This window comes from Ammospiza caudacuta, chromosome 4 (genome assembly GCF_027887145.1).
Source record: "Ammospiza caudacuta isolate bAmmCau1 chromosome 4, bAmmCau1.pri, whole genome shotgun sequence".
NCBI lineage: Eukaryota > Metazoa > Chordata > Aves > Passeriformes > Passerellidae > Ammospiza > Ammospiza caudacuta.
This window is the reverse complement of record NC_080596.1, coordinates 45,729,368-45,790,315: the sequence shown is the minus strand read 5'-3', so window position 1 is coordinate 45,790,315 and position 60,948 is coordinate 45,729,368. Positions and strand designations below refer to the sequence as shown.

Below are 60,948 nucleotides of genomic sequence, written 5' to 3'. Positions count from 1 at the left end.
AGGACCCCCTTTTTGACCCCCCTATGCCTCCTTCACCATTGAGAGGTGAGTGAGGTGACATCCCAGCACCTCTTGCCTCTCCTTCTGAGATGGGCAATGTCCCTGACAGCCCCCAGCACCCAGCAAAGGGGTGCACTGGCACGGACCATGGCAAGTGGGGATGGGGCTGGGATGCTGGCTGTCCATCCGTCAGGGCATGCCCAGCACAGTCTGGGGTAAGTCCAGTGCTTGGGTTGGCTCCCTCTGTCCTCCTGTCCTCCAGTTTTGGACGGGAGGAAAACACCCCTGTCACGGGGTGGAACTTTTCTCCCCACAAAGCCATGGGACCACAGCAGGATTTAAGGAAGAATATCATCTGTTTGGGAGAGTGATTGATGGGGCAATGTGCCTGGTGAACATTTCTGCAATGCATATCCTTGCAAAGTCTCCTTTTAATGTGAAAATCCGCTACAAACAGGAAGGAGAAAAGAGAAAAGTGTCTTCCCCCTCTACAAAGAGAATTGAGCTATTTTAAACAGTAAATACATTTTGAATTAATAAATCAAAGGATGTGTTCATACATGTGGAGAAGCAAAGCTCCTAATACCTGATTATTATCCTGAAGAAACATATTCATTCTGCTTTGTCAAGCCAATAGACAACATATCACTTCTCTTTATATTCTACCTCAGCTTCACTGGGAAAATTGCCATAAAACTTCCACTACAGTGAAACACTCTATTGAAGCAGGGCTAAGCAGGACCACTTTCAGGTGTGATCTGCTGAAGCTGTCTGCCTCCCATCCAGGCTTTCTCTGCCAAACTCCACTCCAGCCCTGAAATGTCAAGATGCTGTCATGTGTTTTTAAAGGACTTCTTTCCTCCCTAAATTTTGCTGTGTGGGCCAGGAGATGTGAGTAACCAAAACCATCTCACAATGCTGTTAAGCAAATTCCTGGCTCCCTTTCTTCTCTCCTATTAAATAAAGTGAATTGTGTCCAGCAGCTGAGCTGGCAGAGCCATGGGCTGAAGTAGTGCAGCCAAATAAAAGCAGTGACAAGTAATATGAACAGGCACTACAGTCCTCAATAGTGTTCTGCTATGTCATGTGTTTGCTCTGGGTTCAGGAGACAGGCTCTTCCCAGTTACCTGCCCTCCTGCAGCACCTGGCTGCAGCCAGACCATTGTGATTGGGAATGCATAACAATTTCTTAGTAGAATAATGTCTGTCACAGGTTATTGCTTTATCTCTTGGCTTTTTCTGACCAAATTTGCTAAGGGCTGGATAAAACAATACCTTTGTGAAGACACTTGGCTTTCCTGAAAGCACAAGAGGCTTTGAATTGCAACAGAAAAGTTCTATTTTGCAGTTTAGAGAAGCTACTCTTTAGGAGATCTGGTCTGAGCAAATAGATTTTTCCATCTGGAACATGTAATTATTACCTATAAAAACAAAGCCCCACTCCCACCATCTCACTTCTCAGCAATCAGAAGAACAGCACAGCTGGAATGTGAGAGCTGAGAAGTACTCACTAGTTTAGACACCCTGTTAAGCCTCTCATAGGTGGGTGTCCCTGCTGGCCCAGCCCAACCAAAACCAAAGGAAATATCCCATGGGTGCATTTGCTCCAAAACATAGGCACTCAGGAAGATGTGGGTAATACTATTAAAGTAAGAATTATATAACTCTTGTAATTGATTTATTTTCTTGGTATAATTGATTTATTTTCTTGATACTGTCCTGTAACATAAATTAGCTTTCCCACTTTAATGTATCAGAAAAATAAACAGGTCAGCTGTGAGTAGGTAAGCTTGAGTCCCAGTTCCATGAGAAAATTCACCTTCTCTAATTCTACCTATGAATAGTCCCAATGCCTGTGACAGTGATTTTAAGAACATAACCGATGGTATAGTCAGCTCCATGTAAAGACAGGGTAAAACCCACAAGAAAAGCACCAGAAAGGGAAGATGTAATGTTATTAAACTTTTCAAAAATACTATTAAACTTACAAAACAAAACAATCAAAACAAAAACAAACAAAAACCCACACCAAAATGGCTGGCATATTGTGTATTTATTTGCCTTCTGGAACTTAAGGGATTCCCAGTCTGAAATTTTTTTCTCACAGAAATGAACTCCAGGCCAGAAAAAGAGACTAATTTGTGAAGAAAAAGCAGGATGCTAATGGAAGCAACTAATTCCAGCAGCCAGATCCCTAAAGAAGGTTGTTAAAAGAATAAGTTGCAAACTTTGGCAGTTCTGCAGAAGAAAGGCAGTGGATACGTGATGCTTCTGGGTTAAATTGTCTGATTTTAAGCTGCCATATCTCACTGAAACAGCAAAGTCACAAGAGGTTAAAGTCTCTTTGTGGAGGCAATGAGTCACTGCTGAAAGTTAAGTTTAGAAAACTAAAGCTGCCCATTCTCATTACCTTTCAGCATTAAAAAAAGGAATCACAACAGAAGATTTAACTTCTGGTATAACTTCTGTTTTTGTGGTGCTAGGAGCCGTGTAGGGAAAGGTCTTTGTCAATGCACAAAATGCATCAAGGTCTTGAATGTGCTCCACTGAGATCAGGTGAAGGTGGTAGGAGGAGATGGCAAGAGCGAGCTGCAAATTCTGCCCAATGGCTTGGCTAGTGTCTCTCAGGGAAGCTCACTGTTCCCTTTGACCAAGGCCAACTCATGTAATTCACAGCAATGACACTTAGTGTCCACTGAATGAGACATTAAAGTATTAAAATGATGGTATTGTTTCTACACAATATTTACTGATACATAAACTACAGTATTTTTCACAGCTGGCTCATTCTGCAAACAAATTAAAAGCTCATACTAGAAAAAATAGCGACTACTGAGTACTGCAAAAGCCAGCCCAAGTCACTGTAGTCTTTGCTTGGAGGGAGGTGTTGGACTAGCATTTCTGCCCTGAACCATTTGCAGGCATTTCTATTCAGGCAGGACTTTTTGAAGGGTACCAAAGAGGTTCTAGCCCCTAGAAATTGGTGCCTTTGGGGGCTGTCTGAGGCAGAGTTGGTGTCTTTGCATTTAATAGACCTCGTGGAGTTTTTTTTGTTCTGTGAATGTGTGCAGGTGCTTTTTTGGGATCCCCTGTGAACTACTGGCACCTCAAAGGAGGATGTCCTTTTGTCTAATTACCTACTACATGAAGATCCACCTCCTTCTGTTTGCTTTAAATTGGCCACCTGCTAGTTTCACTTGATGCTCTCTAGTTCTTATATTAGAAAAGAAAGTAAATAATCCACCCCTACTCCTCTCTACTCATTATTCTCTCTGGTCTGACTGTTTTCTGTTATCACCTCTCCATCATGTATAATCTTGGTCACTTAAATCCTTGTATCACTCTAACATCAGGGTGGCTCCATGTTTGTTGCTTTTCTCTGGATCTTTGCTGTTCCTGTTACACATGAGCAATGGAGGCATGTTGCAGCCCTCCCCATTCTGTTCTTTGCATTTCATCCTGCCGTCTTCCACCAGCTTTGGGACAGCTTCTGAGTGCTGAACCAATTCTTCCATGAGTTATTGCAACTGTTAGATCTTATTTCTGAGTGGGAACAAGTTGGTTAGAAATTTCTCATTTTCCATCATTTTACTCCTCTCTAATCCAACCTGGCCATAGTAACCATCTCTAGCCTGGTCAGAGGGCAATAATACCCTACTGTTATCCTAGTTGGACCTTCAGTCTGTGAAAATTTGCCTTTAGTTATTGGAGATTGCTGATTTTGCTGCACATTTCTTTTCCCTGCACATCTATTCAGTCAACATGCCAATCTGAGCCAGGTGTCCCATAACCCTCACTGTCATTCCACTGTGGCTCCATGGAAATCAGTCTCTTCTGGAAGTGTCCAGGAGTATCAGCCATGTGAGTAGGACCTTTCTTGCTTCTCTTGTGCCCCTGCTCTGGGAACCTGTGTCCCTCCACATGAATGTGGATCTCTCCTTACTGCTGGGAATGTTTCTAGAGAAGTTTAGAAGGAGATGCTTGATTTTACTGTTCTACCTGGCATGCTGTCTTACTTCCCAAACCTCCTCCTTGACCTTTCCTACTTCACTGTTGCACATGTGGACCACAGCCACCTTCTAGGCCGCAGTGGTTTTTTGGGAGGTGGTAGATTGCTGACATCCATGGTCTCGCCAACCTAATTTGTTTTGTGATTATGTTCTCAGTGCAAGGAAAGCCTTTTCACAACAGGAGGTCTCGTCACCCACAAGGGTGGACTCCCTATCTCATTGTTAGCTCGGTGTCCTCGGCATGTCCAGGGATGCTGCCACAAAGGATCCTCAGTGCCCACAGCACCGGGAGAACAGCTCCCCCTCCATTTGCTGCACAGCTGGAGAGCACACAGCTCCTTAACCACTCCTCTAATGCCACTCCTCACACAACCCCCGGTGTCCCGGCACTTCTCCCACCCCGTGCATCGTGTGCAGCACACGGAGCTGCACCGCTTGGCTGCCTGAGTGCCTTGGATGTTTGTGCATACAGCACACACATAGATGGATATGTGTGCAAGGGAGATATATACACCTCTCTGTCTCCGTATACAGCTCTTTGGAATTACTACATTTCATATCTCCGCCAGCCTCCAAGTGCTCTTTTCCTTTCTCATTTATGGCTAGGGCTAGGAATGGCACATTGCAACCTCAGTGGATTTTATTTACTGTAGTTTGAATCGGGATTATCAAAACCCTGTAGAAAGCTTTGGTGTCTACATTGACTCCACAACTAACGGCAGTTTGTAAAATCGTTGAAATCCAAGAGCTCTCTCGCAGTAAGCCAGCCGCTTGAGCCTCGCTGGGTTCAAAGAATCTGATCTGTAATTGTCCTCGCTGTGGAACTACGACGTTGTACTTTTCCAAAGGCAATGACAGCTCTCGCATGCGCGCGTATCAGACCGAAACCAAGACTCCCACCTCAGCAGAGGGGCTGGAGACACAAGGAGCGATTCAGTCCGCGCTGGTGGAGCTGAGCGGCAGGGATTCCTCTCTGGTCCCCGGGAAAACCTGCTTTGAGGGCTGGGTTTGTACGTCCCAGAGCAGCGCTCCTCGGGGCTGGCTCCGGCTCTCGGTGCGGCTCTGCGTGTTGCGGGAGGTCGAGGATCAGCGGGAACCGGTGCCGGGCGGGGGTCGGCGGGGGAGTCCCGGGCTGTGCCGTGCCCCGGCGCTGTGCCGCGCCGTGCCCTAGCGCTGAGCCGTGCTGTGCCGTGCCGTGCTGTGCCGTGCCGTGCTGTGCCGTGCCGTGCTGTGCCGTGCCGTGCTGTGCCGTGCTGTACCCGGCGCGGCGGTGACGGGCTCAGCGCTTCCGCGCCCGCCGCCGCAGCCCTGCCCCCGCCGCCTGCGCGGCCGGCCCGGCCCGGCGGAGAGGCGGGGGGATTTCCAAGCGCCGGCGGCCTCGCCGCTTCCTCTCCTTGTTTTGCTTTCGATCTGGCCCTCTCTCCGCCCGGGCGGAGGCACTGAACTTTTAGTTTTGCTCCCGCGATTATTCAGCGCCTGTTTTCATTTCCATTTCGTGTCCCCTGGCAACGGAGGTAACCTTGAGGAATTATATAAGGGCCGCGAAAACGGGCCGGCAAGGTAATTTTGAATTATTTTCTAATTTTTTCCTATTTATTCTTTTCTTCGCGTTTAATTTTCATTTCATTTTTTCCGCATTGCTGCCGTTTCCGTGTGCGGGGCAGCGGGGGCTCCCGGGCAGATGCGCATCGGTTTTAAAAACAAAAGGTCGGGCTGCAGCGACCGGGGCCGAGCCCGATTCCGCCGCTACGTTTGAGAACTGAGGGGGAAGGGAAGAGGCGGCCGCGGCGGAGATGGAGCGGCCGGGGGGTACCGCCGCTTGCCGGGTGGGAACGCAGCCCGGGCGCACGGACAAAGGCGGGGGCGCAGGGTCGGGAGGGCCGCGGGCCGGGCCAGGCCAGGCCGGGGGGCCCCGCACTTGTTGCGGGGCCGGGGCGCGGTGGCTCCGATGAGGGGAGGGCGGCGGCGCGGGCGGAGGGGCCGCGGGCGGGGGTCGGTGTGCGGGGGGGGGGAGCGCTGCCCCCGCGGGCCGGGGGCGGGAAGGGGCGGGGCCCGGCCCGCCTCGCCGAGCGCCCGTTACACAAGCGCGGGGCGGGGCCGGGCCCCGGCCCTCGGCGCCGCCGCCCGCCGGGCCCGGGAGGCAGCGGGGCCCGGGATCCCCGCCTCGTGAGGGCCCGGCCGCGGCAGTGCGAGGGGCAGAGGCGGCGGGGCCCGGGCAGGCGGGTTCCGCGGCAGCGGCGGAAGGAGGAAGTGGCGCTCGGCTCCCGGCGGGAAGGGCCTCCCGTGCGGGCACGGCGGCGCGGCCGCCTCGGCTGGCGCTGTCCTGCCCCACGCCAGCGAGCAGAGCCCAGCGCTGCCGTGTAACGGCAGAGGGAAGTTAGGAACAAGGATTTCCTTTGTGCGCAGTACGCAGGGTCAAATGTCCAGCGTCTTGCCATGGCTGGGGTCGAATTTGCAAGTACCTGAAGGGTTGGATCCCTCGGCCCAGATTCCCAGAGGTACTTAGGTCTTTAACTCTCGTTTTGATAAGTGTGAGCTCCTAAGCAGCAGAGTCTGTGTCTTAACCTTTATTCTTTAGAGACAGAGCTCAGATAAAGGAATTCCGGAGTGCAGAACTTTCCTTCCGGTGAGTGTACGATTGTAATTTATAGCTCACCTTACCGTGATTAGGGCTTGCAGACAGCATTCTCTTGAAGGTATGAGCAGTTGTAAAAGATAACCTCAGTTTCTGGAGATGAAATACAACGTGTTTAAGTTTACAGTTATTTTGTTTAAGTCTTAACAATCTTTGCAGAATGCCCGTGTTAGTACCATAAAAAGGGAGTGAAGCAGCAACATTTAAATTCACCCTAACACAGAGACAGTTACACAAAAGCAGCAGAACTGATCTCTGAGCAGATGGTCTCAGTCTGAATCGCAGTCTTTCTTTGCTGCCAGCCCCTTCAGATGCATCAGTGTCCTTCTTTGGCCCTGTTGGTAACATGCTGCCAGGGAATTACTTCATGTGCCCCTTTCTTTTTGCTGGTAAGCCATGATGAAAGGTGTGAGAGCTCCAACTCCTCAGGCACAGTATCACTTCATGTGCCACACTGCAGCTCTTCAGTGAGGTACAGGCACGGCAAGGTGCCAGCCTGTGAGCCTGTGTTACCTCCCTGAGGCTGGGGGTCCCAGCAGGTTGGCAGAGGCAGGTAGAGCAGCCAGTCACTATCATTGTTTGGCACATGTATTAGCGCTGCTAGCCAGTTACTTGCTGATGACAGAAGTGACAGATTTTAGGGGCTGTCAAGTCAGTCTCTAGAGAAGAGCTGCTCATCACAGGCCATGCCGTGTGGAAATGGGTAGCCAAGAGGTATGAGAAGTAACATGCAGGCTGTTAGGAAGGAGGGATTAAAGGCCCCTTTCTCCATTGAGGAAAGGTCCTAAATGTGTGGGACCAAGTGGAGTTAGGGGCAGTTTTAATACAGAGTTGAGAAAATGATGAAGAAAAAACTGCTAAAATTCAAGAGAAAATAAAAATCTTTATTTGAATAAATAGAATCTACATTAGAAGAATAGGCTTTATGTAAATAAATTTGCAGCCAGGTTATGTATGCCTTCAATGAAAACATGTGCTTATATGTACAGTATATATAATAATATATGTTCAAAAACCAAACAGTGGGAAAAAGCTGATGGATAAGGATTGTAAGGTTTGCCATGATACTCTCTCTTGAAGTGATGCATCACCTTCATGGTGTTAAAACATCTTCATGGTAGAATACTTGGAATGCCAAAACTTTGTGGATGCATGGAGACTGAGTAGGACTGAGTAGCTTGCACTACATAATGTGGGAAACTTTTTGTTAAAGAGGAAATGACTGTTTGGGGAAGTAACACAGGGTCCCATGCCCTGATGTCCTAGGCCTGTGTAGGAAGAGCAGAGAGATTAGGGCTATGTGACTGCCCAAACTAGATGTTGACAATAAATGTCATATATTAAAGGAGTGTAGAGAAGCTCCAAGAGTAGAAAATGTGATTGTCAATGAGGGGTCATAGTTGCCCCTGTGTAGATTATGTCATAGTCCAACATGAAATTTGCCCAGGTGCCAAAACCCCTGCTTTCTGGGTGTAGCTTGTACAGATACACTGGGGGAAACAACTCTGGACAAGATACTGGCCAGCAAGAATTAAATTCAGAATTTTCATTCAAAATCCCAGCAAGTTCTGACATGACCCTGGTCATAATGTCCTTAAAATCAATGTTGTTTCAGGAGCTGCAAAGGCAAGGATTGTTGTGGCAGTGTTTACTCTTCCAAAGTAGTTCTTCATATAGGGAGAAAAGAAGTTAATCAAATGGTGAGAGGCAGCCAAAAGTGTAAAATTGTTGCAAGTGGCATGTAATTCTTCAAAGACAGAGTAAAGGCTCAAAGCAATTGTGTGTCAGCTGTCAAAAATACCAAAAAAGCCAAGCAGGCTGACAAGCAAAGCAGCTCAGTACAAGTAAAAAGACCTCTTTCAAATGTTAAGATTTTGTTTTCAAATCGGAAAGGTGGAAAAGAATATAACAAATGTGCCAAACACAGTTAGATAAGCCAAAGAGTCATGCAGCTAAAGGCATGAGAACAATTAGAATATACTCTTTGCAGCTCATCAAACCCAGGAAGCTTGCTGATAAGTTATCCATGTGTAGAAGGAGTGCCCAAGGAAGATAAAGTCAGTGTAAGAGTGAAACAGATTCTCTGAGCCTTGCTTCACCAAGAAAGAGTTTAAAGAGATTCTTTTGCAAGAGGCTTTTTCTTTTTTTAAAGGAGTGAACATGTCGGGGAGCTCTCCAAAGTCAAGCGTCGGTGAGAGAGGGTATGGGAACAAACCATTGGGAAGGATGAAGCAGAGGGCAGGAGGTGATACTTGTTGCAGAATTTTGAAACAACCGAAATGGAAAGTTGCTGAAATGTTGCCTCTTGTGTGTAACTCCTTGTGTAGGCCTGCTTTGGTGCTCCAGAAATAGAATGTAACAAATGATCTGTCCCTTTTCCAGGGTTTCTCTGGAGACCCAGAAGTCGAGGATGGGCATTTTTGTTTGGTTGGTTGGTTGCCAAGGGTTAGTGAATGGGATTGGTGAACATGGGTATAAATGTGAAACAGTGACAAAGACTAGGCCTGGCTTATGTTGCCAGGGAGGTGAGTGTCATGACTCTTGTGGCATTCTCTGAAGGTGTTACTGAGCTGTTGTCTGGTTGATGCAGGGCCAGTTTCAAGGTGGGATCAGTTTGCTTTGGGCTGTGTAGTCACGGCCAGTTTGCTCATTGAAAAGAGTTTGTACCCCTCACCCCAAGTCTGCCCAGGGCCTGTGCGACTCAAGGGATGCAGGAAGAGACAGGTGGGAATGTGGCAAATTTTCCAGTATTATTAACTCATTTGGAGCATGAAAATCCCAAAGGCTGAACCACAAAGTCTGCAGAAAAATCTTATTTTGAAAGTGTGGGTGTAAGTTTGCAGATGAAGTTCAGTACAGACCAATTTCAATGTAATACATGTGGAATGGATTGCAATCCTAATTTTTCTGTACACAAAAATGAAGCATGAACTGACTTTCTACTCAGGAAAAAAATCATACAGCTTGTAAAATCCAATGAAAATATAAGCTCTGTGCCAAGATGTGGCTAGTAAAGGACAGGACAGGTTAGGAGTTATTAGGAAGGAGTTAAAAAAAGAAATAAAAAGCACCATCGTGCCACTACAAATGCATGTTACTCCCCTCTCCTGATTGAGGAAGTAGTGAAATTTGCTTAGCTACAGAGGAGGATGTCAAAGATGATGAAGGATAGCAATGAGCTTTTGAGAAAGAGCAAGTAGCTTGGAAAAGAAGTGACTGAAGGGACCGTGGGGATATTCTTCAAAATCATTAGTGTCATGAAGAAAGTGAAGAGGCAAGATAAATGAGACCCAAATAAAACAATTGGGAGGCAACTTCAAAAAACCAGATGCTTGTCCTGCAATAGGTAAATTGTGGTGCTCACAACCACTTTGTTTGTCAGGGGTTTACTCGGGTTCACGAGTGATTAGTCAGTCTTTTGGAGAGAAACTTGCTGTGCAACTTAGCAGTCAGGACAGTTCAGTATCAAATTTTGGGCACTGACTGCTGACAGAGAATTGCTGAAAACTGCTAGTAGAAATTTCCACTGAGAAGCGTAAGCTACCATCTGTTTGCAGATAGCAGAGAGAAGCAAGGCCTTTTATTGCACTTTGTTTTGTGAAACTTGTGACATAAGATTTTACCAAACTTCTAGGGAAAAAAAATAGCCTATGCTGATTCTGTTTAAGGTGGGCTTGCTACCCCAGCCCTTGTTAAGCTGACACCAGTTTCAGTCAGGTAAAGTGTATCCTGTGTGCATTCAACACTGCATTGGAGCAGTACCCCTGCAAAATCCCTCTGACATTTGCAGGATTAGAACCTCAGCTTGTATTTTGTGCATCATGTATTAAATTCATGGTCCGTTTCTAGGTAAAGATACAACACTAATCACGTGTTACTCTTGCTTATCTCTGTGTCTCAGTTGTAAAGATTGTTCTTTTGAAACCTGATTCTTCAAAGGCCTGCAATGATTGTGATATTGAGGACATAAACCATGAGACAGTGTTAACAGAAGTTTTATTGTAGCTAGTGCTGTTACTAACTGTGATTAGTGCAAAACATTTTCTGGCTTGTCCTTTGAGATCTCAAGTGCAAAACAAAAGAATGAGTAAGCTTAAAAGATTCTGGATACAGTGAATGAGAGGAACAAATTTGTTAAGGTGCATATTCCTCATGTACGAATAGCATTATGCAAAATATTATTCCGTTTAATTAAATAAATTCCTCTTGGTGTTTTTTGGTTTTGTTTTGGTTTCATTTTTTTCAGAAGTTTTATTGGAATGTATGAAGGTTCTTTTTTTGTATTGAGTATGTGTAAACTCTTGTGTTAAGATTAAAATAGCCACTAAAAAAACTGAAATCAACAATTAACAGTTAGTGGAATGAAATCTATGAGAACAGTTTAGAGTTTAATATCAACCTATGTGTATGTAAATAGATATATATACAGATGTACATATCTATGTATCTAGATATATATCAAATTAAGATAGTTTGTATATAGCATTAATAATACATTGTACAGCACATACTTCTTATTAATAAACTGTGAAAAGGTTTTAAAATTTGCTCTTACAGTTAGTGCTGGATATGTTTGCAATTTCTTGGAAGCTCATGTAAAATTTCTGGTTTTTTGAATGACCCAGAGAAGAAAGGAAGAAGTGGTAAGCAGTACAGTAATGTTTGATTTCTTAATTTGTAATATATTGCAAGCCCAGCTTTCTGTATGCCGGAAATCTTCTGATCCCTTTGTTTGCTTGGGAGCAGATTGCATTAGATCAAGTACAGCAGTCTTTAGGACAAAGCAAACATTTTATCTTGTTGCACCTTGGACACACATCCAGGAGCAAATCTGCCTGCATGTGGCATATTGTTTCACCCCAGGTGCAGAATTTAAATTTTAACTCTTAAGTTATTTTAACATTCAGTTGTTGCTATATAGATTGCTATCTTTCAAGATAAGCTTGGAAGTAATAATTTTCATATTCCTGTCTATTAAAGAGGAGGGCAGATTTGGTGGTTTTTCAGCTAACGTTGACAGGCTTGGTTTGTAGCTCCCAGCATATTTCTGGTGTTAGGAATGGCATTAAGGGTGTGTCAAAACTAGTTAAATTTGTCCTTTGTTCTGAACTGCATGTGACAGTGGATGTTGTCCAACCATTTCCCTTTTGCTGTAAAATTATTTTAAGTACTTTTAAAAGACTTAGATGCTTAAGATTAATGCAGCACAAAAGAAGGAAGGGTTGCTTACGCATTTGGTTTTGAAAAGTGTGACCTGTGGTAAAGTTCTGCTTTCTCATACATATGGAGGGATATATGTGACTTGAAGGGCCTAATAAATTCACAGAAGGCAAAGCCTGGACTGTGATATTTCTGTTGATATTGCATGTTGCTTGACAGCATTCCAGGCAAGCCTCTTACAGCTTTATCTAAGCAAGACACTGCCTTTGTTGGTTAATAAATTAAGGTAGCAATAAATTCAGCTCTTTATGTGCATTTCATACATATATGTATAACACATTTCATGCCTGGTGTGGGCTTTTGTGCATTTGGTGTACTGGCTGTCTTCTAAGGTGTTTTGTTGACTCCTGTATTCAGGACTTTATATGCAACTGAGACATGAATCAAGTGGAAAATAGTGAAGTATTGAATTTAATTGGATGAGGCATATAAATCTGTAAAATCAAAATTAAACAGCTCTGCCACAAAACACTTTCTAAAATTGTGACAGCATCTTAAAAAGTTTATCTAAGGTAAAAATAATTGTGCAATAAGAAAACAGGCAGGATAGGAGAGCAGTGTTTTTAAATTACTGAGAGTTTGTCTGCAGCATTTGAAATCCCAACAGTGTTACATGAAAAAGATGAAAGCAAAACTTGAGGATAAAATTGAAACCAAATATAAACAAAAGTGAAACCGACTCCGTTGGTTTTCATTTCCCAGTTGGCAAAAATGAAATAAGCACAGAGCAAAGAAGCATGAGAGCTTGAAAAATTAATTCAGTTTTACCATTTATTTAATCTGTCATCTAAATTAGACTGCTGCATGGCAGCACTCCCTTAGCAAACTACACAATGGAGGGTAGGGGCTGCACTCCTGGTTTATCCAGGTACCACTTCTCACAGCCAGAGGTCTGGGCAAAGGCCCTGCAATATGGGAAGTGCTGTCTTCTCCAGTAACAGAAGTGCTGTTTTGAAATCTGTGGCAAACACGTACACGGAGTACAGTGGAAGTGATGACGTCCAGGACGATGAAAGGGAGTCAGTAACTCAGCTGGCCAGAGCACTCGAGCTTTAGTCTTGTTGAGGTTTGAGTTGCTAATAAAATTGGGTATAAAATACATGGTTGTCTTTTTTTTTTTTTTTTAATTTCACCTTTGAGGTCATCCACTTAGACCAGGGCCAGATCAACGGTAACCAAAAGATGTAATCCAGTATCAGTTTTGCTTATGGTATGAAATGACTGTGAATGGTTTCACTCAATTTCCACAGATCAGTCAACAGCTAGAATGTACTTTGTGACATTGAGAACTACCTGGTGAATTAGTCAGAAGATGGACAAACGTTGGATGGCTGTGTAATCTCAAATACATTAATTTGAGATTTATTTCTCCTTCTCCTATTTAGATTTGAGATTTCATTTCTCCTTCTCCTATTTAGAGATGCATGCTCCTGGGCTGTATTGAAAAAAGGTTGGATGTTGATGAGAAGCTTGTACAATCTCTGCTAGTGCTGTGCTGGGGTGAAATGAAAAGTTTTATTTCCAGAGGTCCAGTTCTCACACATTTGAACACATTGCATTCAAGCATACAAAACAAATTTTTTTGGATGCCAGAACAATTCTGAGATTTGAGATTGATGAGAGAATATGAAGAAGTCTAACTTTGTTTAGTTTAATAATATTTATGCAGCTTAGATGAGAAATGAAGATGAGTTGAGTTGCCTCACTCTAGCTCAGTAGTATTTTAGGAAACTTCCAAGATAGAAATAGCTGCTGCAGATCACAAAGTCAGGCTAATTGCTGTTGGTCTGCGGTCAACACAAAACTTTTAAATTAAAAGCATTTGTAACCAATGCTATTAACTATTCATATCCTGTGTGTCCTGTGGCACAGGAAAGAGTAGCACTTATAGAAAAAAGAGCATTAGGTCATATCATTTCAACAAGCATAAGTACAAGCATTTAATGCTTAGTACACTTTAAGTGCACTTCTTTCAGCTGTGTGTACAAGAGAAAGATATTTCTTTCTTAAATTCTCCAGTGTCCAGCAGAATCTCTGTAATAACTAATTCAATTTCTTTTTTGTGCTCAACACATCTGTGTCTTTCATGGTGCTATTTTTGTAACTGTAAATAAGTTCATGTGACAGACATGTTTCCAGCTCACAGTGGGTGATTCAGAGGATCTCAACCTCCAAGTATGTGCCTGCCATGATCTGTCTGTAAAGAAAGTGTCTAAGTAATCATAAGAGTATTTTTTACAAATCTGAAATAGTGTATACTTTTCTTGAATATCTTTTCTTAGAAGTATAGGAGAAATTGCTTTGCTGAAAGGGCTGCTTTTGCTTCTCTCAGTGAAGTTAGGCAGAGGTAGTTTATGCCTTTTGCTGCTGGATCTGGGTGCTGTGCTAACAATTACAACTTTGGATAGCAAAGGTGTAGTTGTGGGTTAGCTATTAACTTCAGTGGTAGAAACTGCCCTTGCCCAGACAATAAAATGAATGCTTTAAGCAAATATTAAATCACACTTTAGTGTAGTGTGCAAATAGTTCTTGCTGTGTGTTGCAGAACAGTATGTTATACAAACAAAGGTAGCTGTGGGAAGCAAGCCCAGTCCAAGCAAGGTGGATTATATCAGGTGCAGGTCATGGCCAGTGAATGTGAAAACTCTTCCTTGAACACATTTCTCAGTGTTTGCTGTCAGGAATAATTTTTCTCTGCATCCATGAGTGCCTCCAAAATATCATTGACTTCTTGCAATCCTGTCTGAGCCTCACAAGCCATCAGTGTGGGAACAATGAGATTCAGCACTTTTCTTTTACAATGGCTCTTTTCTAATGTATAGCACCCTATAAGGCACTCACCCTGTACTTAGCACAGGAATGTTAGGGAGGACACTGAGATAAAAACTGTCCCAGCTTTAAAAGGTACTCTCACAGTTTAAGTTCTGATCCTGCAGGTATGTGCATGCACAATTTCCCACTGCTTTCAGAGGAATCCAAGTAGTAAAAGTGCTTGTTAAGAGTTTTAGGGGTGTCTCCTGTAAACTTAGTCATTGAGCTCATGAGAATGCAGGGGTCTAACAGGACCATGCCATCGAGTTGCATCAGTGAAGTGATTGTTTATAATTGTTTGAGCTTTAATAGCCTTCTAGTTTTCACCTTGGTGGAAAATTCTTTATGAATCAGGTGTCAAGTGCTGAGTTTTCCTGGCAGCTTTAAAGAACACACAGAGTTTGTTTTCCATGGATTCCAAATGACAGCTAAGCAGGAGCAGCAATTACCTGTGGGTATTCAGGAGTGGATTCGCATGTGAGTGCTTAATTCCAGACTAAAATTGATTATTTTGAGGATAACTACTCTCCAATGCAAGGAATTAATTACTCCCTGACAACCATGACAACAAATCTCTTCTTGTAAACAAGTCCCTCCCAAACTTGTCTGAGTGAAGTACAGAAAAGTCACCACCTCTCTTTTAGGCAGTGTTTGAGAGAAAAATATTTAGAAATCCCAGATACTGAGGACAAATAATGGTCAATCGTCAGATGTAACGCAAAGCTTAAGAAGAAAACTAATCAGATATTGGACTGATTATAAATAATCGATTTATGACTGCTTTTGAGACTCCTGGAGGAGCTGGCAAGATGTGTTGTCATCCTGATGCCAGCAGATTCTGGCATCTCCTATCTTCACTCCCTGAACACCTGAGGAAAAAAAATGAAAGAAACCTCCAGGAAAAAAAGTATTCTTGTAAAGCTGAAATGAAAGCAATTGTTTTGTATTGTCACCAGACTAGCAGACATTCATGCTTGTGTAGATGAGCATTGTGGCAAGGATACTGTGGAGATGATCTTTAGCACTCTGTTAAAAGCCTGGCCCAAATTCCCAGCTGATGTAGGCTGCTGCAATGCCAGAGAAGTGGATGTGCTCAGCCACAGACATTGTGTTCTTCAAGTGTTGTGATAGGTAGAGCCATCACAAAGGAAATTTCATTGTGGGTATTGAGAGGCTGGAGCCTTGCTTCATCATGGCTTAGTCCAGAAGCAAAAAAAGAGCAATCTTCTGGGTTTATTGTATTAAAATAAGATGGATTTTCTTCGGTGAACTTCTAGTCTGCAAATCCAAGGGCTAACTTTAATGAAGCCTGAGATCACTGCAAAGTAACAACTCATGTCTTTGCTGCTGAGGGAGAATAAGCTGTGCATGGAAACCAAAGGAAAGAGTGTGTTTTGATGTGTAACATTTGAATCACAGCCAGGGCACGTTAACACCCTTTGGGTGGAACAGAAATGCTATAGGGCTGATGAAACACACTCCATATACAGTAGGAGTTCTCACAGAACATTTTCCTGGGCGTGTTTAACGTGCAGTCTGTAATGCTGATTTCAGTACATGTTTAAGTTACTTTTGCCTTTGTTTTCTTTGGTTTTTGTTTTGTTTTCAGGGAAAGACGGGTTGGTTGTTTTTTGCTCTCTGTTGCTTGAGGATAAAAGTGCTTTTCTTCATTCTACTTTATGTATTGTTCTTGGGTACAGCAGCAGGAGAGGAGTCCATGCTGAATGCCTTCCTCCATCTGCCTTGCAATGAGGTGGGCACAACCTGGACACTGCATTGCAGGGCCTTGGAAGCTTGGGTAGCTGTTGCTAGCATGAATCTGTCATGGAGAGCTCGATTTCCCAGGTTTTCACCCCACAAAGCTTTCCCCTTAGCAGCTATAGTCCTGTTGTAGCCCTGTCACGTTTTGTTTGGGAATCTAGGGAAGCAGGTGAAGTATTGCCTGGTGGTTGCCTGTACAGGTTCTTCTTAATGGCCAGGCCATGCCTTACACCATTCTGCCCAGGACCTGTGCTCTCCCATCCTGCCTGCTCTCCAATTCTTGGCTTTCTAGCCTTTCTTGATGAAGTTATGTCCTTCCTGCAGGCACCAGAGTAAATAAGGTACCACCTTTCCTGGTTGCAGTGAACTCTTTCTTGGTGAAGGACAGGAAGGACACAGTCTTTTCTGCTGCCACCAAAACGTCAGGAAAAGCAGGAAAGATATTGCTGTGGCTACAATATGGATCAAGGTGTTACAGCCAACACAGGAACTGGGTCTGTGGAGCAGACTGGCCATGGTGAATACTCTAATGGAGCTCACAGCAAGAGGTGCTTAGTGAGAAACAAATCTGCCAGTGTTGTCTCCCCATCTCTCCCTGTTCATCAGGGCATCACTGACAGAATAATGGTGAAGAAAAAAGAGGCACCATTACATGCAGTTAAAAGACCAGAGAGTGTAGGTTTTGCTTTCTAACTAGCTATGATTCCAGAATGTCTATTACTGGTTTTTATGGGTTTTCTTGCTTCGTTTCTAAGTGAGGATTTCACTTTGAACCTGTAACCCTTGTACCTCTAAGAATGGCAATGCCCACTTTTCCTCATTTACTTCTCTTTAATGAAGTGTTTTGCCATTGGTTCCAAAAACAGATGTAGGATAATTTGGTATTATCAGAAAGAAGGCATGTTCTGCAGCACCTATGGTAAGAGCCTCCTCCACCTCATGGCAGATAGGAAAGGTACCAGGCAGAGGTCTTATCTCCCCACACACTGCAGGCAGGGGGAATTCAGGCGTCCACATCAAAGCAACTGAGTAAAGTGCATTTCTGCTTTATTTTCAGTGTCAGTCTCACATTTCTGAAGTATTTCTGGGCAGATGAGTATAACAGGTTTTTTACCTGAGAGAAGGCTCTATCCCTCTGATGAGTTTGACTTCTAAGCAGGACTTTTCTCAGAGTACAGATGGTGAAATGTTTGAAAGTGGTATTCACAGCAGAATAGCTGAAAAAGGTGGTCATATTGCAAAATCCTATATGAAAGCAGAGTTCAGTCTGTGACCAGAGCAGAATTTTGCTCCAAGTACTGTTCTTTAAAAAAGATCATGTTTCCATATATGCTGGAACAGTCTTGGCAGAGACACAAATACAGAACCCAGTTCTCTGAATCCTAAATTTAGCATATGGTCTCATTTCAGCATATCTCTTTGGTCACATGGGGTGATCGATGCTTTTCTTGACTGCATCAGTCTTAGTAAACAAAGGGAATAGTTTAAAAGTTTATCAGCAAAGCACAAGTAAATATAGTTTCTCAAAAAAAATAGTATTACCCGTTCTGTATTTGCAGAGAAAAGATAAATTGATACCATGCAATGTTGTGCACATATCCTCTGAGGAACAGATGTTTTTCCACAGCTTTGAGCAGAAGCTGTGTCCTGCTTCACAAATGTGCCTCCAAGATCTTGTCCCACCATAACTTTTCACAGCTGTTAATAATATTTCCATATACTGACAAATCTTTTAACTGGGTACCTTGTGATAGGGAAAGAAGAGCTGCTTTTCCAGAGGTTTTTTGGGTGGTTTTTTTTGTTTTTTTTTTTTGTTTTGTTTTTTTTTTTTTTTTTTTTTTTTTCCATAGGAACATACTTTTAAGAAAGTACCCACAGATACAGATTAGTTTGTGGTTTTGGGGTAACCTTTGTGCCTTTTCAGTTATCCAGATGCTGCCAGAGTGAAACTGAAGGAAAGAGAACATTGTGTACTGCTCAGATGTAATGCCTGCCATGCCATTGCTTTCACTTTCTGTCTACAGCTGCTGTAATTCTAGTGAAGAGCTCTTCATTCTCAAAGGTTACACTTTCTGTATGGCAGACGTGTTATCTCTGTGAAAGAAAAAACAAGTCAGACTTACTAGAATGTTCTTGTGGTGAGTAGGGAGGGACTGCAAGCTCTTTATCAATCATTATGGAGTGAAAATATGTGTATATGCATATTACAACCAGTTTATACCTTGTTGGGGAGTAGCCTTCACCATGTTCTTGAAGTTTCTCATTGCAAAAAATAGGCTGAACTGACCACTGGACTAGCAGGAATAGTGCAGTAACTAAAGCTTCAGAGAACATCAAAATAATCCCTCCATAAACTGTGGTGGCAGCCAATCCATGGGCCATGCTTCTTGTGTGGGAATGGCTCTTCACAGGTTCCCAGTGGGCTCCCCCTCTATGCAAATCCCAGTGAGCTGGGGCTGATGTCTTGCCCACTTGCCACTGGTTTGGGAATAATTTTATTGATGTCTTCATGTCCATCGATGTATTTAAGCTCCCACCTCTGAAACAGCAAATGCCCCTGACTGTGGTCCCCTCTAATATTAAGACAAGTGGTTAAAATAGAGCAAGAAAAGGAAATTAATTTCTGGAGCTACCAGTCTTAATACATTTGTAGGAGGCACGATTTAAAATACTGATTTTTGAAGACTGGCTGTCATTACTAAGAATGCCTTACTAAGAATTGTAGAGTGATATCCTAGCAGGTAGTCTTACTTACAGTGCTTAAATGAGCTCCTCTTTTCAGATAGAGTGAAAAAAGCTTTCTAAGGTCCCATCTGCAGTTAACTGTGTTTCTTGGTGATTAGTCTTCCTTTCCTCCACCATGAGAAACCAGAAAAAAAACAAACAGGAATTATTATCAACATAGTGCCAGAAAGACTTCAAGTTTGGGTCTCTGGGAATATTAATAATTTTCCTGTGAAGCCTGCTAAGTTCCTGGACTTCTTCAGAAGGCTGAGAAGGTAAAGAGTAGCATTAGCATGCATCAGAACTGGGATGGGACTGAAGGGTGGTGGAGTACAAGGTGCTTCTTTGCCACTGGAAGAGCTGGTGCTGCACCTCCCCTCTGCTCCTTCCTTCCTCCCAGCCGGCTCTGCTCCTCTCCCTGCCTCCATCCATGGTCTCTGCGGAGTGGAGGAGGATGGTGCCAAGTGACCCAAGGCAGACATTAAGCCATTTCTCTCCTAGTTAACCAGAGGGTGAAGGTTCAGGCAGCCAAAAGTAACCAGGCTTCTGGAGAGGTTTGCTTGGGCCAGCAGATGGGTACCCACAGGAGATTACAGCAGTGAAGCCAGTGGGACCTGGATGCCTTGGCATCTCTGAAAATATTGTTAGGCATGCACTTGGCCCAGGTACAAAAAACTCCAACAGATGTATGTAACTTCTTCCAAGTGTGAATGTGCAGGGGAAGTGCACCATTGAGGCTGACCAGAAGTGGGAGATAGGTGGGTAAGTGCTTCTGGTTTTACAGCCAGCTCCAGATTATACTTGTTGATGTTTTGTTGTCATTAAAAGGATTGACTGTTTCTACCTTTTTTTCTTTCAGCTGGGTAAACACTGGAGAGAGGCTGGCAAGAAACTTGGCATACCTGCTGTTTTGTAGGGCCTACCTTAGTTTCTGACTTTGTAGGTTTGTTTAATAATTGATATATCCTGATGGATGGTGAAGCTGGCGTGGTGTTAGGCAATGGCCCCTGAAACTTTACATGTATTTGCTGCCTATTTTGGAGCATTTCAAATGTCTTTACAAACTGGAATGATTCTTAAAGTCAGGTGATTTAATCTGTACTCACTGAAAGATGGACACCAGATCCTCCCACCTGGAGTCAGTGAAATAAGGCTTCAAGTGCACCCAGTAATGCCATTTATGGACAGACAGGAGCTTCTTTAAGGGACTGCAGATGCTGATGTTTCTTTCTGTACAAATAAATCATGCAGTTGACAGCCCTGGATGGAGATAAGGCACCTTCATTTCCCACAGGCAATTACTGGGTAGAGTTGACTTGGTATTTTCATCAAAAGAATCTTGTTAACATGCAACTGATAAAAACCCTGCCACATTTTAGCACCATTGTGGTCATTGCTGTCCTGAGGCAGATAGGTCTGGGAATGTCTTCTGATGCCATCCAGCTTTATTTTCATCAGCATGTGCTCTTAAAGGAGCATGGGTTAGGGAATGTGTTTTGATGAGCAGAAGCACAGCTCTGCTTGCTCCTTTGTGAAGGATATAACTGCAGAAGATTCTCGTTGTTCCCTCCAGCTGAACATCATTGTGGATTATTTTTACCTGGGTTTGAATTTACTTTCAGATGAACAGGTCTTGGGAGCCACTCCTCTCTTCTCACAAGCCAGACTTCTCCCCTGATTACCTGGGATTAATTTGTCTTGGTGTGGGTGATGGATGGAAAGGTGTGTGTTGACAGCTGCAGTTGCTAATCCCAGAGGAATCCCAGGGTGACAAAAAGGAGATGAGCACCTCTCAGCAGCATCTAGAGAGGAGCAGCTGGGGAAGCCCGCAGGGATGTGGGAGGGAAAAGACAGGTTGGCTCAACTCTGCCATTTTGGGCAAGACTGGCTTCCTTGTGGTAGCAATTGTTGGCAGCTTTCTCATTTCCTGAGATGTATTGCTTTTGTGCAAAGGCAGCTTCTTTTTCTTCCATGTTGCCTGTCCCAAGTGGGATCCATTGCTGCTGCTTTCAAGATGACTTTTTTGCCTTCTGTCTAAGTTGTTCATTCAGATGGGCTTGAAATTTGTCTTAGGGGCTCATTACCCAGAAGATGAGTCGGACTGCTAAATGGGAACATTTATATTGAGTGTTGAACCTCATGCACAGTGTTTCCAGGAATTGTCTCAAAGTGCATGCATACTCAAAGATACCTTACAAAAAAATGCATCTGTTGTAGATAATTGTTTCTGCCTTGTCAGACAAATAAAAATTTGCTCATGTTTTTAGTACATTGCCATTTGCATTTTTCAGCTTTGACTCAAACTGTAGTAGGGGAAGATGGTAGAGATCTCCTGTGCACATTCTGCAACCTGGATGAGGATTTTTGGTTCCAAGGGGAGGAGGTTGCAGTGGCTGTTTGCCACCAACCTGGGGGCTAAAAAGTTGAACCCACATCACCCTTGTCCAGAAAAGAGCTTCCCTTTTACACAGAGAGGAGATATGCACAAGGGCTTGTCTGCTGTTGGATTCCTGGGGCTGGCTGTTTTTTCATATCTGAAGTGAACCTGAAAGGGAGCTGAGCAGTTGCAGCCGTTTTCTGAGCTATTTTAGAAATTGGTAGTTTACTGCAAGAGGCTGCAGCTGAAGCATGAGTGACCAGCTCCACAGAGTAGTAAACAAAATACTCATATGTTTGCTGAGAGATTAGTGTGAGCGTGGCTGCTGGTAAATTCTCTGAACACATCAAAGAACCTTATTGTTACATTCAGATTTTAATTCCTTATTAGTTTCAAGGAAATACATGTCCTCAGAGCAATGAGAGGAAACTTTGAACGTTTTTCTTCCTCTTGTGCTGGGTGTGGGCTTGCTACTGCCTAATTGTTAGTCTGTCCCATGCCTGTACTCCCATAGGAAGCGAGAACGAACCCATTTACATTTGTGCCATTCCTGCGTGCTTTCAAATTTTTCTTTCTCTTTTTTATTTTTAAGATCAAAGGTGACAAGAACAGTGGAGCAGAGAAGTTACAAATGATGCAGAGAACACACATGTGAAGAGCAAAAGAGAGAGGAAGGAGCTGAGCCCAGTGCAGAGGGGGCAAGGAGAAGCAGCAGCCTAAATGCAAGTACTTGAATGTGGAAATGATGGGTTCCAGGGTGCTTAACAGGCATTTAATGTGGCGCTTTAATCTGCACCTAGTGCCAGTTGGTTAATGTTTTTAAAATTTTCTTCCTCAGGTTCAAGACTTTGGACTCTTATGTCAATAATTTACAGCTTTAAACAGGGAAGTGGCATTGAGGTCATGTGTGCATGTGTGTGAGAGAGAGAGAGACAGAAAAAGAAGTCAGTTTAAGTCTTAACTGGATAATAAAAGGTGGCATAGTGTAGTTGAGGGGTGTGTGAAGAACTCACTTCATAGCTGAACAGCATTGAAATGTAAAATAACAGCTAAAAATCAGTGAGTGGATTGATCAGAGAAAGCTGGAGGGAGGGGGTCAAACTACTCAGCTAGAATCAAAGTGGTCTGCTAAATTGCTGTGATGTAATATGTACCTTTATTAATTCCAGTCAAGTTCATGGGACTGAAACTGCCATTTGAAAGCCCTTTCATTAGCAGAAGCATCATTTTAGCTAGTACAATGATGCCTCCTGCATGTGTTATTTCTTTCATTACATATTTTTTCCTTGGCAAAATAAGGTCTGCAAATGCAGGTATGTGGACTGAAAAGAGGTGTCTCCAAGAGTGTAAGTGTTTTTCTTTGTGACTTCTGGTATCCCACCTGTATCAGCAGACAAACTTTTGCTGATATTCTGTGTCATCTTCAGATGAAGGTTTTCCTAATACAAGTGTACCAGAAGAATATTTTCTGCCATAAAGGACACTTCATCTAAGTTGCTTTTAGGGGAGGCTCACACACAGAGCTACAATAATGTTTACATTTACCATCTCTCAGTGCCTGCAAAGCTGTAATAAGTGTAGTGTGCAGAGGTGGGGGAGCTGCCTGGGAGTTCTGCCTGGCAAACAGTAACCTTGTCCCTTGTTCCCTGCAGCTCCTTCCTAGGTGGGTGACAATGCCTGTCGAAAGGATGCGGATGCGGCCCTGGCTGGAAGAACAAATCAACTCCAACAGAATACCGGGGCTGAAATGGCTAAATAAGGTAAGGGGGGGTGCATGCATGTGCTGAAGGGGAACTTGATAGCAGTGGCTGAGGTCTGCATAGGTAAATGAGCTCATTCCTGGTTTTCAAAGGGGTGACGGGGAGGAAGGGCAAAGCTGAATGCTTCCTGCTGAACCTGTTCCTCCAGTCTCGCCTGCCAGATCTGAAGCATCCTGCTTTGGCCTGGTGGATTTGTGGCTCATTTAAAAGCATTTTCCAACTCTTTGTTGTTGAAGTGAGTGTTTCTGGAGGCTCTGCTTGGACTTTATTTTTAACCTGGGAACACATTGTTCAACAAGTAGCATCAGAGGGATGTGTTCAAAATACTCTTCTGTGTTAGACTCTGAGTTGAATTAACTGCTGTTTCAGACTTGTGTGGCTTCTCTGACACTTCTCAACTCGAGAGAAAATAGGGTGACTTTTCCCCTGTCTGACTCAAACCTAATATCTCTGGTCCTGAGTTCTTACTAAGTGCTCAAGACACTTTGAGAGTGCAATCAAGAATTCAAAAATGTCGGTGCCCAATTTGAATTTATTATGATTGGTTGAGTAATATCTAGGAGTGTATTTGAGACTTTGAATAGTAATGAATTGTGGAAATGTGGCATGCTTTCTGCACTGTGCAGGAGAGTAATTCACCACACTGAAAAGCATGAAGTTGTTTTTGCTACAGAGGCTACTTTATTATCAGAATGGGTGGAAATGCACAAAATCAGGGGCAGAAACATAGGAACTGCCTGTCTGGTTAAGTGACTAGGACAAATAGTCTGGTGTCCTGCCTATAGCAGTAGTAGCTGTGGTACTCAGGTGCTCATTTTTAAAGTTGAAGAATGACAATTGAAATTGCTACCTTTTCTTTCATCTTTCAAAGCTAGAAATGCTCATGACTGAAATGATAAGGAGTGCTTTAAATTTCATCTATGAACCTTGTTTCTCAGTAATTTCCTGCATCAGTGAGTCTCATGCTGTGGCTGGGTAAATAAATATTGCTTTATCCATTCCCTAGTCAGCTGCACTGTGAATTTGAGTAGGTCCTTGATCTTGCATAATGGGGTCATAGCTGAAGAGGAGACAGGTTTTTACTGTTGTCTTTGTAATTTGAGTGCCATGTTCGGGTCCTTCTCCTTGAATATCTCTATTTTGGTGTTAAGTTTCCTACTGACAGTCTATGTCTGCTGCCCTTTGCTGGGTGTTCTTGCCTAATCCTGAAATAATTTCTCTGCCTTGAGGTTTATTAAACTCTGATTCTCCACTTCTACCCTCTGATTTGGCATCAGCCTGGATTGTCTTTACTATGCTCAACAAGAAAATTGCACTCTTGAGCATTTCTGTTAAAAAATGTTTGCACATTCATTAAACCAAAAATATGTCTATTTTTGCTCTAAATCCTGACCATAAACAAAGCTATGCATGGAATCAATGAAGTGTCACGTGTATCACAGCCTGTTCTATACTCACAGAATCAACTTCATAGGCTGTAGTATTTTAATCAGAGTTTGGTAAAGGATAGTTCACAGTTTAGATAAGAAGGTGTGTCAGATAATCAAGAGAATGAAACTCATGTGTGTGCACAGCTTTTAAGGAAATAAGGTTTAAATATGAAAGAAATGATTACCATTCTGGGTTGTCATTGGCTGTCTGTTCTTGGGGACTTTTTCTGAACTGAAGAAAGAATTAAACCTCTCTCAATTAGAAATGACAAATCAGGTACAGGTGACACGTAATTCTTTCCCCTACTGTCAGTTCATCATTATACCTCCAGAAAAAGCCCCTCCTTACAGGGCTTTTAAAGCATAAATACTTATGGACCTCTTTGGTGAAATTGTTATCCTTCTGAGTGGCATGAAGGAGGAAGGGAATTTCTTTACTTTCCCAGAGAGACAAAACTGGGAGCTGTGAGTGAAACAACATCGTTCAGCAGAAGGGATATGAGAAGGGGGAGTGTGAGAGGTCAGTGTTCCTCTGAACACTGGAAACAGAAACACCTGAGCTGTCACAGAGTATGTGACAGAATAAAATGTGTATTATAAAATTGTAATACACATAGCTTCTGTGATTTTGTAATTTGTGTTGTAAGTTCATATAATTATTGTGCTTCAATACATCTGGGATTGGGAAGAACTTTCTGTAATGAGCAGAAGCACTGTAATGACCACTTAGACTGCTGTTGAGTGTCCTTGCAGCTTCTTTTGAAGCAGTGAGTACAGTTGATGATGACAGGATGCTATGTCTGGAGTCTTGTTCAGTCTGCTAGGTTTTGAATTATCATATGATCTATTTTAATCTGATCTATTCTTAAAGTTCTTGTTGATAGAAACTGTTTTCTGTTGAAGTGATGATTTTTTTTTCCCATGCTTATTATAGTCTATGAAGAGTAAAGGCAGGGAAGCTTATTCTAGGTCTGATGAATGCAGTAGTGTTGTGGACCCCAAACAGTGGCTTTGAGGCTCTCTTTTGACTGCTTTTAGTTGGGGAAAGAAGTATCTGTGTTGATGATTTACTTATATGTAGAGGGAAGAGTAAAGAGGCAAAAGACACGTGACAGAAGTGATGTAACTACATTAAGAGGAGTATTGAGTGTGAGGTCTTGAGGGGAATGAGGAACATGTTAAATAAGTGTTTGCACCAAATTAAAGATGAAGCCAAGCAAGAAGGGAAAAATGCAATTCTGAACAAGCAAATATGACAGAAAGGATTATAGACGAGTTGAAGGACAAAAGGCAGGCTCAGGAGAAGAAAAGATCACATGGAAGGAAGGGAAATAAACCTAGCCTTGGCATGAGTGAAATATTAACCAGACAGTCAGGAAAGAAAAGTGGTTGTTGGGGGAAGGGGAAAGGGTGTAGGATTCATCTCACCCAGCCAGATATCTACAATGCAGTCATTTAAGTGAGAGCTGCCTGTCTAGAGTTGTATGTAGTCAGTAGAGAGAAATAGGCTCTTTTAGGGTGAAATTCAGGCGGCATAGATTAGGTGGCTGCTGCAGGAGGAGGGTGCATTTTGCCCTGGAAGTACTTTTCTCTTCAGAGACTGATAATTGGATGTGAACCTGCAGTGACAGTTTATAGTGCAAGATGTCTGCATGTGAAGCCAGATAAGTATTCTTCCCAACAGGGGATTAAAAAACAAGTGTTGTGGAACAAGCTCAGTTTGTATGGCTTTGCAGAAAAAAAGCATGAAGAGTTCTGAAGCAGCCCTCTAGTCAGGACAAAGGAATTCATTACCATGTTGTATGACATTAAAGCACATCTGATCCAGCATCCTTCTGGCCCAGTATCCTCTGTGCTAAGTGCTCGTGGAAGGAGTGTAGGAAACACCTTATTCAAGCTCTGAAAGTCATTGGGCCCCTAGAGCTGGAGCTACATGCTAAAACTATCATCTTTAATAGTTGCCAGGGATCTTCCATGATCCTTGAGGAATGACTATACTGACACCATGTAAGGCATGCCCTGATTTAGCTGTGTGTTAAAAAAACAAATTTTTAAAAAACCTTCCTTTGCATTTCTTTAAGTGCACTTTTCTTTGGTCTAAAGTTTCTGAACTAAACTGTGTTTAGGTATCTTCAATGCACTTCTTCATGAGTGTCACTTCACATGAATGTCTGGTTTTTTTATCCTTGCTGGAGAGATGTCTACTGCTGATATATTCTTTTTCTTGGCACACAAATTTGCAAGACCTCTTTTCTTTACCATACTAGTATTTATTGGCTGAATTCTAAATCCTTGATTTTGCTCTGTTCCTATGGTTGTTTTGTTTCAGATCTATTTTTGCTAACCATAAAAGTGTCTGTGCTGACAAAACTACCCTTTGTATGAAAGCTTAGAAATATGTAGCACTGCATGTTTGTTCCATGTGTCAGCTCGGAAAGCTGCCAGGCTCGTCTTCCATGGAGTGGCTTCTGAGTATTTCATACACTTGGACTCTGTTCTGCTTTGGTGATGCCAGTGGATATTTTCCTGCTGATTTCAGTGATACTAGAAGGGAGCAAAACACTTGGAGATGCTGAAACTGTGCTTATAAATTAGTGACTTAAAATCATCAGAAGATTCCTCAAGTCTATCAGTGTTGGCATTTCCTGTTTGTTTTCCCTTCCAGGAGAAGAAGATTTTTCAGATTCCCTGGATGCATGCTGCAAGACACGGTTGGGATGTTGAAAAAGATGCTCCCTTATTTAGAAACTGGGCAATTCACACAGGTATTGGAACTCTCTTTTTACAGGACAGATTTTCACATTGTTTTCCCTTTTAAAGTTACATTTTCCTTCTTTCTTGTCTTTGCTTTTATTAACACAGAGAGTGAACTTAAGTTTCCAAATTTGTGGGAGGCTAAGTGTTTTTTCAAGGCCTATGATACTCTCTAGCTTAATTGAAGTGCCATAACTCATTTGCATTGAGGAACAGAGTAAAACTTAATTGATTTAAATGTTAGCAATTGGGTTCAAAACTGTCAGGAGCAGAGCACAGTCAGCCCTTTGTAGACATAGGCCTTTAGGCATTTTATGCCTTTCTATGGATTTGAACCTGACATAATAAAGGTAAATGCTGTGCAAGCTTTTCCATGTTGTTATGGCGTCACATCAGATCTGCAGTGCCCTGGGTCTTTCTTGAGCGCAAACCATTCATCATCTGTTCTAGAAATGTGCATGAGAATGAGATCACAGCACTCTCTTGCAACTTCATCTATTTGTTAGAATGCTTGCCATGGGAACCAAAGGCTGATACCTTGAAGCTAACCTGCGCTGTTATTAATTTGCCTCAAATCTTGAATCGCATGTCATACGTGCCTAACTTTTCTTTTCTTGCTCAGGGAAATACCAGTCAGGAGTAGATAAACCTGATCCAAAGACATGGAAGGCAAACTTCCGCTGTGCTATGAACTCCCTGCCTGACATAGAAGAAGTGAAGGACAAAAGCATAAAGAAAGGAAACAATGCCTTCAGGGTGTACCGGATGCTGCCCTTATCTGAAAGACCTTCCAAAAAAGGTACAGGGGAGAGCTTGTCAACATGAAATGCTCTTGAGGGCATTGTGTTGAGAAAAACACCTACTGCAGGTAGCTCAGTATGCAACAAGCCACCAATGCAAGCTGCACATGGTGCCCTGGCTGGCTGGGAAATGACTGGAACTTAGGAACACCTGTATGAAAAATGGGCTGCATTCAGAAGAGAGGATCAATGAGATGTGATATCCCCAAGCTGTTGATATTTGTCTGTTAAAGCTGCTGGAGTTGTGTTCAGAATTTATTCCCGGGTCTCCTTCAGTCAAGGAATGTGATTAAAGTGTATTAGAGCTCAACACATTGAACTCAGTGGGGGTCATTCAGAATATGGTGGCAGACATTTTGGTATCTTTTTTCAAGCAAGGGTACAATTAAACTGGCTCTGTCTTGAGAGCAGTACACTCACTCAGAACACTAAACCACGAAACCACATTGTTAGTTACAAAGACCATGGAAAACCAAGCCACAGAGCACAATAATGGTGAAATGGGAAATCATCTGAATCCCCAAATTTAGGAATTAAATCTCCTGCCTGCCCGGAGAAGGCCTAACCACCAGGTCAATCTCATGAGTATTTGGTTTCTTTCAAAGTAGAAACATTGCTGCTTGATTTAGGTCTCATTAGCTTTTATATGGCTTCCTTACTGGTTTATGCAGTAGAACAATGATTTCCTTAGTCCTCTGGTATCCTCTGTTGTCTAGAATTTTGGATTAAAAGATAACCTGCAAACCAGACACAAGGTGTTCGTCTAAATTCCAATTCAGTTCACCTGTAGCTACAGTTTGCTACTTCCTTAGATTGAGAAGTGAAAGGCAGATTTTCAGTTTAAAGTCAGTGTGACTGGAAATTATGAACCATGGCATTTTTGGGGCAGAATCATTCTGTGAAAGGAAGATCAATGTGCAAAAGGTAGAACATTTATCTTGAAACTGTTTCCAGTCTCTTGTCAATAGTGTATTTTATATGTTTAAACACATTCCCCTGGACCATAACATGTCTCTTGGCAGTAGATTCCTGAAGGAGCTACAAAAGTTCATCTTTAAAGCTGAGATTCTGGGAACAGGGGCTGTAGCAGGAGAAGATTCTGCAGAAAGTCCAGTTACTGTAAAACCCTGAGATAGTTTGGACCTCACATGTATTTTCACATGCCCTTTTTTGTGTCATGTGGCTAAACATTTGTGGGAGCAAAAGAATCTGGCTGCAAACGTTTCTAATTTTCTGTGGTATCATGTAGTAGAGATGGGAGAAGCTCCTGGGACGTGTCTGTGATGACACTGGGGCACAGCTGAGCTTGCACCAGCAAGTCTGAGCTTCTGCATCAGATCAGAGCAGGGGCAGCAGCACTAGGGTCTTCCAAGGTGCATGACATTTTGTGAAGGTCACATGCAGTATGGTTTTTGGGATTCCCAAGCCCATCATGATTGCATACACCACTCTTGCATGAATTGTATTTCCTTACTAGGTTGCAACTATTTACAAAAATATTGGTTGAAGTTTATTGTGATCTCTTTTCACATTAAATCAATTAACAATCTCCCTTTTCCTGTAGCTACAGAGAGAGCATCAGAAATGTGATGAGGCATATATTTTGATTTTTCTTCCCTTTAAGAATATTTTTCTCCCCTCACCTTTTTTTAAACAGGTCTTGTGTTTTAATTTGTCATTCTTCCATATTTTCACTTTGATTTTTTGACTGCCGTTGCTTTCCTTGGTCCCATAGTGGTTCTCTTTTGTAGCCTTTTAAAAAAGAAACACAAAGCCAACAATTCAAGGTGAATTTTTTGCTGCCCAGGCCTTAAGAGAAGGGTAAAATTAGGCAAAATGTATTCTCCCTTAACTAGGAAGTCCTGCTATTTTGAGGCTCATTTTGGGGCTATTTGCTGGTGAATATAGAAAGTGTGAAGGATAACTCATGGCACACAGGACTTGATGAAATCTCCCTTCTGTTGTTGCAGGAAAAAAGACGAAATCTGAGAAGGATGACAAATTCAAACAGATTAAGGTAAGAAGTGTCTGTTTAATGGTGCAAGTGCTTGTGAATACAATCTGTTGCAGATATTTTTTAACAGCCCCAACAGTATATTGTGGTGGGTACTTGCAAATGCTTGTGGTTTGGTTAAGTAACTACAGTTACCCGGGATGTTTGGGGTTGTTTTTTTTGAAATGTGAAGGCTGTTAAAGCCGTCACTTACGTCATCAATGGACACAGCCCTTGTGTTACAATGCCTGGAGGTTGGAAAACTGGCAGTCTCAGCAATACATTTGCCATTTGTTTGTCTCTATAAGGAGAAATATAGTAATTAGGGAAAGAATGCTTCTGAACAATAGAGCTACCTTTTGGAGCAATTAATTTCTGTGTGTGAAGCACTGGAAATGCATTTTCATTTAGGCAAGGGTCAGAGCTGCACCTTGTGCTCATGTTTTGTCAGTTAGAAGGCCTCAGCTGTAAAGCTCTTCAGTTGCAGCCTGAGATTTCTGCTCGTGCTGAGTGTGGGCCCAGACTGATGTCTGCCCTCCCTGTGAGGCATGGTGTTTCCTAGCTTTCACACCTCTGCCGAGGGCCTCTGAAAGGTGGTCAGTATTACACAGCAGCAGGAGCTAGTCCACCTTCAAATTTGTAACAAAAAGCAAATCTCAGAGATTTCAGACTCTCAGCTTTCAGTAAAATTGGTGTCCTTGGGCTGTGTGTAGCAGCTGTGTCTACAGTGCAAGGGCAGCTTGGTCCCCTGCTGCTCACCTGTGAAGGGCTGTGCCACCCATGCCTGGGTTCAGGCTCTGCAGGCTCTGGCCAGGAGATTCTCTGGGCCAGGTGAACCCAGAAATGTGGTGAAAAGTCCTCCACTGAAAGGGTTTGGAAAGCAGGTGCTGCCACAGCAGTTGCCACAGCATTCATACATGTCAGAATGCTATGACTTTTAAATTGTCATAAAAGAACCACTTTGTAACTATCCTGTTCCTGTGTGGCTCTTACAGCCACATGTGCTTGTTATCAAGTGACTCTGGTGGTAGCTGATGTTCAGAGGGAGGCAGTAAAACTGCTTTGGTCAGAGCAGAGCAGTGTGCCAGCACATACACCTGCCTACCAGTGATACCTCCTGCTAGTTCTTGTGCTCTGAGCTGGGGCCAGGTAGTATTCCTGTCTGTTCCCCCATTGTGACAGAAGTGTGCAGTGACTAGTTTGGATTTGAAGAGGTGCTCTTCCTGTACTCAGCCACTCTTAGGCTGACTGTTGGATGTTGAAAGCTCTAGTAGTGAAGAAGGGTAGTAGGTGAATTAAAGCAAATGCACATTTCTGAGCATGAAAGCTTTGCTTGGTGATGAGAATTCCTGAGATCCAAGTTGTATGTTTTGAGTTGAATGCCTTACAGTTACCCTGAAAAATTTTTTTTAGTGGAGCCCAGTGGGAGGTTACTCCACACTTTGCCTGGTAACTGCAGGGGGGTGATAGCAGCAGAAGCTGAGAATCTGAGCACAGATCTGCATAGCAAGAGCCTTGCAGTGAGCTTCCCATTGTTGCCACTGCTGGACCCTGTGGGCACCCACAGCAATTGCTGGTGGGCTGAGCTTGAGCACAGTGCTCAGGGCAGTCACTGCTTATCCCTATGCACATGAGAGTGTTGAGCCTTACCATATCCCTGCTCCACCTTAGCAAAGGGGCAAGCAAATCTCCCACCCCACAGGTAGATCTGTCACTGTGCTTTTGGGCAAACAGAGTCTGTCATTGCAATTCATTAAATTCTTTTAAAATGAATTCTCAACAATGGGAAGGAAAGGGAAATGTCAGAGCAGCCCAGATAAAACCAGTCTCTTATGAAACAAAGAACTGAACTGAGGCTTAATTTCTACCTTATCCTAGATGTATCCTTTAGACCATGCAGTTCCACATTGAGAGTTATTTTTAAAATCCTAGTGACAGCTTTCTCCATGCATCTGGTTTAGGGTAGACATCTGAACACTCAAAATTTAGGTGATTTAACACCAACTGTGCGAGTATCCAAGCCTCTTTGTGGATCTGGCACCATCACCTGAGTTCTAAGATGCATATTTGTTTTCTAAGATGCATATTTGTTTCTGAAGCTTGAAAGGGGCTACTAAATAAACTTGTCAGTAATCAAGCCTCAGTAAAGTTGAGCAAGTGCTGCCTGCACAGTGTTTCCATGGGGGCTGCTGAGTTTGCTGTGAATTAAAGCAAACAGCACCAGATACTCAGGGCTCCAGAGTGCAGCCCGAACCTATCTTTGCAGTTGTGACCCTCAATGGATCAATAGCAGCTAATTTTATCTTTTCAAGCTCTCCAAGTCTTTGACCTGTAGGGCAGCAGAACTGGTGCATCTCATCAAAGACCTAGTTGCCATTAACACTTAACTCTCCACCCTTCTGATGTGCCAGGAATGCTGTGACAGGGTGCTGTTTGCCTTGCTTTACTGTCTGGGGAGGTGCTTGTGTGGAATTGACAATTCTTTTTGAGTAGATCACCATCACAGCACGTGACATCCAGGAGAAAACCTACCACAGTGCCCCCAATATTTTGTCCCAAGGATAGCAGTTCAGCAGTACTGGGATGGGCTGGCACTGCAGGTCCTGAGGCTCACCTTTGCCTGCCTTTGCTGAAATGCTTTAGAGCAGTGAAAATGAGCACGGTGTGGAGAGCTCTGTGAGTCCTCTCTGTGAGTCCTCAGCAAGCAGGGGACAACTTGCAGCCTTGCAGGGCTGGTAGAGTAAGAACAGAAGACTTTAGACATTGTAACCAATAAACCTGTGAGAGAGTCAATAGTGGGGAGGAAGTTGCACGTGTAGAATAATCCTTTTAAAGAAATCCTGAGTTAATGGAATTAATTTTTTGGTGTCTACCCTGAAGGGATTTTATAGATTCCCACTTGAGTGTATCAGGCTTACAGAGAGGCATCTTGTGGAAAGTTCAGTCTGGGTAGAACAGGTGGTGTTTTCCAAATGCTGTTGCCCTGTGGTAATGTTTATGATGTGATCTAAAAGGCTGTATTTAGTGTAAACACTTTGGTTTGCTTTCAGGCTTGCTGTAGAGAAAAATTAAGGCTAGAATTTCCTAATTGCTGTACAGAAACTAAGACTTCCTTTTAGAGAGTGAAAAGAGAGCATATTTGGAAGGGACTTAGGATGAATATTAAATAGAGTACTGTTTTAAAGCAATGTTTCTTCCTTGTTTGTTTCAAATGTTAATCTCTTGTAGTAAATAGCTTGCTGCTTCCTTGCTCTCTGAAGGCTTACTCTAAATTTGAAGATTAAAAATAGCTTTCCTTTCAAAGCACAAGATTTGGAAATGAATTAGTCCCAGTCTTCTCCTCAGAGAAATATTTGTTCTAAGACAGTGTCCTGCAGAGAGCAGGGGGTATATGGCAGGCAGAAGTGGTGGGATTTATTACCATCTCAGAACAAAGAGATAAGCTATCTCCTAAAATAAAGTAGTCCTGACCCAACTGTACTGTTTTCATTCTAGCAAGAGCCAGTTGAATCATCTTTTGGGATGAATGGGCTAAATGCTGTCACTTCTGACTATTTCCTGTCCTCCAGTATAAAAAATGAAGTTGACAGCACAGTGAACTTTGTAGGTAAGTACTCCTATGCTTTTTTACATACTAAGTACACAGATGACTTCAAAAACTCTTCTGGTCTGCCAGACTTATCTTTCCATCAGCATTTTGCACTTCAGGGAATGCCACAGTTGCAGTCAGGTAGACCCATTTCTCAGCAGCCTAGGCCATGCAAGATTGTGGTTGCAGGCCAGCCCCACCATTTGCAGAGACAGCACTGGGAGGGTTCCCTTGAGAGTAAAGCACTTCCAGGCACTCTTAGCTGGCTTCTCATGGTGGGGACTTATTCCACAGGATAGTCCTGAGCCATGAAGAGGCTGTAGCCAATGTCACATGGGAGTTAAATTGCAATCAGATGGCAGTTCCCCATTGCTTAAAGCAGAGGTTTGTATAGAATACCATTTTATTTGGGTGTTCAAACCAGCAGGCAAAATGTAGAAACTTGGTTCTTTTCACTGACACCTCAGTAGCAGAGATAGTTCTTAACATCACTGAGTTAACGAAAAGGATCATCTAAGGCTGCATTTAGAAACCAGTACATTAGAAATTAACTGTCATCTCAGCATGTGAATAATTGGTCCTCAGTAGAATAATTGGACTGGGCTTTTGACAGCTCTTTTTTGGCTAAGGCTGTCATTGCAGCAAGAGCTCCTAACAGTATGACCCACATACCATTTTGTCTAGAATTCCATTTTTAAATATGACAAATATGTTAGTATTCTGCTTGGAAAGACAGCAGAAATCATGTGCAGTGACTATTTTTGATCCCCATTTCTTACGTCAAAGGGCTTTGCATAGTCATTCCCTTGAAGTACTTGTGTGGCTGAGGAGTTTGTGAGTAGTTTTGCTCTCTTTATGGCAGTTCATTTAAGCAGCTGTTGCTTTGTAAGAGTATTACAACATGCTCCTACTGTTATAGCTTGAAGGAGTAGCACCAGAGTGCTATTAGTGCTTCCTGTTCACTGACTGAGGATCAGGTAGGAAACTGTCACCCAGTGTTGTTTAATTATTGAGATGTGAGCTGTGCTGCTTATCCAGACTAGAGAAAGAAGCTGTTATTTAGGATTGCAGGAAGGATTTTAATGTAAACAGAGAGGAAAAGGTAAAATAGAATTGTTCTGCAGAAAGACAGGAAATCAGCCAGAGTGGATGAAAGGCAAACAGCACCTGCAGAGTTTCTGCCATAGGTGCAGCTCACTGGAAACTGTGGCATATTGCTCAAGTGAGCAGTAGTTTTTGCTGTGCATTTTATCTCTCAGGGTGGATAAGAATTTGTCAGGTATTGAGGAAAGAGATAAAACAGTGCAGATGGCCTGCTCATTCCCCGAGTGGCTTGCGCAATATCAGTCTCTCCCAGATAAAAAATTAACTGTGTGTGCTCTTGCACCACTCTCACCACACTTAATAAAAGCTGATTGTTTCAGAACCAGGAAAGGTGAAATAAAGGTGAAACAAAATATCTGAAACATAATTATACTAATTGTAATGATCAACTTTTAAAAAGTCTATCCGGTATGTATGTAATTTTCTTTATGCTGGCTTTGTTTCTTAAAATACACATCTAAGTTGTGAAGGTTTTCCAGTGGTAACCTGGCACTTCACAAAGCAAACTAATATGCAGCTTTTCCCTGGGAAAAATACCTGTCACTTTTCTTTTCCAAAAAGCCCTGTCTAAAGATAGAATGCCATAGCGGATTGTGTGTATAGACATGTGCATTCATGTTTATTTATCTCAGTTCATCAAGGAATAGATGCTATCTTTTGACTTTTTCAAATTTAATAATTAATATATTCAGGTTACTTAACTGAAAACTTGCAAGATCTGTTGTATTTCATTGCCTATGTGTTTTTCCCCTCATGGGTCAAGGGAAAAAATGGACTGTTTGAACAACACAGTGTTGTGTTTGTACAGAATTTAGCCTTTTGTTCCTTGTGAAGCTTTATGTTCAGTGAAAGAATATCTCTAGTCTTTCTCTTGGGTAACCATGGTTTCAGGTTAGCCATCCTCTGAGATGGCTCCATCCCTGTGCATTCTTCTGATCTAACTCGTTGGCTTTCAGTTCTGTGCTGGATTAATGCACTTGTCATGTGCTCATACAGCTGGGATTAAAGGAGGAGTTGTACAAGACAGGAAATTCTGTCAAAGCAGCTTCAGACAAATGGGATTCTGGCTTTTACCATACTTTTGCTTTGCTCAGTAACTTCTTGGTACCTTGGTTTGTCAACCTTTTTCAAAAGGTTGTAGTGTAGAACAACTAATATCTGCAAAGCATTTCAGGACACTTGGAAAGCATCCATGGTTGCTTCACTTTGTAGAAATACATAACACTCCTTTGATATTAAATTTCATGTGCTCTTTTGGTAATAAATATCATGTGCCTGGGGGAATAGGAAACCCCTCAGTTAATATCTAACCATACTGTAGCTTTCTGTCACAAACTGTGGGGATTGCAGTTACAAATTTCTTTTCTGCATACCATCGATAGTATTGTGAGGGTCAGTGACAGTAGCCATCTAACTGGAGCAGAAATTTTCCATAGATTCATGTCATATATACATCAGAGTTCCACAGTGTTTTGCTTGATCCCATGCAAGGTTTTTGCATGCTAGTTCTGGTCTTCTGGTCTTAGAGCATTCAGAGACCATGGTTTACAGCTTGCTTGTTGAGGATCAGAGATTTCCTTTAGAACTCTCACTGAAACTTATATCCCCTGAAAGCAGGTGGTGGGCATGGGAAAAAGAGCTGAGACTGTTGAAGACTCAGATACCAAGCAGACTCTTAGAGGTTCAACAGAGTTGAGATGTTGTCAGTAATCAATTTTTTTGTTTCTAATCCCAAGTTGTAGGACAGCCACACCTTGATGGCAGCAGTGAGGAGCAGGTGATAGTTGCCAACCCTCCTGATGTTTGTCAGGTGGTAGAGGTGACAACAGAAAGTGATGAACAGCCCCTCAGCATGAGCCAGCTGTACCCTCTACAGATCTCCCCTGTTTCATCCTATGCAGGTAAGCATCTTGGTGTTTCTTTGCACTCCCTTTTCTGGAAATGTTGGGAAGACCCTGGGGGAAAGAGGGCTCTTCCAGGCTAGCTAACGAAGATTCAGAAATGTGTACCCATCTGCCTTCTGAATTGTTAATGAAACTCAAAAATGCACAGTCCTCTGCTCATTTCCTTGGGAAACAACTTGACAGATCCCAGTTTGGAAATGTAAGCTGCAGGTTTTAGCTTGTGACTAATGGAAAAAGAGCATTAGGTATAATGCAGAGATCTTTTAAAGGGGGATTTTTGGTACAAATGACATGCCCCCTGCTTTACTAAAGGTCAAAGGTCTTTTTTGCTCTCTGTTTACTCAGTGTCTAGCACAGTGTGCAGTGCTAAGGGCTGCACTGATGGTATATATGCAGATATGGAGCTGAGGGCCTGGGGGGAGTGGGTTTGTCTTGCTGCAGACTAGAAGAGCCATACAGTGACTGATAACAAGCGATCTTTCAAGCAACAGAGCTGTGGACATCTGGCTCCCAACGTCTGCCTGCCATCTGGATTCTCTGATACCTAAAAAGAGGATGAGATAACAGGCTTCCCCTACTCCCTGTGAGAGTGGTTATGGTTTCCCTTTTCATCTGGCCCCTTATTTTCTTATAACTGTTAGGAAGTCTTTGGCACTCATTTATCCCTTATCCAAGTCTAACAGTGTGTTCAGAAGTTTCTAGGGTGAACAGACACAAATGTATGTGTGGACATGCTGTGTAGAATTCCCACAATCATATAAGTCTTATTTCATAGGAATGTGAAAAAAACAAATGTGACAAAGCCACATTTGAAAGTAAAAAGGTTTCAGATCCAAACTGTCCTTTCTGTTTTAACATGGTGCTAATTTGCAAGCCTTAGGAGACTGGGTAGAAACACAAATGTCACCTTTTAAGGCAAATTTAAGTATAAATAGTTCTCCATGCATTTTATTATTTTACACATGGTTTTGCCTTTGACTTATTAGGCTGAAATTCCTTCCAGACACATTTTTATAAAGTATGTATTTAGTAATTTTTATCTTTGGGCCCTAGTGAATTGTATGATGTTCCTTTGGATTGTGTCCACCGTTAGTCTCACATATGTTGATAAACAATTATGCTTTCCAATGTGTTTAGTCTGCAGTGACCAAAGCATGTAGAAGACCTCTGCAAAGCATAAGGCAGGGAGATAGGAGAGTGCCTGAATTTATTAGCAGGAGGGAGACAAGGGCCTTTGAAATATCTTTCCTCTTTACAAATGCGTCTTGGAAAACTTTTCCATCTCTGCAAACATGGCAATGATGCAATCTTTTATCTTCAGCTACAGGATGTAAATTCTTGAAATGCAGACAGAAGTCACTGTCTTGGTTTGGAAGTCGTGGTGGTTTCTTGGACTGGAATGATAGAGAAGGGTGGTCTGGTGACCACCTTGACATGAGCAAATCATGACCTACCTGCCCTTAGGTCATTGCAATCAGCCTGCAAAAGGAAAAAGATTGAAGTACTTCTGCTATCCCCTTACGCTGTCTTAGTACCTTGGTGGCCTTCAGTTGTCTTAACTTATACCTGGACCTGCTAGCCCAAAACTCAAAAGCATGCCACTGGCATGCTTTTGAGCACATTTCCAGGCAGCTCTTGATGATCCTGACTACTGTAGCTAGAGGCCAGTAAGAAGTGAAGTACTGCAAGGGTCTGTCCTGGAGGAAGTCTTATTTAATATATCAATGAGCAGAAGATATGTTGGAGACATGTTTGTGAGCTTCACAGGTGACACCAAACAGGGTGCACGAGTTTGTTTGAGGGAAGAGCCATCATCCAGAGTCCTGGAGAGATTGCAGGAATGGGTCAGCAGAAACCTTATGAAATTGAGCAAGGGCACGTGTGGAGTCCTGTGCATTGGAAGGAAGAGATCTTTACAGCAATAGCAGGGGCTGATGGTATGGACAGTAGCTCTGCAGAAAGGTGGGTAGGCAGTGAGCTGAGTGCAAGACACCAGAGCTCCTCAGGCACAGAGAAAGGCACCAGATTTCAGGAGCATGGCCAGTAGGTTAGGGAAGTGATTATCCTCCTCTGCTCCACGCTGGTTGCACTACTTTAAAAGTACTGCATCCAGGCTTGAGCTCCCCTGTCCAAGAAACAAACAAACTGGAGCAAGGGTAGAGAAGGGCTATGCAGGGTATGGCCTCTCACTCTGTGAGAAGACAGAGGGACTGGGGCTTGCTCAACCTGGAGAAGAGATGGTTTTGAGGACTTCATAGCAGCTGCCTCTACTGCAGGGATGTTCCTGAGAAGGCAGAGCCAGGCTCTTCACAGCAGTGCATGGTAATAGGATGAGAAACAGCAGGCTAAATTGAAACAAAAAATATGGTCCAGCTGAATGTAAGAACAAGTATCACCTGTTTCACCACAAGGACAGTCAGGCAGTGGAGCAGGATACCCAGAAAGATTGTGCTGCCTCCATCCTCAGAAGTTTTCAAGACCTGAAGGGATAAGGCCCCAAGCAGTCCAATCTAGTCCTGTAGCTGGCCCTGCTTTGAGCAAGAGGTGGGGCTGTAGACTACCTGAGGCCCCTTCCAACCTGAATTGTTTTATGAACCAGTGTTTTATTAAGGATGTATTTGCTCTTGAGGCTGGAGCAAGGACAGAAGTCTGTGTGTTAGAACCCTAAAATTTCTAGGATACTCTTGTGACTATTTCTGCTTTGTCTTGCTGCACACAGACCTGTATAGAACCACAGGAACTTTGGCCCTGTGCTTGTGGTTTGCTCTGTCAGGTGCTACTGGCTGAATGGCAGGAAAGAGTATGACCATAACAGCTGTGCAGGAACAGTTAGCTGAGCTCTTCTAAAACAACAACCAAAAAAAGTAGCCAGATATGTCAGCTGTCCTACATAAATCTGGTTTATTTCAAAACACCCCTGGTTCCTTTCTGAGGTAACTCAGGCAAATGACGTGAGTTACCCATGTGAGTTTTTTCATATATCCACTGATGTCTATGAAATCCTTTTGGTTCTTATTACCCAGGCTGTTGTCAATGTTTGACACTGATTCAAATACCCTTCTTGAAAGAAATAACCTCTCTAACTTTCTATGCTTGTGTGGCCAGCTTCCCTGGCTTTGCTAACTATAGTGCTATCTCTTACTCAGCATTTTGTTATGTATAAACACCAAGGGTGGATTCCTTTTCAGCTGCATCAGTCTGTTTTTGTTGTGACATGCTTCTTCATGTCCAGGAATATCTGTTACTTGTCTCTATGTGGATTCCTTTAATTGATTCTGTCTTCTTTGTGTGAATTAATTTTTCCTCTCCTCCCCCTAGTATGGCTTAATTAGCCAGCTTAGTCACATTGGCACATCTTTCTCTGCCTGGGCTAGTGAAGGAGAAGCCCTGCAGTGCATGGGCATTGCAGCTTGGTTTAATGTTTTGGACTGCTCCTCTGCTTACTGCACACTGTGGTGGAGACTCTGGCACAGGACAGGTGCTGGCTTTGGAAGCAGCAGTCTGGAGTAGCTGGGCTGGACTAAAAGGACTTGGGGTACAGTTTAGATCCTGGGGGAACAGTGGTTCAGCCCATTGGTTTGCAGTCTCCTGCCTAAACCTAATGCTTAGCCAGGCCTTTAGAGGATGGCATGGTACTGCCAGTCTCTCTGAAGGTGTGCAGGGGCACAATCCATGAGGCATGATCCATGCACTCTTAGCACTCATGTTATGTCCAGTGCAGAGCATGAGATTGGGCTCTGGGAAGGCAGAGTTGCAGGGGCTGTGCAAAGCAGTTTGCATGGACTGAAACGCATAACACAGAGCTGTGGGTGAAAATTGGGGCTTCAGAGCTCTCTGCCTTCTATGATAATTCATCACATCATTCCCTGAATTGTGGGATTTCTGTGTTCTTTGGGGATGAGCCCTGTCTGTGCAGGGCTCAGGGGGTTGGAGTGCTGGTATCCTGATAGATGCCATGGGTTATCCTCCCAGGAAACAGGACACAGTGTTTCAAAACCCCACAAGCTGAAGAAAACCTGCAGTCCAGGCCTCCACTGGATTAGTCTGGGACCCAGTGGCTGTGCTGAAGGCAGCAGCCATCACTGCAGACTGAAAAGAGGGATTTCTGCCCTGTCTCAGAGGTGTCTGAGGCACAGCAGTCTCAACCACTCATGGGCCAGGAGCCTGACCTTAGGAGACGTGTCTTCAGTCACACACAGGCTTGAAAATACAGTACAAATTCCCGCATTTCAGGCCCTTCTGCAAGGGAGGGCTGCAGCTGCAGGAGGATGGCAGTTCCACTGGAACTGTGCTCCTGTATTTGTGCTCTGGTTCAAGTGATGAGGGTGAGGGAGGCCATGACCAGTGGGGACAGGTGGTGGGGCTGGAGACTGTGGTATTGCCACTTGCTCAAGTGAGGGGTGAAAGGTTGAGAAAAGCTGGGGAGTGGTAGCAAAAGCAAAACTATATCAACTGTACCAGAGTATGTCAATAGTAATAAAGCCCCAGAAGTGACAGCAAGCCCTTGAGGTGGCAGGCTGAGATAACAGTTAATGAAACAAAACCACATTTATCTCCTCCAGGATGGAGTTGTTACTGATTTTGCCAGGAGATAAAGATTTGGACAGAACTTTGTTGCAGGGCTTGGAGTGGCTGTAGAGGGACAAGGGAGAGGGGGCACCCCCTGCTTGCTGGAGATTCTTCCCAGAAAGCACATATCTACTTCTTCCCTCTCTATTGCTGTCTTTTCCACAATATAGACTTGTTAACTGTGATAACCATGTGAATTTACCCCAGTTGTTCAAGGCAGCTGTGCTGTCTAGCCCTTCTGTGGCAGGGTCTCCATGCTTCTCCATTGTTTTCTGGTTGTTTGACTTGACTCTGTTTGCTTCCACTTGCTGGACACACATCAGGCCTCCTGAGCTGGAATTTGTTACTATAGATAGAACAGCATGAGTTTCATTTTTGTTTCTATTTTGTTTGACAGAAAGTGAAACAACTGACAGCGTTCCAAGCGATGAAGAAAATGCAGAGGTAAGTGCTTTCTGGATTTTTAGCAGTTTGGACCAAGGTCTCAAGATCCATGCCCTGAGATATTTTTGCCCCTTCTCTACTGCAGCTCTGTCTACCAGTGGAATATTCATTTTGGTAATAGCTAGGGGAGAAAAGCAGACCAGGAAGGTTCAGGGGATACAGACATTTGGATGATTGTCACAGAATTAGAGTCTCTACAAATTAAATTCTCCTTATCTGTCCAAACAACAAGATTAGTTTGCACAATAAGGTGTTCTGCAGTGCCATCACCAGAGCCAGCTAGTATGTTAACATGATGCATTGACCTTGCTGGGTAGTGAGTATTTTATCTTGGTTGAAAGCTTGCTCACTTTGTTTTCCTTAAATGGCATCTGAACTCATACAACTGGAGGAAATGCTTACACTTATGACTGAAATTAAGCTAGAATGTTTGAGGTAGGTGGGGCTGAAAGCTTTCCTGAGCAGTCATTTGGGTATTGCTGAGTGAAAGGAATCCATGGGGAGAATAACCTAAGCTGCACATATACAAAAACACCACTTGCCTTTTATTTTGGGGCTGCCATCAAGGTACCAGACCTTGTACCAGACCTGTACCATGTGTACTTAAAGGCCAAGTGAAGCTCACTGAGGGCTCTTGGATGCCCTGTGCTCCAGCTGTATTTTTGCATAAGGCCTTTTGCAAAGCTCTCTCCTGCTGTGTCCCTCACCAAAGGCTCTCTGAATCCTCCTTCTTGGAGGACCACCAGTTGTATAACAACACAGCTAACCCACCTGGTCTCTGGTGCCTTTTAATGTAGACTGCCAGTAGTGACTCCACAGACCTCCTCCAACAGAACATGCCATTGCTGCATCTGTGGTGGGCAAACAAGTGGATGCTCATCCTCCCTTGATGAACTTTTTCCCTGTGATGAGGGATGCACTGTCAGTGACAGTGATTTCACAGCAGCCTCACCTGTATTGCTAGTTTGGGTAGTGTTGGGTCTCTGTGCCTGCCTCTTGACAGGAAGATGCTCTCTCTGGTAACAGAGGAGACACGACCATTTGGAGTTCTAAATGTCTGTATCCATTTTTGTCTCTGGCATCCTGGGAATAAGGCCTTTATTTTCCATTCAGAAGAGCAGATAGTGCCTCTTGAGTGCTGGAGAGCCAACAAAATTTAAGCACATGACTTCAGAAAAGGAGAAATGGCTGAGAGACATCCTAAGCCAGTGGCTAGAGGCTCAGGCTCCTAGAGGCAGGATAATTCCTGTGCAATATGTGGATATTTCTCTCTTCATCTTGTTACTTGGAGTACTTCACAAAGTTGTATTCACTTACACAGTCTTCCTTTCTTTCTTTCTTCCCCCATTTCTAGGGACGACTTCATTGGCAGAAAAAAAACATTGAAGGCAAACAGTATCTCAGCAATCTAGGAATGAGGAACACTTCTCATATGCTTCCCAGCATGGCAACTTTTGTAGCCAACAAGCCTGACCTCCAAGTCACCGTCAAAGAAGAAAGCTGCCCACTGCCTTACAACAGCTCCTGGCCTCCTTTCCCAGACATCCCTCTGCCACAAGTCGTGTCCACAGCCTCCACAAGCAGCAGCCAGCCAGACCGTGAGACACGGGCCAGCGTCATCAAGAAAACGTCAGACATCACTCAGTCAAGAGTCAAGAGCTGCTAAGCCTTTGACAGTGTGGTTTTTTAGCTTTGTTTTGTTTGGTTTTGTATTTTATGTTTCTCTGAGAGAGGTTCATCCCTTGACGCACACGAGACAAGCCCTAAGATAAAGCCTTGGCAATAGAAAACATTGCAGTGTCTGACTCCAGTGCCGGAGTGGTTTTAACTCAGGACTCCAGCAGTCAGTGTGTAGACCTGAACCCATCTTTCCAAGGTTGCTACATAGGAAAAGAACCCAAGAACTTTGGCCCACTCACAGGTTCCAGTGTTTCATAAGAGGACCAACCCACCACAAGGGAAGTGGTGCTGCTGCGCTTCTTGCTGTCAAGGCTGTGATGGAACTGAAAGCCTCAGAATGGGAGAGAAAATGTGAACTAGCTGGAATATTTTTAAATAAAGAAAAATCTATTGTGAATATTGTATATAGTGCAGTACTAGCAAAGTTGCAGTCTGCTTCTGCACCTTATTAAGAAAGCACTTACAAAAGGCCTTTTATTACCTTGCTCTACTTAATGGCACATTGAAGGTCCCTCTCCACCTGTATTCTTTTCCAAGGCTATTCTTGCTAAAGTGTCTTTAAAGAATAGAGGAAGGGAAAGGAAACTAAAACTTTCCATGTGGATTTCATATGTTCTGAGACTGCTTTCATCATGTTTGTTTCTAATCTGCTATGCTTGAATGCCGCGTGGTACAATAGAAAAAAGAAAAGAAACTTATTACAGAGATATTATGCAAATTCCCAGATTTAAAAAAGAAGAAAAATACTCTAATTCTAACCAGAGCAAGCTTTTTTATTTTTTATACAGGGGAATATTTTATTCAAAGTAAAATTCTAAAGTGAATATAATTTTTTTTAATCTTTTCTACAGCAAAATTTATAATTTTAAGATTCAGTCCTTGGTTATCAGCAGTTATGACATCCTTGTGGCACATTTTTTTTTAATTTTGTAAAGGTGAAATAGCTTTTATGAGCTCATGTAGCAATCAGATTATCCTGTGGATTGATAATAAATATGGTATATAGTTAAATTTTTAATAATCCTCTTGTTTGTCTCTCATTTTTAATCTTTCAGAAGCCCCAGATGGTATGGGTTTGATAGGTGAATGTGACCTCTCAGAGTGAGCAATTGGCATAAGCTGCCTGTGCAATTTCTGCAGCACCCATCCAACAGGATGGGAAGTGCTGTGCTTGAGGCAGCTCAAGGTGGAAAGAGCAACTAGAACTCAAAGGTGATTTATTCAAGTTTGGCCTCAAATGTAGAGGCTGGGAGCTGGGCACCTCTTCAGCTGTTTCTCCATGGCTGTGCTTTGAACAAGTTACCTCATGGAAGGGATCCTGTCAAAATCCATCCCCCACCCAATGCAAGCCCAGCTGTACTCCCACTGTTCCTCACAGATCCCCACATGGCTTGCTTGCAGTTTCCTTGTCTGGAAAAATCTCATTTTGCAGCTTCAACCAATTAATAGAATTAATCAGAAATCAAGTTAGCATTGACCAGGGCTTTCAACATTGCTGCATGATGGCAAGTTGTGATTCCTGGAAAGCTGTAGTGTATCTCAGGTAGGGTGCACAGTGACTCACATACATGGTTGTGGCAGTGGGCAGGCTGTGCCATTGCAAAGCACTGTGCACTTTGGGCTGGCATGGACAGAAAGAAGTTGAGAGCACTCACCCTTTTGCAGTTTTTAAAGCTGTTGGGTGTGACACAGTTTGATTCAGATACATAAAATACATGGACAGAGTGCCCTTCAGATGTGATTACCATTCTCTACCAGCCTGACAGGTGTGTGAGCTGAGAGCAGAGTGTATTGGGCTGATGAGCAATAACAAGCACAGCAATGGCTGTGTCACAGAGAGAGAGGCTAGCTGGCTACTGAAAAAGGAAACAACAGAAATGTTTGCTGTGTTCTTAACTTGATCCTACAGTTCCAAGTTTCTTCATAGGTCCGTGTAAAACTTGTAATTTTGTTACCCACTGCCTGGTGGCCTGGGAAGACAAGGTTAGAGCTTTGGTTGGAGTTGGGAGTAAGAGGAATGTCCAAGCTGTACTTGGAACGGATCTAAAAACTTGCAAGGGTTAAAATTATGTATGTAAACTTCCTATTTTCTGTTCTTTTCATTTGGTCATTCATTTACCTTTCCAGTTTCTTATTTTCTAAGGCTGATTCAGCTGCCTGCATAGAGCCTCACCCCCAAGAGGGCTGCCAGAGCAGAGTGAGGGCTGAGCTGTCTTTTCTGTGTGTCCTGCCTGACTTGCCTTCAGTAAGCCTGGCTGGTCATTGGGGTGAGAAGATGGTTGCCCAAGGGCTGCCCTGGGCTATACAAATGCTTGTTTGCAAAGTAAGAGCTACCGCTTGCCAAGAGAAGGATTTGCTGCTCTTAGCATCACCTATCTGAAACTCAGGAGTAGGCAGCAGGGAAAGGCAGGCACCCTCAGCTTAACCCATGAGTTAACTTTGACATAGCTGAAGGAAGTTAAGATGTCACATCTCCACTTTGGCCATTCCATGTGAGAGCTGCCACCAGCATGCAGATGGCCAGGCAACCTGGCTTGGTCTCCTCTAGATCCTGCAAGGAGGGCAGCTGAGTTGCAAAACCACTGACCCCCACCCTGCTCCAGAAGTGAGCAATAGGAGACACACCCCCCCTCTGGGAGCAGTGTGTGTGCTTGGCAAAGTCCCCTCTTGCCGGGGCTTGTATGTCTGAAACATTCCCAGGAGCTATCCAAGCATGGGAGTTACAGTGTGCATCCATAACACTGGTCCATCAAAGGCAGCACACACCTTGCAGAGACAGTGACACCTCTGCAGTGTGCTCAGACCAAATGCACGGTGGGGTGATGGTATGCAACAGAGGATTTCTCTGTGCTGGGACATCAGACATTCATTCTGAAATCCTGGGTTCAGTGGTGTTTGTCACCCGTGTGCACAAAGCCATAAAAGCCACCCAGCCTTTCCCAGCAGTTAAAGTGCTATTTGACCTGCCAGTTCAGCTCTGAAGCACTGGGAGCCAGGTGCCTGTCCATGAGCACCACCAGCAATACCAAGTTAATCTTGTGCCATGCTGTGATGTGCTCAGCCAACAGGCCTGCAGGAATCTCTGATGGGAGGCTGGCAGGGAGGTAAGGGCCAGGCTCTCCCTGTGCAGCTACACAGTGGCCAAGGCACTGCCCATGCTTGGGACACCCATGTCACTTCCTTAGATGTTTTCCCTAGTCTCAGGGGAACACTCCCTGCCCCTGTGTCCCTCTGGCATCATCCCACCTGGTGGTGCAGGTGGCAGGCCAGGTTGGCTTCATTCCTGCTGCTTTTGCAGTCTGTCTGTTAATTACTTTTGTCAACTGGATTTATTACAAGGGGCTAGTGAGGGGACTGCTGGCACATGTGTGGGTGTTTTTTAAGCCAGAGAGGGTGCATTGTCTCCCTGCTGATGCTACAGCAGAAGAAACAGCTCAATGACACTTCTGGTGAGTGCTTTGAGGGGGATTTCCACCTCTGCAGTAACAGCAGCAGGTGCACAATGTTTCTGTCAACAACAATGAAAATAGTAGTGGGGAGGAAGGAAACCATGGGGACCACAAATAGTGCTTTGCCCAAGACCCCAGACTTTCTGAGGAGGCAAAGGCAGTTGCACAAAGGCTTGGGATGCATGAAATTCAGCTATGGTACATTACAGCTTTTCAAATGAGCTTTTCCTCTGTGTGTGGCAGCTTTAAATCACTTAGCAAAGGCACAGAAAGCCCTCTCAAAGTTTGGTGTATTACTTTTTGATGAGTAGATGATGATAGGTAGCTCCTTTGGGCTTGTCCTGTCTCAGTTACACACCCATGGTCTAAATAATTCAGCAGCAGCTAAAAGGTGTGCTGCCAAGCTTCTCACCACTGCAACTCAAGCACTGCCCAGCCTTCTTGGTGAATTTGTGTTCAGAGCTAATTTTGGACTGGTGTCAGAAGGTTAAATGTCAGTGGAAATAGCTCCTTGTTTTATTCAAGCTAATACTGGTGTAGAGACAGTGGAGAAGAATCTGAGTCACTGATTTTATTTTAATTTTGTGAGGAGCCCCTCTCTCAGACCTCTGAGCTGTAGCTGTTCTCTGGAGAGCACCTGATAGCACCTGCTGTGGCACTGCCTTCATTCCCTCTGCTCTTTTGAGGTACGGTTTCTCAGCTGACTTTTACACCTCATCCTGCCCTTTAAGGTTAATGCCTTTGTATATGTTTCTCCAGACTGTTTCTTAGGAAAAGGTGAATTTTAAGGTGTCCAAACCCAGGCAGCAGGATGGGGATCTGCCAAGGTGCTGCATTATTAACCCCTGACAGTTTGTGCCCTGAGAGGTGGGGGAGCAGCAGGAAGTTGGGCGGCTGCTCTGTGCCCGTTTCGAGATGTTATCTCTCACAGTCACTGGTGTTAAGTTTCAGGTTTCGGTAGTATTTTTACTCTTGGGCAATTTCTTTTTTTTTTTCCTGCCCCCCCCCCTTTTTTTTTTTTTTAAGAACTTTAAAAATTACTGTCACACAAGCCACTGTAATATTTTAAAGGCCACTTTTTGTTCCTGTTGCACATGACAAGGCACAGGTCTGTCAGATCCAGCAGCTGAGATACTTTTCTGAATACAGTTCTCTTGAGGGCAAGAAAATATAAAGATATAAACATATAAACAGGGGTGTGGGCTTGTTTCTAGTGCAAGCCCTGAAGAGCTGACGGCTGTTAAAGTGTGTTTTAGTGCCTGGGGTGGGGTCAGTCTCAGTGCCCCCAGAGGCTGTGTCAAGCTTCCAGGTGGTCATGGCTTTCATGTGCACACTCAGCCACCTGGGTATTTATTTGTGGGGCTGCTGCAGCCCAGCCCTGCTCCTCCTGCCTTCATTTTTGTTTTCCATTTGTTTTCCTTTCACATCTTTGGTTCCTTTAGCCAGGTTTCACATGTGCACTGTGTGACTCCTGCAGCTGGAGTCTGCCTCATATCCTTTCCAGTCTGCTCCTTCTTTGTCCCTCCTCCCTGGCCGCCTTCCTGCCCTCCTCCCCCAGCAGTCTGTAGGGCTCTGCCAACCCCCCCACCCAGAGCTTTGACTTGGTGCTTTCATCCTCTCCTAAGAAGCCTCCAGCAATGCTCTGGGCATCTGCAGGGAATATTTCCATCCTTTACCACTCTTGGGGCAGTGTGCTGGTTTTGGCTGGGGCCAAAGTCTTGGACTAAATGAACATAATGGACATTCTGTGGACACTTTGTGGCCTTTTTGTGGACATTTTTCAGGGGTGGTCCCAAGGGAATGATATCTGTATATCTTTCAAAGGATGGGATGGGGATGGTGGTTAATTAGGATTTATTGGATACTGTGGGACCTAAGAATGGCATAAATTGTGTGGGATGAGAAGTGGAGAATGTGCTGGTTTGGGCTGGGTAGAGTTGATTTTCTTCACAGTACTAGGAGGAGGCTGTGTTTTGGATTTTGAATTAGAATTGCCCACTGTGCCACTGAAGCCTTTTTGCCTCCAGCCACATGATGGAAGAGGGTAAACCAATTACAGGGATTGCATAAAACATGGCATGAGGCAGCTCTGAGGTGAACTCACCAGTGTGGGGCTTTCCCTGCCCCAAACCCCTGCCCTGCTCCTCCCAATGCTGCTCATGGAGCCCAGCTGGGGGGTGTGCACCCCCCACCACCCTCACAGCCCCAGGGGTGCCTTTGAGGTGCCGCACCTTCCATGGGGTGCTGTGGTACCGCTGAGCACAGCCACATCCCTGCTGGCCCAGCACAGAGGCCCTGCAGGTGAGCCCATCCAAGGTGCTTTCCCTAAAAGCCATTTCCCCAAAGGCTTCCGCTGCCCCCGCACACGCGGTGTGACTCATCTTGTGTTTGAACTTTTTGCAGCTTCCTTTGGCATTTGCCATACTTTGCTGGGAAAATGAGACAATTCCTGTTTTGCTGGAAGGCCTTACAGTGACATGGCTCAGTGCATTTTGGGATAATATTGCTTCTCCCATTTGGAGTTTCTTGGTATCACAGAGAGACTTTGTGAGCATTTGATGGTTATTGGTAGTGGAAAATTTACAGAGAAAATGTAAATTATTGATATGACCAAAGCTGATACAAGACCTCTTCATGAGCATTTCAAAGGGTTCTTCTAAAATTAATTTTATAAAATTGATTCTATAGAGTAATAGAATCTCCTGAGTCTGATTCAAAATCCAACTCCTGGCCCTGCACAGGACAACCCCAAGTGTCACACCATGTGGTGAGAGCATTGTCCAAACACTTCTTGAACTCTGTCAGGTTGGTGCTGTGATCACTTCCCTGGAGATCCTGTTCCAGCGCCCAACCACTTCTTGGGTGAAGAACCTGATATGAAGAACCTGATATTCCATGTAAACCTTCCCTGGCACAGCCTCCTGCCCCTTCTGTTAGTCCTGTCACTGGTCACCACAGAGAAGACATCACTGCCTGACTCTGCTGCCCCTCACAAGGAAGATGTAGACCATGGTAAGATCTCCCCTCAGTCTCCAGCTGAACAGACCAAGTTCAGCCAGACCTCAGTCACTCCTCACAGCTTCCCCTCAAGGCCTTTCTAACAGAATGAATAATTCTAAAATGAATTGTGTGTAGATGGGGCACTTAGAGATGTTGTTAAATGGTGGGCTTGGCAGTGTTAGGTTAATGGTTGTACTTGATGATCTAGGAGTAAATGATTCTATGACTAAAATATAAGTGCAATGTTTCTGAAAGAAAAAAAAAAAAGAGAAATATCAGTTTAGAATCAGTTACCTAGAGATGAACAACCCACTCTGCCATGCCTGGCCCCTCAGCTGTTTGGGGGAGTCTGCCTGGGCACCTGCATGCCCTGTGTCAGGCTGAGTACACCCTCCCTTGGGGAATGCACCCAAATGTCCCAGCCAGCCCCTGCCACAGCTGGAGTCAATGTCCTCACAACTGGCACAGGTAACTGTGAGCTGGGGAGCTCACGGCGCTGGGACAGCAGGGCTTCCTTCACACAGCCAAGTGGCCACCTCTGCCGAAGCTATCCTCACCTGAGCTTGTTCATTTTAGGGTTTTGTATTCCAGATGGGATAGAAGAAAAGCAAAACCAGAGCAGCACAATAAATAGCAAGGAATTACATTTACAGCAAGTCTGCATTTATTAATGGAAATCTGGTTAACTGCGTTCTAAATAGTTTTACTTAAATCTCTTAAGTTTCCATCTGAACAAGGTCCTTAAAAGCAGACAGATGATAATAAATCAAGTTCACCGCAGGCTTAGCTGCAGGGACAAATCATCCCATTCCACTGATCCACTTTGACTGCAGCAAATACTAATTTGAGGTAACATAGCCTCGATGAAGGGAAAAAAAGGGATTAGCTGAAGGAACATCCATCCCAGTAAGTCAGGGTGATGTGATTTTTATTTAGATGCTTTACTTAACCGAACACCATCTTCTTGTGTAAAGAAGCTTCTCGCTGCTCTGTGGGACTCGGAGCACTCAGGTGCAGGACAGCGGCATCCGAGCCCCCTTCATCAGAGTTACTGCCCCTCTCACTCCCTGTGCACGTAATCACCACAGTCCCACCAAGCTGAAACAATGTCCCAGCTGGGTCACCTCAGGTGAGGCAGCAGGATGTGCACTGGCTTCCCTTCCCTTGGCAGCTGCACAAACGTCCCCAGCGGCGCACCGGGAGCAGTGCCTGTGACCAGAGGCACGCTGTCCAACAGTGCTGGCACCCTCCAGACAAGAGCTGCTTCTTTTACTCCTGTGCTAAATGGCTCACAATGCCAAGCCATTCTGTTACTTTACAAAAGAAAGCCTGGTTTCATCAGGCATGAAGCTGCCTGGGTTATTTTGGTCCTCCTTTGGATGTTGCTTCACGTGCAAACTTGAAGTAAGTTGTTACAAAGATAGGCTTCAGCTTCAAAGAGCGGTGTGAGGAAGAGCAAGCTGCCTGGCCCAAGCCACTTGCCCCCAGTGGAGGAGGTGAAGGTAGCAGGTATGGCTGTCAGGTCATCAGGTACCACCCCAAAGCCCCCAGATAAATCTGTACCCAGCTGGAGCCCAAGCATGGAGGAAAAGTGTGCTTGAGGGTTTCCAGAGAACTGCTGTCATGGCATCTGAGGAGGGACCTCCTGCCCAGCACCTCTGTCACTTTTTCCAATGGCTTTTGTTGATCTGGAGACAAGAACATGGTTTGTCCCTTAGAGCTACAACAGCTGTCATGTTGTATGTCCCTTAATATGTGCAGAGTGACCCCTCAAGTTCCTTGCTAGGACAGAGACAGCAACCATATCCTCCAGGATATCCTCCAGGATATCCCCACATCAGCTCAGATGCTCGGGTGCCTCTGCATCTGGGGTGCAGGGCCTGGATGGCCAGACCTTGATGTCCATGGCTGTGGGAACTGCTGTAACTCACAAGCCAAATGCATTTATCCTAGACACCTCTCCTTGCAGCCAACCAGGTCTGCTTGGCCAAAGCTCAGGTTACCCTTCTGGATGCTGTGTCAGTTTGGAAAGAGTGGGGACCCTCTTTTTTGGAAGGGTAAATCATGCTCTTGAAGAAAAATTTGTGCCAAATTTATGCTGAGAACTTTATCTGCCTAAAACAATTTATATGCATTGGCTGAGGCCAGTTCTTCTGGATTTTTGGCAGAGGCCAGATTGATGGAGACCTTACTCTTAGTGGTGTCCATGACCTTCAGCTTCATCTGAAGATATTTTACATGCTCCTTATTGTAGCAGCAGCACCTTTCACAAAGTTCAGAGTCCTGTGTTCAGGCAGTAATGTCCTTCAGCTGACAATCTGCACACCTTCTTATGCATCCAGAAAATTCCTGTAGCTGCTTTTGCTGCAGTGCTGCCCTGAAAACTCACACTTGGTTGTTTCTCCAATGGAAATCCCACACTGCCTATCACCTCTGCTTCCCAGGATCCAGGGAAGAGCCTGCCCACCTTGTTCCCAAGTTGCCTACCTTCATGCTTACAAAAAAACCCAGTATAAATACTTCAGAAACTCTTTAAAAATGAAATATTATTCTGCTTTGACCCCATTTCTGTTTAAAATCCTGCCAAACTGGTTGTCTCCTGTAAATATGGGTGCAGTTACTGTCAGATGGGCAGTCCTGCCCAACAACATTGAGCTCAACTCCATTTTTGTCACAATTGGGCTGCAGTTTCGCAAAAGTCCAACCGTATCTTCCACTGAGACCACACCCTCATTCTGCTTTTGTGAATCTCTGGTAGGTGTTTCTGCTGTGCTTGGAGTCAAACTCCTTTTTTCATTGCTTTCCCTGACTGAGTAAATATGTACTCAGTGCCATGACATTGTTCTTTGGGCTTGGGCTCTTTCCAGATGATTAATTATTACAGCCATGCCGTGACTTTTACAACAGGAGGACAGGGATGTGCGTCAGATTGCTGGCCTGAATGGACCGGTATCCTGTCCCCAGGATTTTGGATAAGTATTTGGACAAGATTATTGGAGCCAGGGCAAGTGAATTTGTCCTTGGTAAATCCCCCTGCCATTTGCTAATCAGCATTTTGAAGAGTTTGTGAGCTGGAGGTTGTATCCAAATGATTATTTAATCCCAATGGACACACCTTGCACAGATGGGCACTCTGATGTTCCCTGACAATGAGTTTCTTCATCCAGATATACATTGTGTAAAAAAGTACTGCTCTTCAACTGCTTCAGAGCAATTGCCTGACAATTCAACCATCAAACAAGCATTCTGATTTTGTCAGATATACAGGCTAGGAAAGTGATGACATGCCTGTATGTTCACATTTCCCAGATGGGTTACACAGCCACTGTGTCACCCATCCCTGCTGCTCTGGAAGCATTCTGGAGCTGCCTGCCATTGAGCTCCCTGCCTGACCATGGGCTAGGGCACTCTGCAAAGAGACAGTGCATGCAAATGTCTTGTACATCTGTATTTCCACCTATGCAAAAAAAATAGCCCATTGTGTGCGATCAACAAACCTATATTTGAGGTTTTTCAAAAAGCTTTTCTTTCAGACCGCTGTCTGGTTTTCACTGAGGAGTGTTACTTTCTTTCAAAGAGGAAGCAGGTGCTTAGAAAGGATTTGTTTTTGCAGTGAGGGGGAATTGCAGGAACATTGGGACATAGCTCAGCCCCACTTTGCCTGATTCAGAAAGCCTTCAGCAGAGCTGTGTGTGCTGAGCACCCCTCTTCTCAGGATCTTTGCTGGTCTCCATGACCCCAAGAATACTAAAAGTCTCTTTTCCCACCCTGAGTGCTTGAAGAAAGAGTCAGACCTCTTCATTTCTCAGTCTCAAGGTTGTTTATTGTATCTTATCTATAAAAATTTTTCTCCTGCCCTGCCCAGGTCCGTCCAGCAGGACAGTTCCAGGCACTCTGGCTGCCCCTGGGGCGATGTTTTGTCTTTATACTAAAAACTACATATAACATGTTTACAATTACTTTCCAATACTTACCACCTATGTTAGACAGTGAGCTTCTACTCTAAACCAATCCAAAAGTGCCAACATCACAGCAGAAGATGGAGGCCAAGAAGAAGAAGGAGAAAGGCTGGACATGCCCAGATCCCTCCATTTTGTCCCCTGAACCCCCATTCTAGAAACCCAAAAATCTACTTTTTCACCTTGTGATAACTTCACTAATATTCTACTTAAACCGTTGTGGCTTGCTGATCTTCATATCAGGTTGGTAATTTGATCATAATCAAAACCACAGGTGGTTTGGGCTCCGTGCCAGGGCTTTGAGCCCCCTGGCAGAGGTCTTGGCCATCCTGGCCAGCCAGAGGGATGTCCTGGGCTCCCACAGCCTCCCAGCCTGCGGGGTGGCAGCAGGAGCAGCCCCTTCCCCTGGCAGCCCAGGGCGAGGGGCACAGTGTGTGCCCGTGCCCTCGTGTCCCTGCACACAGGCTGCCCCTGCCCTGGGAAGGGCAGCAGGCTCTCCTCACCCTTTAGTGCCTAATCGAAAACAGAGATAAAAGAGACATTTCTGTGGTGACAAAACGGGCCTGGAAACAAGTGTCACTGTCAGTCACAGGCTGTACATGGCACCCTGTACTTGGGGAGTCCCACAAGATTTATCCAAAAGTCTAGACTTGACTGGGATGGGAAGGGGAGGAGAGGGGAAGAAGGTAATACTGACTTGTTTCTCTGTCCTTTTCTTTGGTTACCCTTTCTTTCCTACTTGAATGAAAGTGGCCACTGGGTTGAGAAGCTTTTGGCAGGATTTACTAACTGCTATGCCACCTGCTTCTCCACAAATCTGGCAGAATACATTTATTTTTTCTTCTTATTCACAGGCTTTTCAAAGAAATAAAGACAGGTGATCAGTTTTAACCAGAGATTTATTTCATCTCACTGTCCCACCAATACTTTGACCATTTCAGAGCAGCTGTGGATGAAATGCTGCTTCACTGTCGCAGACATTTCTCCACAGAAATCCTTTTCTTTCATATTTCTGTGTCTTCGGGAGCCAGAGGCCCCCGAAGAGAAGGTAAACAATTATTATCAGCTGCTGTGGAATGCAATAGGATTCACCTTGATTGGCTCATTTTCTATGTTTATAATTAAGGGCCAATCATCAGTGCAAGCCAGGGGACTGAGTCCCTGGACACAACTTTGTTGTGGATTCTTTTCTATCTATTCTTAGCTTAGCTAGCAGCTCTGCAAACCTCTCTCTATATTCTATTAGTATAGTAATAATGTATTATATATCATATATTAATAAATAAGCCTTCTGATCAAGATACAAGATTCACCGTCTCTCTCTCACCAACTGCGACCCACACAGGCCGCTGTAATACGTCACCACACAGGAATTACTCCCAAACGTGGGGAGAGGTCCCACTACCCACCCTCCCTTTCTGTGACAGTGGTTTGTGTGTGTGCTGAGCCAGGGTGTCCGTGATGTCTGTGCCCACGTGGATGCTCTGTGTGGCCTTGGGAAGTGTCAGTGGGAAGGAGCACCCTGACCATCAGCTATTCCCAGGCTGTCTGTGACAAGTGACCCTCGGGGCAAGGCCAGCACGGGGTGAGGAGCGGGGCTTGGTTCCCTCTGAGCACCCCAGGGCTGGAATTGCTCAGTGCCAGGGCAGCCTGGGCATGGCACGGCACAGGCACAGCCTGCTCGCCCTCCTTCCCCTCCTGCAGCCACTGCACAGGCCTCTGAATGGAAGGGAGGAGGGAAGAGAAACAGGAACTTCTCTTTGGAATCACATCAGCCCAAAACTGAGAGCAGAAGCGAAAGTTAAATAAAAGGGACTGTTTTTAACAGAGGCTGTTGAACTTCCTAACCTCACAGTGAGTAGTTCCTATGCTACAGTCCTTGGAGGCATGGCTTAATTCAGCGCAACATTTCCAGCTCCATATTTCCTGTCACTAATCTGTGTTAATTACCAGCTGGCATTATATGAAACATTCTCTTGTGTCTTCCGATGCGGAGGGAAATCTCAGACTATCTCTAGAGTGAAATTTAGCAAAAAGTACTAAAGTCTTAGTTTCTGAGTTACTAGGGAAGCATTGGATGAAAGTAGGAGCAGCTTTCTACACCCACTGTGGTTAGCATGACATATCACATCCTTAGCTTAGCCCAAAAAAGAAACAGCACCTTGACTATTCCTCAGTGCCTGCATCTCTCACAAAACTCTGGCACAGGAGAAGCATGGGCCTGATCTTCATACAATTTTCAGTTCTGAAGGCTGAGAGCAGCAGAGTGGGAGCTCAACCCAGTGGGACTTTCAAAAGTGGGTGGTAAGGTTGAATGGCAGGTCAGGAAGTTTTTTGCATCGATTCTAGTGCAAATCTAGCTTGTAATCCTATTAAACTCTAGGAAGACAACATGTTAGCAGGTACCAGTGACCCCACAGGTATCACCAGGCACTTGCCAACTCTGCTCCAGTGTGAAAAGGACCCTGACATTTCTTCTTGTTTCATCACTGCATGTTCCAGATGTGGTCAAAACCAGTTTTGATCGAAAGAGGTAACCTTTTATTTCAGATTGCAAAGGAAAAAAAATGGGATAACCACAAGCATTGTTCTGTAATGTATATGACTAAGCCATGAAATATGTACAGATTTACAATTTCCATGGGAAAATAAATGAAAACTATGGCATGCTCCCCCACAACTTCCATAAAGTAAAACTTCATTGTGATCCAGGGATCAAAAAGCAATGTCTCCTCTCAGAGAGACTCAGGATAAAGAGTTTCTTGAAATATCATTGAAAAATACTGTACTGGGCACTTGATAAGCTTCCCATCCTTAAGATGATATTCACATCTGTTACTCTAGGAATGAGGAAACATTTCCTATTTCTTAGACAAAACTAGGCTAAGATGGAATTATAGCTGGAAGCAGATTAATAAACTTCAAAAGTAAAATATACTACATGACTAGCAATTATCTATCAAAACAAAGTATGTTAAAACTCCAGAAAAATCAGACTTGCAGGTAAATTTAAATAGAAATGTAAACACATGAACACAGAGAGACATAGGCAGCCAAGCATGGCAGGGATGATGGTGGCTCTATGAGCATGGTGTCAGTCCAATCCCACAATTTTGGGGCAGCACCTGCTTCATCTGGTGTGCTCAGCTGAGGGCCCTGGGGCCTTGTTCTTACACAGTTTTACCTCCATTTAAATGAAAGTATACGTGAAAAATGCTGCTGATTTTTTTTCATCAGGTCCAGACATTATCCTGGAGCATTTACCCCTTAGTTGGTATAGACATTAGAGTATGTCAGTCCAAAACCCCAATTTTATTATTAGTTCTATGGAAGGTCATACCACCATAAGACCCTGCCTTACCCCATCTTTAGCTTTCCAAGCCTGCTGCCACATTGACTTTTTATACATTTTTAAAGCAGTAATACCATCTCTTCATTTTAAAAAGCAGTTATATCCCCCCGGCATTCATGGGAAGTTAGACACCAAATCTCTCATTTTCTGTTGTCCAGACCCAGCCTATGACTGGTTAGATGGCATGCCTAGTTATAGCTCCCTCACCCAAATATTTCCTCTTGGCTCTAGTTACCAACAGCAACCCCACCTACTTCAAACCTAAGGAGCCAGAACCATCAGCCATGCCCCAGCTCCAGTTCTGCCTGCTGGCTGAGGAATAACCTTTCCCCCTCACAGAGAGATTTCTTTAAACCCAAGCCTGTAAATAAACTACTTTGAGGTTGCAGTTTCATGTCATTTTTAGGGCAGACTGAAAAATGCTTCCAGTAGCAATACAAAAACTTCCCACCCTCCTTTCATTTCAGCTAAGTTTAAAAGAGATCTCATCCAAGTTGATGGTGTAAAACACCTCTCACTCCCTCTCTCAAGTGGTTTGATGGGGTTTTACATCTCTGTCTGATCTGCAGGCATTCTTTCCGGGCGTGTGCAAAGCGCCTACTGTCCCTGGGGCCAGTAAGCAGAGCTGCTTCTTCACTCTTGGGCTTCGCTTCAGCTCCTTTCTTAGAAAGTACAAGCCATGCAGAAAATCTTGCTGAGAAGTCACTGCATGCCTGAGAAAGTGAAAAGCCTGCTCTTGGGCAGCCCTGAACGCCTGACTGTGAGCGCCGAAAGCTCGGGGGCGAGGCACCTCCCGCAGCCCTTGGGAGGCAGGGGGAGATGCAGGGGGGCAGAACGCTCCAGGGCCACCCCTGTGGCCTCCTGTGCCATCACCCCAAACAATCAGGGAGGAACCATCGTGCAGTTTAGTCTCATATTACGTTATGCAGCAGAGACAGTTTAAAAATAGGTTTCTTGGTGCCAGCCCAAGCTTTCCATCCCCTGATGTGTGTCTGAGTCTGGCTGTGATGGCCATGGAGGCAAGAGCTTTGCTCAGTAGAACATGAACTGAGCAACCTTTTCTAGCTCACTTCTGCAGATACATTGGAGGGTGCCAGTGAAGTTGTTGCTGGGGTTTTGTTTCGTCTATATTTTGGAACTGAAATTTATCTCTAACAAAAGGGTAGAGGGAAGAAGAAACACTGGGATCTCCACTATTGCAAGCTCTTTGACAAAGTGGACTTGGATGCAAATTAGGTGTGCCACAGCCTGGACCAGAGTATACAGAAATGAAAGTGACACTGATCAGCAGAGACAGCGCCAGCAGCAACAGCTCCTCCACAGGAGTGCTTGGATGAGGTGTAAGGAAGAATCAGGTACAGCTGTCCTGAGGTGGGGGCATTTCCATCTCCCTCTCCACCAAAGCATTTTCACCATTTCTATTTTCAGGCTGTGCTGCTCAAACTTTTGCAGAAACCAAGTCACTGTCCCATAGCCCAAGGCTGTCTTAGTGTTCCCTAGCAGGCTGAGAGTGTTAAGATAATTTTTGCAGTGCATGTCCCCATGGGAAGGTTATCAAAGAGTACTTGTTTTGCCAGGGCAGTGTGAGACTACCCCATGACCCACTGGCATCCACCAAAGCCAGTACATACTTTGGAAAAACTGAACTTTGCATCAGACTGACTTGAATTAGATATTTTTAATGAGAACGACTCACAGACACCGCCTGTTCTTTCAATCTTCCATATCACATAGAGGTTTGCAGATGGTTTATGAGATGTGATGGTCTGAGCTCTGACAGCTGCAAGATGTTCAGGTTGTTTATAGAGACTAGCAGAGAAAAAATTCAGCCTTGGCCCTTTCCCCACCTACATGTGAAGCTATATGTGGAACAAAGTGTCCAATGTTTGCACTGAACCCTGCTGTCACTTGCAGAGCTGAAGACAGGAGGAAACAAGAGCAGAAGACTGCAGGACCTGAACACAATCACAGACATTCACTTGAGGCTTCTTTCAACACCCCGCTCTGCAATGCAGCTTTAATCTTTTTGCTGTTATTCGGATCAATACTTCTTTCTGATATAATCTTACTGGGGAGAAAAGGTGCTTCCTGAGGGGATCTACAGCTGTGAACCCACAGCAGACACACTAAAGTATCTTTAACCTCAACATGACAGGAGAAAACTACTCTGCCAACAGCAGCCCTTCTCGGGCTTGTCATCACTTGGCAATTTTTGGTGTTCAGACATGCTGCTGACAGAAATTGTGTGAGTTGCTTAAACAGGAGAATCTGTGCTCTGGATAATGCCAGTGAATCATCATCAAACTTGTGGGAAAAGGTTTTCACCAAGGTTAGCCAACAGAGCTGTAAAGTCACCTACCTCAGAGAAAAATGTCACACTTCGAGTGGCAGGGGGGAAAAGTCTTGGCTAAGGGAGGGAAAGGCTTAAGAATTGACATTACTCTCTGAGGGAATGGAAAACTGTCATGTGCACTTTTATTTGCTGTGAAATAAATCAGACACAGCAAACAGTAGCATTTACAGAGAATTCTGCCTGGTCCTGCAACAGCTATGAAACCCAAGACTACCAGAAAAGGAAAATCTGGAGCTTTTGCTCAATGTGTCTTGAAGGGACTGCTCCAAGCTGCTGTCTCTGATGGGTCAGCCTTTCCCTGCCCCACAGTGTGCCAAAAGCTGACACTGCATTGTGAGGCTGGTGTGGCTGAGGAGCTTCATCTGCACTGAGAGTGTGACCTAGCTGCCTGAAGGAAGAGCAGCGACCCCGGAAGGTTTCATGCTCCCAGGAGAGGGGCTGTGGTGACCAGGAGCCTGCCCCAGGCTGTCTTGCTCTGAAGCAGGTTTCTCACAACACAACGGGACATGTCATTAGACAGAAAGCCTGGGGAGAATTCTCACTCTTGGATTAAAAGAAAAAATTATTTTCACAGTTTCCAGGAATTAATGGTGAATGGCAAGATCAGCTAGGTTGATTTTCGTGAACACTATGTTAAGGATATCTGAGAAGAGCAAAATGTGAGTGAAGACACATCAAAAGAGTGGCCTGCTCAGGATTTTGTAGGGGCACAGCTTCTCTTGGGACTCTGACAGCAAAATAAATATGAAATGTAGCAAACCAGGACCCCATCTGACTCCAGAGCAACTGAAAGGTCCGTATGGAATTTTGAACCACAGAGGTCAGAGATAGATTTCAGGGCACTATATAACTGAAGCCATGTAAAAGTGTTACATTAAAGAGACTGCAGAGCACAATACCACTGCCCAAGTAAGGGATCATGCTGCAGAGATCAGGAATGGCAGAACAGGCAATGGGCTAAGGCCTAAAGCTTTGCCTTTGTGGGTTCTTAACTCAAAACAAGCGCAACTCCTGGATTCTGGAAAAAGAATGGGCGGGAAGGAAGGAGAGGGGAAGGGGGAGGGAAGGAGAGGATTTAAAATCTAACTGAAGGAAATCCTATGTACTTGTAGTGAGTTAAAAGCTTAAAAAGGTACAGTCACTATAGCCACAAAGGCACTATCTTTATGCTGTTTGACTGGGGAGCCCCAGAAATTCCGATGCACAAGGCTCCTGTTTCTGTGTCACAGTGAATATTGCTATGAACCACGAATATTTTGTTCATTTGGCA

At 44.1% G+C, this 60,948-nt stretch overlaps 1 protein-coding gene across 4 annotated transcripts; it reads left to right on the top strand.

The window, feature by feature from the left end:
* Positions 1–5,346: 5,346 nt before the first annotated feature.
* Positions 5,347–44,586, top strand: IRF2 (interferon regulatory factor 2). Of its 4 annotated transcripts, none has more exons than XM_058803103.1 (10): positions 5,347–5,570; positions 22,131–22,260; positions 23,191–23,298; positions 27,394–27,493; positions 28,105–28,281; positions 30,253–30,299; positions 33,771–33,882; positions 36,705–36,869; positions 41,839–41,885; positions 43,240–44,586. In XM_058803103.1, exons 3-10 carry the CDS (start codon positions 23,212–23,214, stop codon positions 43,549–43,551), a joined length of 1,047 nt encoding a protein of 348 aa, XP_058659086.1. In that variant the 5' UTR covers positions 5,347–5,570; positions 22,131–22,260; positions 23,191–23,211; the 3' UTR covers positions 43,552–44,586. The 4 variants fall into 4 exon arrangements, with proteins under 4 accessions (XP_058659086.1, XP_058659084.1, XP_058659085.1 ...); XM_058803101.1 differs by having other exon boundaries at positions 22,131–22,264; XM_058803102.1 differs by lacking the exon at positions 5,347–5,570 and adding an exon at positions 6,247–6,508 and having other exon boundaries at positions 22,131–22,264.
* Positions 44,587–60,948: the final 16,362 nt, after the last annotated feature.

What these genes read in the sequence shown, in the direction of transcription:
- IRF2 (XM_058803101.1), top strand. An exon ending in AAACTGGGCAATTCACACAG is followed by an intron (nt 27,494 to 28,104) that starts GTATTGGAACTC and finishes TTTCTTGCTCAG; the next exon opens with GGAAATACCAGTCAGGAGTA. An exon ending in GCGATGAAGAAAATGCAGAG is followed by an intron (nt 41,886 to 43,239) that starts GTAAGTGCTTTC and finishes CCCCATTTCTAG; the next exon opens with GGACGACTTCATTGGCAGAA.